Here is a 72,089-nt window from a genome sequence, read left to right as displayed (position 1 = left end):
AGCTGGGGAAAGCTGACAGGTGGTAAAGAGATTAGGAGGGAAATTGGTAAAGCACAGGTAGGAGCTACTGAAGAACAGTCAAACCTAAAAGAGTCCCATTTAAATATAACACACAAGTGCTTATATACAAGAGCTAGGAGTCTAAATACCAAGATGGGTGATCCAGGGTGCCTGGCACTAAATTAGCATATTGATATGTAACCCTTCTGCCAGGTACATTAAGCAATGACAAGGGCCAGGTTCAATATCTAGGGGTTCCTTTTCAACAATACAATACAGAACCGGCTTGAGCCTCCACCCAATAATCTGTGAAAATTACACATCACCCTCTGGGTGCTTCTGAGAGGCTTCTGAGTGTAGAAAAGAAACTTTTAATAAAAGGGGGAAAGTAACTTGGTATTAACTTGGGAAAATGCCACAACCAGGATTCATAAGCATAAAACCATGTGTAAAAACACCCACCCCAGAGTAAGATGGGCAGTGTCCATTGCCTCAGGTTCTTAAGTCCAATAATCAAGTGTTCCTTTAAGATGCCCCTCCCTTCTCCCTCCACCACACCCCACTTACAATCCTTGGTCAGTAAAGACCCAGAGTTCAGAGGTGCATTTCTGTGAGTTCACTTCCCATCCAGGGGGAGAAGGCAACTTGCTTACTACACTGACCGGCTCAGCCAGCTGCTCTGATCACTCCACCAGCTGTCCCGATGCTCACTCCACTGGCCACTCTACCAGCTGCCCCACTGCTCTCTCCGCCAGCTGCTCCTCTCATTCTGGGGGCTACTTAACCGGTCATTCGCTGTTCAGCCAGCTGCTTGCTGCTCTGGGATGTCTTGAGGTCCCACCACTTAGCACAGCTCTCAGTGATTTTAGCTCTCAGTGATTTCAACTGTTAGCAGGGAAGCCTCACTGCTAGTGCAGGCTGGGCAGTCTCTTTCACTATTGAGTGTTAATCAGCTGTGTCATTCCACAGTGAAGGGAGGAGAGTCAAATGATGTCTTGGAGGCAGAAACCACAACACCAGGTACAAACACCTGTCCACAATCTCTCTCAACTCTATTGGGCTTTGGCCCCCCTGGCCCCTGCCTAGCGAGTGCAGTTAAGTTGAGGGTGAGTCCCACAATCAGGGCTGCTACCACAATTCTGCTGCTCTTGATTCAGGGATCGGCAACCTTTGGCATGCGGCCGTCAGGGAAATCCGCTGGCGGGCCGGGACGGTTTATTTACCTGCAGCGTCTGCAGGTTCGGCCGATTGCAGCTCCCACTGGCCGTGGTTTGCCGTTCCAGGCCAATGGGGGCTGCGGGAAGCAGCGGTCAGCACATTCTTCAGCCCCTGCAGCCCCCATTGACCTGGAACGGTGAACTGCGGCCAGTGGGAGTGGCGATCGGCAGAACCTGTGGACGCTGCAGGTAAACAAATTGTCCTGGCCTGCCAACAGATTTCCCTGACGGGCTACGTGCCAAAAGTTGCCAATTCCTGTTCTAAAACATAGTAGATACTTTATATTTTATATAATGACATTGTGATATCCTGGTTTCTTTATTGGCTATGAGAATTTCATGTTTCAGACTAGCACATGGAAATGGCAGACCAACACATGAAAGTATCATATACAGGTGGGAATGGCCCTTCACCCTCACCCTGTCCTGACCAATTTTCAGATTCAATTGTGAATTTGTCATTCTCCCTCATAAGAGCCAAATTTTGCCATTGAGGTATTGGCTGGCCTTGGGGGCAGTACAGGGCTCTACTACCTCAGAAATGCCCTAGGAGTGATTCCTAGCCTACGTGGGGAACATGCATCCTGTATGGTAGGTACTGTGATGTTGCACTCCATATGTTTTATGAAAATATGCTAATAAGTGTGAATATAATGTAATTCGAATATACTTTATGCAAAAGATCTCTTGTAAGATATCATTACAAAGCTTATAATCTACTGAGTGTGTCCATCCTATTTGTATGAATGTATTATTCTTGTATATAAAACTAGAAATATAAAGTATTACTCTGAGGTCCTATTGTAATTATGCAAAGTGTGGGTCATTAATGGTGGCTTAGGATCTTGATGGCTCCCATTAAGTGGAACAATTGGTTGTAAAATGCTCTGTTTACTTTTAAGCCTTCCTGTGTTCCTGTGAGTCAAGCCAGGAAGAATGAATGCTTGGGGTCTCACAGGACATGTGACCATATCACCTGGTACTGAAATCCATCTTAAACCTGGTGCTTTTCCATTTAGGAGGAGGGGTGGGGACCCAGAGACAAAAAAGATTCTCACCTAGTGCCAAACCTATAAAAGGGGGTGGAACAGAACAAAAGGGGCTGCAGTCATGAAAAAAACCCAAGTTACCACCTGAGCTGGAACTAACAAGAACTGTACCAGGGGAAAGGATTGGGCTCAGACTAAGAAGGAGTGTAGTCTGTGAAAGAAGCTTACTAGAACACCTCTGAAGGTGAGATTTACCTGTATTCAGTTTCTTAAATGTATTAGGCTTAGACTTGCGTGTTTTGTTTTATTTTGCTTGGCAACTTACTTTGTTCTGTCTGTTATTACTTGAATTCTACTTTTTATATGTAATAAAATCACTTTTGTTTATTAGTAAACCCAGAGTAAGTGATTAATACCTGGGGGAGCACACAGCTGTGCATATCTCTCTATCAGTGTTATAGAGGGTGGACAATTTATAAGTTTACCCTGCAAACTTTATACAGAGTAAAACGGATTTATTTAGGGTTTGGATCCCATTGGGAGCTGGGTGTCTGGGTGCTGGGGATAGGTGACTTGCTGAGCAGTTTTTGGTTAAAATCTGCAGCTTTGGGGGCATGGACCAGACCTGGGACTATGTTGCAGCAGACTAGCGTGTCTGGCTCAACAAGGCAGGGTTCTGGAAGTCCCAAGCTGGCAGTGGAACATGGGCTCAGAGGTAATTCCAGCACATAGATGACAGTCCCAAGGGGGTCTCCATGACCGAACCCGTCATAAGTGGAGTAGAAGGGCCTGGCCCATCCTGGCTCCCTTTGGGTTGTGTGTGTCTCTCAGGGCCTCTCTATGCTCTCCCAACTACAGGGACTGCCATTGTGTCTGTTTCTTGGCAAGGTTTGCAGGGATAGGAGGAGAGGTTTCTTCCCCATCCTTCTCCCAATATAATTATGCCAGAACCATAAATAAGCTGGCCGTACATTTTATTTGAGAAAATCTCCCCGGAATAGATTTTACTGGACACTTTCGAGTGTACTGTTTATTACCTGCAAACACGACCATCTACCACACTGCTAATTTAAGGTAGAGTAGACTTCCCCTTTCCTAGAACAACTGGTTTCAGTTCAATCATCTTCTTTCCTAGATGTAAAGGTATTGCAAACGGCATGAACTGAGCATTTTTGGCAGGTGCCTTTCATCCTAATATTCACAGGTCAGACTGTTAAACATCAACATTGAGTAGGGGGTCAGCCAACTTCTTTTTATACAATAATAGCTATATGTATTTTACTTAATAAGGTTTTGAAAGATTTTGTTTTTCAGACACTTTATTGCTGTCTTCCCCCCGCAAGCAAGAATATGGCCCAAACAAAAATATAGTTCTACATAGCAAGGTAAACATAAAGGCTGATATTCAGAGAAGCTGAGCACTCAATACTCCAGTCAACTTAACATAAGCTGCAACTGGTCTGCACTTCTACAATGCAGATGTGAAACTGTAGCTCCATTGAAATCAATGGCAAAACTCTCATAGGCTTCAGTAAGGCCAGAATTTTACTCCAGGCTCTTAATTTTTAATTAGACGATTTTAGTCAGAAGTATAACACACATTTCATGATGTAGATTTTGCTAGCAAATCTGTATTCATGCAAATGATGGTTTGACCTTGATGGCCAAAGTCCTCCACTCAGTCACTCTTCCCTTTTTCCTCTGAAACACTGTGTAAGAAGGACCGAGCTGCAAACACACAGACACATCTAATGGAAACAATGGCAATAATGAAATACAAAATCTTAAGTGTTGGCATGCTTCAGGAAATGAGAACCCAAAAATTCAGAAGGAGGCCTACAAGCTTCATACCAGGACAAAATTCCTTATCATAGGTCCGAGTTTGTAGATAGGTTTAAAGAATCAAACCTGGTATGAAATTCTGGCTCATGAAGTTGACAGGAGAGCTGGTTGGGAAATGGGATTTCTGTCCTCCAGCAATTTAAGGGGTTTTGGGGGGAAAAATTGTCTGTCATGACAAGTAAAAACCTCAACATTTTTTCACAGGATAGAAATTCTGGAAAAAAAATGGAAGAACTGAAATGGAAATTTTAAGCTTGCCGTGCAGTCAGAAAGTGAACATGGTAAGAGCCTTCCAGGCAGGCTACCAGAGGTTGAGTGACCTGGAGAACCAGCCAGACTGTCCGGAGGAGAAGTGCTGAGATCCTCCACCTCCCTTCCCACCCTCACTGCCTTGCTGCAGGAGAGCCAGGGAAGCACTCGGCTCCCCCCCGGCCTGGATGCAGCTCCTCTAGGCAGACAGCTGAGAAGTTCTCATTTCAATTTTCCCAGTGGAAACTCTGAGCATTTTCAGGAAATTTCCTTGTGGAAAGTTTAAATTTTGCAAAAAAGGAATTTTCCATCTGAAAATCATATTGACAAAAATGTTCTCACCATCTCTGCTCAATAGGAACTTTGCTATTGACATAAATGGAGACAGGATTTCACATTCACAACTTGGTTTCTGATAGCTTTGAGGGATGAAACTTGTACCTTCAGAGTGCTTACAGACAAAGCCTGATCAAAACCTTCCAGCAGAAAATCAATGGTTTTACATGCAAGACAGACAGCTGGTACGATCCCCTGGTCTCGAAACCAAAGGAAACATTTCTACAAGCTTTAATAAGTAGTAAGTACCGGATATCCTGGAATTAAGGAAACAGCAATAAACTTTTCAAAATCCTTTTTCCCTCAGGGTCATTTTGACTTTTCACAGATTTCCATATAGTTAAAGCAAGAAGGGCTGTGTTCAAATAACTAGGGGTCCCTCTTACACCTAACATACACCACTGTCTCGAGCCCCCACTCAGAATTTCTGGGATCACTGAATACCTTCACAAGAACTAAGTCAATGTTTAAAACAGGGAGATTTTTATTAGGGGGAAAGGGAACACAGCATCAACTTGGGAAAATATAGCAACAATACATCTATATAAACGATAAGACACTTCTCCATTATAATTTTGGCAATAGTCCATTAACTTTGCTCCCCACACACTGGTATGAACATCCAGCAGGAAAATGTCTCTTTACCACATCACTTCCCCTTTCCCCATTCCTAACCCCACTTATGGTTTGATGTCAGAAAGGATTGTATTCCAAGAGCCCTGAAGTTCATTTTGGTAGGCCTTTCCCCAGTTCCTTGGGAAGTTCTGCTTCATCCTGTTGTGAGTCTCCACCACCTAACACAACCACAGAAATTTCAACTTTGTTTAGTGAGTGGGTAGCAGGGTCCTCATAAGAATTCACTCAGCTCTGCTGCTGTCCAATGCAGCTTAAGAAAAGAGTGATGCACTCCACCAGAAAACCACTTCTGTATCATCTCCCATAGCAAAGTCCTCAGTCTACGTTCTCTTTCTCTCTGCTAAATCCTCTACTCAGAATCTCCAGTGGAAGGCAACCATTAACATATACAAACTTTGAGTAGAGTCCTTGCCACAAAGCAGCAGCAGCAGCAGCAGTCAGCAGTCCGCAGTCCCCTTTCCCCTTCCCTCTTCCCCCCCAGCTCCTCTTTCAATTCAGTTCAAACTACCCAACCAGTTCTGAGTTTGTTTAGAGTTATGATGACTCTCAAAGTATCACTGAAAGAATTCCAGGTAGAAAGTTCATACAAATTAAGTTCTCTGCAGCTATCCTTCCCCCTGTTCACCAATAGGTGGGACAGAAAGTTCTTCCCCTATGGAGCTTCTGTCCATCTGGAGTTCTAGGTAAATAGCTCTTGCAGAAGGAACAGTTCTGTTGCCATTCTTCCCCGCTCTTCACCAACAGATGGCAGCAGAACTCCCTAGCCCTCTAGAGCTTTGGCCACAGTGCTTACACTGACAATACCTCTTTGACACATGCTGTTTTCTCTTTAACAGTGTATATAGGTCAGTGTAAAGACTATAGGTCAGTGTAAAGACTGTGACCTACGTTTTCAAAAGTGAACATTAAATCTGGGTGACTCAGTTTGAGACCTCTTAATGTTTTTCAGAAGTATCAAGTACCTGCCATTTTGGCATATCAAATTAAGCGTCTAAAAATTGACACACTCCGGCTCACTACTCACTTCTGAAAATTTAGACCCAACCTTCTTGTGTGATATATGTGCTGAAAGAGCTAGGCACAGTTGCATGAGGGAGTTGTTTGAGCACTCACTTTAACTTTGAATGTCCTGGCTTTCATTGGTTTGTGACATAGCCTTACAAATATTGTAACATTGGAGATAAAAGTAGCTATTTAATAGAGGACCAATCATTCTTCTTTAAATGAATGGAAAATTTCGCAGTCACTTAATTTGAAACTGTATCATAGATTCATAGCATCATAGTGTAGGGCTGGATGGGACCTCCTAAGGTCAAGTGTTCCATCCTACAGCACTAGGTAAACAAAACTTTATTTTGCTGAAACAAAATACAGGACAAGGCTATACCACAGAAGAATTTTAAAATATTCTCATTCTTTTAGCATCCTGTATCTGCAGGTCCTTCTGTATCAACTTTTTATTTAATCCCAAAATCTGCCATTAACGAGCTGGTTCCTCATTATGCTAAGCCATACTTATTATTTCTCAGGCTTCACTTAATTATATGGCCCAACACGTGTTACTTTTCACCATCATAATTGGTACCAACTTACTGCTAGGAATATTAAACAATGAAACACAACTCTTTTATTTGGTAATACAGCTTGCGTTGTGGCACTTGAGTCTCTTTTCACATGTCCCTTAAGATTCTAAATTATACCCTTTACAAATGTTTTAAAGAAGTGTGCTTGCCACTGTGGTGCTTGCTCTGGAATGGTAGGGTTGGCATGTAGCTTTTTTTTTTTTTTGGTTATTGTATTCACAGTATTTCCCTTCTAAAGTCATACTGAAATAGAAAGCTACAGAGTTACAGAAGTTTTATTTCAAGTAATCTTTTTCCTTACCCTGACAGAATCACAAGATAGTAATAAAGTAAAGTAAAGAGATATTGGGGAAACTTGAATATCCCTAACACCTGGATACCCTAGAGTGCAAAGATGCTCAAAGATCAGAAGGAACAGGAAGTGACTGAAACTTCTTACCCACCACAGATCCATTTCTACTCCAGCTGAAGTGGATAGGAGTTCTAGTGAGGCCTGGTACATATCACCCTTTTTCTCAGCATTCCCAAAAGGGCAAAACCTCTGAGTGTGATCCTGTGGTGTCAGAAGAGTTGCCTGATGAACGCGTGACCAGCTAATCCCCAAGTGCTACTTTTATATAGTCAGTATTTTTGAGAAAGTAGGAGCCTGATCCTGAGAGGTGCACTCACAATGCCCCATTGATTTAGACTGGACTTGTGTGTGCCCTCAGGTTGAACCGTAAAAAAGCTTGATCCACAACCCCCTGTAGTCCTTGGGGACCCTGCCATTGACATCAGTGAGCTTTGGATCAGTCCCAAAGTGAAGATATTTTAGCAGTACCTCATGACTATGAGCATTCCAGCATATGCTCATCTTTAGACCAATGAAAGTTCAGTTTCTATTTATTTTACTTCCTGTCTTGAATTGTATTGTACATTATATTCCTGAAGCAAAATATCTTCATAGAAAGAAAATGTCCAAAACTGAATCTTATTACTAAATCAGCCTGCAAAATAAAGCAACCTATCAATCATTTTCAATCAGTCAATCATAACATTTAATCATAAGCCTATTCACACTTCAGTGTGAATCTACTTCTGTCCTTAAGCTCCTAATTAATAATGTGTTGTCAAAATGCAGAGACATGAACAGTCCTTAAAGCTCATCCTGTATAGGAGATTATGAATTCTGGTACTTAACCATGAAATAGTTTATACACACATTGAAGAATATGTGCTTTTAAACTATGCTGAAATGTTCTGCGTTGCAGGCCTAATTCCATTTCAATTCTTCAATGTAATATTCATGGAAATTGAGTCTCCTGTTATATATTTTTTCAAAATATACGTTTTCCCTGTAGTATGCTGGGCTCCCACTCTTAATACTGCAGTCGTTATATAATATGATGTATTCATTATTGTGGTCATTCAGGGGCAGATTCTGTTATTGTTACTCACTATGAGTAGTCCCTTTGTAAGTAGACCCACTGAAGTCAATAGCCTTCAATGGGACTACTAGCAGAGTAAGGGTCTACTCGATACAAAGAAAAGATGGAAGAATCTAGCCACATGAGAATTATTTTAAATGGAGAAGGAAGATTTAGCAAAATGCAAAGACTGGAGATGGTCAAAAACATTCTTATGAAACCCTTTTTTGGGTCAGAATTTGCCAGTTTGTCAACATCAAAAATGTCTTGGGGGAACAGTTCAGTTTTGACAAAGTTCTGGTGAAAACGAGGCAGGGTTCTGATAGGACCTTATCTGCCAGGAAGGTTTCAAAACCTTTCTGCTGGACAGATTTACATTGGAAACCTGCCTGTTTTTCTAACAGCTTCCAGGCTACCAACTGCTCAGCAGCATGCCAGGAGGACTACCCAGGAATCAAGGACCCCTTGCCTGTGGGGCAGCACACCAGGCAAACTGCCTCAGGGTTAGGGATGTCAGAGCTTGAAATCAGGGACCTGAGAACTTCCAGGGTCTACTAGGGAAGCTTGCCATGTGGACTGCTCTTGAGCCACGGCCCCATTCCCTTTCATGGAGAATTTTGGGAGGATTGTTTTCAATCAGAACAAAAACAATTTTCAAGATATTGAAATTCTCTATGAAATTGGTTGATCTTCCTCCTCCCAGCTCTAAGAAAGGTGAAGGAATACGGGATCTCACTATATATTCATCTACATTTCATTCTTCAGAGCTTCTTTCATGCAGATTGACTCTTGAAACCAATACAGTATTTAAATTTACAAGACATTGCACAGCAAACTGTATGAATTCAGAAAACATTTCTATAAATATTTCGTATGGTGGAAGGAGTAAGGGTTTCATTAGACCAATATGCCTGCACAGAGTCATAAGAGGCAATAGCCCCCGCCCTTACATCCCAGTGCAGGCTATCCAGACCTCGGGTCTCGATCCTCTGTGGTAAGTAGCTGCTGTACACCTGCTACTTCCCAACCAAACAAGTGGGTGATGAGTGAGCAGGGAGGGACCTCGGTTCCTCCCATCCAGAGTATCGGCCAGTGAAACTCAGCTAGCACAGAGGGAGGGTTAGTAATTTGTTATTGGACGCACCAGAAGGAAATTTTCATCTTTTATAGCAACAGCCATACTTGGAAGAAATCCTGCCTCTCTGAGATACTGTTTCCTCCCTGAACTGCTCCTGGGGCAATGCAGCTATGCCCTTGTGGCAGATCCACAATCTAGTCCTAACACATTAGATCAGAACACCAATATCCAAAGGGAGACATCGAGACAAGGAGGAAAAGATATGCTTTAAGATGAGTATGAAAAGAGACAGAGAGTGAATGAGGTAAGAATAGACAGGGAAGCTACTCTGGACAACAGAACCTTCAAGAGAAATGTCTCCTTTAGTAAGACTCAGGATAAGACAAAGTGAAAGCAGGTGCTGTGTGGGTTTAGAGAGCTATAGGTTCAACAAGTTCTATGAAAGACAACGCAGAGACCAGGAAGAGCTTTTAAAGGGAAGCCAGGAGAGCAATTTTAAACAGGATGTTGAACTGAATGGCGAGCTAGTAGAGTTGTTTGAGGATGGAGTGTTCTAGTCATGTTGAAACATAAGGTATGTCTACACTGAAGATGGATGGATGATTTCAGCTCGGATAGGCATACCTGTGCTAACTTTAATCTATCTAGCATGGCTAAAATGAGCAGTGAAAATGTAGCAGCATGGAGTCCAGTGTGGGTTAGCAATGCAAGTATATCACCAGGGCTCCAGCAGGTTTGTACAGCCAACACTGAAGCCTGCGCCACCATGGCTTTATCACTACTTTTAGCCACGTTAGTTAGATTAAACCAGCCTGGGTTTGTCTATCCAGGCTGCACTCATTGCTCCGACTGCAGTGTACCCTTAGAGTTCAAAGCTATGGCCTCATAGACAGGCAAACAAGGTAAAATACTGCCCAAAGTCAGAGGCTGACAGTCTCTGGAAGTAATTTTTTCTGTCTTGAGGAAACAGTTTCTTCTATAAACTAAAAGTAGCATTTTAGTTATTTCATTAAACCCTATAAAAACTGTCACAAGAGAGATACATGTAGTTACAACTATGAAAGTTAAATTTATTTATAGAAAGAACAAACAATTTGGTATGTAAATAGCTTAACCTTTCCTGGTGTTTTTGCAAAATTCTTTCATGAAGCTGGAATTTGCTGAAAGTACATTATATTAGGCATGTTGTGTTCCCAATAACTTACCTCCAGGAAAATGGCACATTCATCATTGACATAAACACTCCACTCTGTTTTGAAGTCCCCAGATTTGCTCTCATCAATAGCTTAGTAAATGATTATAGTTTTAAGGATACAGTTAGTTTTAAATAGACCTATTTAATTTTTAGTGCTACGTATAGGATATTTTCTGGGGTTGTGGTTTTTATAAAACAGCATTAATGCATTTGGGGAATTGCTGAAAGGAATTGACATTGTACAGATGAGTAGCTCTGTGCGAGGCTCATGCTTTGCTGGATGGATACTCACAACTATTGTCTGTGACCACCCTGTCTTAGCTGATCACAGACAGATAAATTGGTAGGGTCCAATTGTATCCTTTACAATCTGGATCCTTTGGGAGCTGTGCAGACCTGTACTAGCACAAACCCTCCTTCAGCTTCTCAGCTGTATGAGGGTAGCCTGCAGATTGTACCAGCCCCACTCCTTACTCACCTCTCCCCTTGCTTCCCCTTGGAATTGTGCCTTGAAGGCCAGGCATGATATGGCCCTTAAAAAACAAATGAAGGTCTTGTCTACACACAGAATTGATACCTGTATAACTATTTTGGTCAGGGATGCAATTTTTGTTTGTTTATTGCTGAAATACAGTAACTCCTCATTTAACGTTGTAGTTATTTTCCTGAAAAATGTGACTTTAAGCAAAACGATGTTAAGCAAATCCAATTTCCCCATACGAATTAATGTAAATGGAGTGGGGAGTAGGTTCCAGGGATTTTTTTTTCACCAGACAAAATACCATATATAGTCTTTTAAATATATATACACACACAGTATAAGTTTTAAACAAACAATTTAATACTGTACACAGTAATGATGAGTGTGAAACTTGGTTGAGGTGGTGGAGTCAGAGGGTGGTAAAGGGTGGGATATTTCCCAGGAATGCCTTACTGCTAAAAAGAGGAACTAGTACTCTGCTGAACCCTCAAGGGTTAACACGTTGTTAATGTAGCCTCACACTCTACAAGGCAGAACAAATGGAGGGAGGGGAGACAGCATGGCAGACAGAAACAGAGACACACTCTGTGTGTGTGAGAGAGAGATGTGCATTACCCCTTTAAATACGCTGACCCCACTTTAAGTACATTGCCTTTTTAAGTAGATCAGCAAGTTGAGACAGCAGCTGATGCAAGCAAGCTACCCCTGTTCTGGGCCCTTTTGTGTCATCGTCTCCCCCCCCGCCCCCCGTCTATGGAGATGGGGTAAGCAGGGAGCAGGAGTAGGGGAGGGGGACACTCTGACATTAGACCCCCTCTTTCTCTCCCTCCCCCACACAGCAAGCAGGAGGCTCCTGGTAGCAGCTCCAAAGCAGAAGGCAGGAGCAGCACATGGCAGTGTGGGGAGGGACAGCTGAACTGCCGGCAATTGATAGCCTGCTGGGCGCCTGCGGCACAGGGAACTTAGGCGAGTGGGGAGCTGATGGGGGAGCTTATGGGGGGGCTGCCGGTCCACCCTGGTTTCAAGCCCCCACCAGCTAGCTCCTACGGGCTGCTCTTCCTGCAAGCAGTGGACAAAGCAGGCAGTTGTCAAACAAAGTTATAAGGGAGCACTGCACAACTTTAAACGAGCATGTTCTCTACTTCATCAGCAACGTAACAATGAAACAACTCTAACCGGGAAGACTTTAAGTGGGGAGTTACTGTAGGTATGCTGGTATTACCCCACATAAGCGCTGACTCAGTGGCTGCTCTGGGGCTGGAGCACCCATGGGAAAAATAGTGGGTGCTCAGAACCCACTGGCAGCCCTGCAGATCAGCTCCTAATCCCCCCCCGTACCTCCTGCTCCACCGATCAGCTCCTCCTACTTCCTCCCAGAAACTCCCACCTGCCGTTATCAGATGTTCAGCAGCATGCAGGAGGCAAGGGGGCGGGGGGAGCAGAGGCAGGAAGAGGCAGGGGAGGGGTGGAAAGAGACAGGGTGGGAGTGGGGGCTGGGGACAGAGAGGGGTACAGCACCCCTGGGGAAATCACAAAATCGGCACCTATGCTACCCCATATCTGGATGCATTTATACTGCTATAAAGGTGCCTTTTTCCAGTATAGCTTATTCCTCTTCCCATATGGCCAGCAATCCCACAGTGTAACACTATTCTAGATTGTAAGGATCTGTGAGAATCCAGTGAATTCTAGTTTACAATCGAACAGCCAGAGAGCTCCCATCATATGACAATACTGAAGAATCCCAGAAAGAATTGATTTCTTGAAATGCCAAATATGGAACTTCCTTAGAATAAGGAAAATGGTGTTTTTGCAAAAGCTACTTTGTATCTCTGCTTCGCTGTAAAGCTTCTGACTATAACCTTTGCTAGCCTCCCTCCTGCCTGGTTTGCTGCTGCTGTTCTAAAGAGTCAATACACATCTGGAAATGGAAAAATCACACTGGGGAGGTTGTGGGATGGTCGGCTCTCTAAGATTTCCTGTGTGGAGTTCTCCCCAGAACAGCCTGCTTAGGAGATGAATATAATATTTGTTCCGCAAAACCCACAGATCTCAGGGGATCAGCTGCAATCTGGGAGCATCTCTACAGAAACTTTAGCCGCTCTTCACTGCTCGTGGACAACATAGCTCCACTGTTGCCAAGCTCTCCTTTGTGTCTTGTCCCTGGAGTCCCCACCAAAAGCCAATTCCCTATATAGAACAGAACTCTCAGAAAAGCAAAATGGCAAAGCTCATTGACAAATGGGAAAACAACTGCACAAAAAAACCCCCAAAATGAGGAAATGTTAAAGTTGTTTGCATTTAGCAGGGTTTGAAATTGACTCATTTACTGTTAAAAAAAAATCCCACAATATTTCTCAACAGATTTTTTTTACTTAAATGCTTCATTTATTTAAAGGCTGCGTGTTGGATGGTAAATGTGGTTTTTGGTAAATTAAAATTTTCTAGAACAGATTTCAATGAAAATGTTGGCAAAAATATGCCTGAAATTTTTGTGGAAAATGTGGATAATGTCAGCACCTTTTCACTATGTTTCATTTTTAAAGAAATGCCATTTTTTTGATGGAGAAACCTTTACAGGTGACAAACTGTGACCTGTTTTACTAAATGGCCACAAAATGGATTCTCTTTTCCCATTGAAATCAACAGGAGTTTGTCACCTAACTGGCTTAGGTGCTTTTGAAAATCCCACTAGGCACCTATCTGCATCGTTAAAGGCTTAAATACCTTTGCAAAAATGCCCTTAAGTGACATAGGAGCCCTAATCTCATGTTCAAAAATTATTTAGGCCTGAAACATAAGCCTATAATAAGGGTCAAGATTCTGCCACTGAGAGTATCTACACAGCCCCTGGAAGAGAGCCTCTCAGTCCCGGCACTTTGAAGTTGTGGCTCAGGCTGGAGCTCAGGCTCTGAGGCTCACCCGCTGCATTAGGTGTAAGAGCCTGACCTCCAGCCCAAGTAGCAACATCTGCACAATTATTCTTAGCTCAGTAGCATTGACCCAGGCTGGCAGGCTTGCTTCTGCAGGCTGAATAGATGTGCAGTGATGTGTACAGGAAATGTAAACTGCTTCAGGTGTGAACGAAACAAAAGGTAATGCTCAGAACAAGAACAGCGTGTTTTCTGGAGGTGATTTTTATCATGTTTTATTTAAACCCAGAAGTAGATATTGTGCTTAAAACAGCACTTTGACATAATTTTCCTCTAACAATGACAAAGAGAGAAGGAGCATTTGGATTGGTGCCCAAAGTACCATTTTAACGCTTATTGGTTTTTGTTATGTTTTCCCTCCCATATAACACTAGCAACAAAAGGAGATAAGTTTGGATTGAGCCATAAAATATTCATGGGAAAAATCTTATTCATATCACACACAAAGCAACATTAAAAGAACAATATTAAGGTGGCAAAGTCAAGCACTCAAAAGTTGGCAAAGCCAGAATTAAGGTTGCAAAAGTAACCTTAATTTGGCCCCCTTGCTCTTATGCATTATGACACAGTCTTTAATTACATGATCACATACTATTTTTTTTCCACTGGACACTTGCTTCCTTTGGTGAGCAGGATTGACAGTGCTCAGTTATTGTGCAACTATTTAATCTCTTGTTTTATCATCATTGTTCAAAGTGTAGCTCTGTGCCTTATCTACTGCACACTATTCAAACCCTGCTCCATGACAGAATTATTAATGTCCTTGTGGGCTTTTCTATGCACTCATCACTGTAGTATCTGTGTGCTTCACGGATATTAATTTATCTTCATAACATCCCTGTGAGGTGAGGGAGTATTATTATTCCCATTTTACATATGGGTTATTGAGACAGAGGGTATATCTACACTGCAATTAAAAAAGCTGTGGCTGGCTCGTGCCTGCTGACTTGGGCTTTCAGGGCTCAGGCTGTTTCATTGCAGTGAAGACATTTGGGCTCAGGCTAGAGCCTGGTCTCTAGGCCCCTGAGAGGTGTGATGGTTGCAGATGTTGCCTACGCAACAATTAAACAGTCCCTTAGCTGAAGCCCTGTGAGCCCAAGTCTGCTGGCATGGGCCAGCCACAGCTTTGTAATTGCAGTGTAGACATACCCAGAGTGATTACAGTAAAAAATATCTACTAATTTTGGGTGCCCAATTTCACATGATTTTACAGAGCTCTTAGCCTTATATAGCACTTTATATATTCAAAGCATGGCGCCCAGTGATTTCAGTTGCAGCTGTGAGTGCTCAGCACTTCTGCAAATCAGACTCCAGGGTTGCACATTGTGCACCCAAAAAAATGAGGAATACACAATTGGTGACCACCTCTGAAAAGATTGGATTAAATGACTTGCCTGGCATCACATGGGAACTCTGTGGCAGAGTCAGGGATCGAATCCAATTATCCAAGTCAACATTCTCCTCCCTTAACCATGAGGCCCTCCTTTCTCTTCCTGTAGTCTCATCTCATTTATTACAGACCCTCCAACTTCTGCAATAAATGAGACAAGGGTGCTATAGACAACAGCCTCCTCTAATGCACAGCCCTGATCTATCCCCAGAGCAGGTCCATCCTGAACGTTAAATGAAGCTGAGGTCTTAGGGAAAATAGTATGTGATCATGTAATTAATTGTACGTGATCACGTAATTATAGATTATCATAATGTATATTCATTTCCTAACTTCTGAGTGATAGACTTTGCAATCTTCTTTTAATGCAGTTGTGACCAGGCTGCTGAGAGGTAGCAGATGAATCAGCACTGTGGTCACTATAAATTCAATTAGTTTCCCTGGAGAGGGCCTGATTAAGGGAAGGAATATGCCCTGTCACAGCAGTTTTATTTCTCTGTGTGTAATTTCCTAGGTTTTTATAAAACAAACTGAAAAGAACAGAAATTCCTTCCTGCAGGATCATACTGACACTTCCATGGTTTGTCACCAGGGATGGAATCTGTACGTTGAAGGCACAGACCTCTGCCATTTGAACTAACAGGGCAACTGATAATGATAACAGATTAGAAGGGGATGAGAAACACACTTTGTCAGTAGTTTTCATGGATACTTGCTGACAACTGAGGAATGGTGAGACTCAGGAACCTCTGTTCCTGGCTCTGGAAGGGAGTGGGCTCAGATTCTTCTGCCCACTTCTCACAAGTTCAACTCATTCTGTCCATCCCCTCCAACCTGTCCCAGTCCCATCTCTTTACCACTCCAGTCCCAGTCCCATTTTCCTTGTCTACCCAAACCCATACTCTACTCCACGGGTTCCTCATCCCAATCCCAGTCTCCTCACCTGGCCAGTTCTAGGGCTCCCCTCTGTATTCATTGCTTGCGTCCAGATCCCCACCCCCAACTCCCAATCTCTCCCGCTCCTCAAACACAATCTTGTCTTTAGCCAGTCCCACTTCCAAGCTCCTCATCCAATCTGTCTCTTCCCTGCTCCTACTAAGTGCCGGTCCCAGTCTCCCTCCCAAAACTCCTCATCCAATCTCAGAATCTCCCTCAAGTTTATCTTTTTGCCCAGGCAGTTCCACGTCTCCCCATAGCCCAGCTCCTTGTCAGATGTGTTTCTTCCCCTCCAACACCATTCTCCCCAAAGATTCCTAATCCCAGTCCAGCCTGTCCCAGTAGCTCCAGCTCCTCATCCAATACCAGTATTTCCCTGCCCCCACCAGCCAGTTGGCCCCCAGTCCCTACTTCCCATTTTCCTTACTGACTCCCAGTCTCAGTGTTCCCCACAGGGCTCCCAATCCCATCTCTTTGTACAACCAGTCTCAGCATGGCCTCCTTACTCCCAGTCTCCTTGCCCAGCGGTCCCAGTCTCCCCTTTTCAACTGTGAGGCTATGTCTACACTACAGCTGGGATCAATGCTCTGAGATCGATCCACCAGTGGTTGATTTAGCAGGTCTAATGATGACCCACCAAATCGACAGCTGATCGCTCTCCAGTCAACCATGGTACTCTACCCCTGACGAGAAGAGTAAGGTAAGTCGATGGGAGAGTTTCTCCCCACAGTATAGACCCTGTGGTAACTCAACCTAAGTTAAGTCAACTCCAGCTATATTATTCATGTAGCTGGAGTTGCATAGCATAGGTCAACTTACCGCGGTACTTTAGACATAGCCTCAGTCACAGTTTCTCTCCCCTGCACACTAAAGGCCCAGTAGAAACCAACCAAGTTTCTCAATCTACTTTCCCACTCCTTGGTTAGACTTTTTTCCCCTCTGCCCTCAAATCAGACAGCTTCCTCTTCCATGTTGCCTGGTGGCCAGCATGGGGGCAATTGAGAGCACAGGAGAAACACGCTTCCTGCTCTTAGTGCCAGTGACCTGCCTCCCCAGCTGCTGTGGGGCAGGGTATCAGCCATTACAGGAAAAGTCTAGCTTTGCCCCTGTAAATCTAGACAGGAGCACACTCAGGGTACGTCTACACTACGGGACTATTCCGAATTTGCATAAACCGGTTTTGTAAAACAGATTTTATAAAATCGAGTGTGCGCGGCCACACTAAACACATTAAATCGGTGGTGTGCGTCCATGGTCCGAGGCTAGCGTCGATTTCTGGAGCGTTGCACTGTGGGTAGCTATCCCGTAGCTATCCCATAGTTCCCGCAGCCTCCCCCGCCCCTTGGCATTTCCGGGTTGAGATCCCAGTGCCTGATGGGGCAAAAATCATTTTCGCGGGTGGTTCTGGGTACAGCCTCACCCCTCCCTCCCTCCCTGACAGCGGCAGACAACCGTTTCGCGCCTTTTTTGCTTGGTGAACCGTGCAGACGCCATAGCACAGCAAGCATGGACCCTGCTCAGCTCCATACCGCAATCGTGGATGTTTTAAACACCTCGCGCACTCTCGTGCAGTATATGCTGAACCAGGACCTTCGAACCGAGGCGAGTAAGAGGCGGATACGGCAGCGCGGCGATGACAGTGATGAGGACGTGGACACAGAATTATCTCAAACCGCGGGCTCCGGCGCTTTGGAGATCCTGATGGTAATAGGGCAGATTCTATCCATTGAACGCCGATTTTGGGCCCGGGAAACAAGCACTGACTGGTGGGACCGCATTGTGTTGCAGGTGTGGGACGATTCCCAGTGGCTGCGAAACTTTCGCATGCGTAAGGGCACTTTCATGGAACTTTGTGACTTGCTTGCCCCTGCCCTGAAACGCCATAATACCAAGATGAGAGCAGCCCTCACAGTAGAGAAGCGAGTGGCGATAGCCCTGTGGAAGCTTGCAACGCCAGACAGCTACCGGTCAGTCGGGAATCAATTTGGAGTTGGAAAATCTACTGTGGGGGCTGCTGTGATGCAAGTAGCCAAAGCAATCACTAAGCTGCTGCTACGAAAGGTTGTGACTCTGGGAAACGTGCAGGCCATAGTGGATGGCTTTGCTGCAATGGGATTCCCTAACTGTGGGGGGGCGATAGATGGAACCCATATCCCTATCTTGGCACCGCAGCACCAGGGCACCCAGTACGTAAACCGGAAGGGGTACTTTTCAATGGTGCTGCAAGCACTGGTGGATCACAAGGGACGTTTCACAAACATCCACGCGGGATGGCCAGGGAGGGTTCATGACGCTCGCGTATTCAGAAGCACTACTCTGTTTAAACGGCTGCAACAAGGGACTTACTTCCCAGACCAGAAAATAACAGTTGGGGATGTTGAAATGCCTGTCGTTATCCTGGGGGACCCAGCCTACCCCTTGATGCCATGGCTCATGAAGCCATACACAGGCAGCCTGGACAGTGGTCAGGATCTGTTCAATTACAGGCTGAGCAAGTGCAGAATGGTGGTGGAATGTGCATTTGGCCGTTTAAAGGCGCGCTGGCGCACATTACTGACTCGCTCAGACCTCAGCCAAACCAATGTCCCCTATGTTATTGCTGCTTGCTGTATTCTCCACAATCTCTGTGAGAGTAAGGGGGAGACCTTTATGGCGGGGTGGGAGGCTGAGGCAAATCACCTGGCCGCTGATTACGCGCAGCCAGACACCAGGGAGATTAGAAGAGCACACCAGGAAGCGGTGCGCATCAGAGAAGCTTTGAAAACGAGCTTCATCAATGGCCAGGGTACAGTGTGACTGCTGTGTTTGTTGATGAACACCCAACCCCCTTGATTGACTCAGTCCCTGTAAGCAACTCCCCCTCCCCCTTCGAGTACAGCTTACTTATGCAAATAAAGTCACTCATTTAAAAAGCATGAATTCTTTATTGATTCATTATAAAAAGAGGGAGAGAAGTAAGGGTGTGCTTTGGGAGGAGGAAAGGAGGGATGGAGAAGGCCATTAAAAAAATAAAATTCAGAGTAACGACATCCTTCTGGTTGGGCTGTCCACGGGGGTGGAGTGGGCGGGTGCACGGAGCCTCCCCCCACGCGTTCTTACACGTCTGGGTGAGGAGGCTAAGGAACATGGTGAGGGGGGAGGGTGGTTATACAGGGGCTGCAGCGGCACTCTGTGATCCTGCTGCCGTTCCTGAAGCTCCACAAGACGCCGGAGCATGTCAGTTTGATCACGCAGCAGCCCCAGAGTTGCATCCCGCCACCGCTGATCTTCCTGCCGCCACCGCTGATTTTCCTGCCGGTCTTCCTGCCGCCACCTCTCATCTCGGTTGTCCCTCCTGTCCTCACGTTCATCCCTCCTGTCCTCACGTTCACTGGCCTCTTTCCTGTAATTTGAAACCACGTCCTTCCACTCATTCAGATGAGCTCTTTCATTGCGTGTAACTTCCATAATATCCGAGAACATCTCATCTCGCGTCTTCTTTTTCCTCCGCCTTATCTGTGCTAGCCTTTGGGATGGAGGAGGGACGCTTGAAATATTTGCAGCTGCATGAGGGAGATAAATATTTAGAAAGATACATTTTACAGAACAATGGTTATACTCTTTCACAGTGAAAAGCACTATTCACCTTACATAGCACATGTGATTTCCCTACAAGGTCGCATTTTTCATCTTAATAGTGCCTGCTTGCAACTCTTGGGTTACAGATCTCAGACACAGGTCCAGGCATCAGGATTCAGCTTGCATGCGGCCATGGTAAGCCACTGTCTCAGTGATTTACCCCTCCCCCCCCAACGCATGGCTAATACCACGCTAGCTCCCTGCTAATCAACAACCTTCCCCCTCCCCCCCACCCACTGCTTGTCCGGTAGCTTGGGGAAGATCGCCTCGCCGGTGACCAAACAGAAAAGATCATCGGCATTTCACTCCTCCCCTCCCCCCGCTTCGCTACGTGCAGGAAAGTGTTTTTTTTAAGCTGCTGCATTCCACGAACCCAGTAGAAAAATGGCCACCCCCCCTTACTTAAATTCCTGATTTCTAACCAGGTTATCCTGAACGATATCACTTTGCTGAGGATAACAGAACAAGATAAAGAGCGCATGCTTCTTGAATGCCAGCAGTCACCGGGACCATACGCCGCTATGCTTTGCCACGCAATGATACCTGATTACTTGCTACATGCATGGCATGGTAAAGTGTCCTACCATGGTGGGCGGAACAAGGATGCTTTGCCCAGAAACCTTCTGCAAAGGCTTCTGGAGTACCTACAGGAGCGCTTCATCGAGATGTCCCTGGAGGATTTCCTCTCAATCCCCGGACATGTTAACAAACTTTTCTAAGTAACTATACTGTCTGCGAATGCGTCCCAAGTCCTCAGGGCAAATCAATCATTAAAAAAGGCTTGCTTAAAAAACACTGTTTGCTATTTGCAAAGGTACACTCACCAGAGCTCCCTTCCATGGCGTCATTCTCTGGAATAGTTGCTTGTGAGGGCTGGGAGCAGGGTAATTCCGTCAGGGTGATAAAAAGCTCCTGGCTGCTGGGGGTCACGGAGTGCTGTGTGCTCTCTGCGAGGTCTTCCTCCTCTTCTTCATCTTCATCTTCCCCGTCTGACATGGCAGAGATTACAACCCCCACCTCGGAATCCACGGTCAGGGGTGGGGTACTTGTGGCGCAGCCCCCTAAAATTGCATGCAGCTCAGCATAGAAGCGGCATGTTTTTCGACCTGCCCCGGACCTTCCGTTTGCTTCTTTGGTTTTCTGGTAGGCTTGTCTGAGCTCCTTAACTTTCACTCTGCACTGCACGGAGTCCCTGCTGTGGCCTTTATCCGTCATAGACTTAGAAATTCTTTCAAATACTTTTTCATTTCGTCTTTTGGAACGCAGTTCTGTTAGCACTGAATCCTCTCCCCATATAGCGATCAGATCCATTACCTCCCGAGCGGTCCATGCTGGGGCTCTTTTTCGATTCTCAGGAGACTGCATTGTTAACTGTGCTGATGAGCTGTGCGTGGTCACCTGTGATGATGAGCTCTCCACGCTGGGGAAGCAGGAAATGAATTTCAAAAGTTCGCGGGGCTTTTCCTGTCTACCTGGCCAGTGCATCCGAGTTGAGAATGCTGTCCAGAGCGGTCAGTGGTGCACTGTGGGATAGCTCCCGGAGGCCAATACCGTCGATTGCGGCCACACTAACCCTATTCCGATATGTTAATACCGATATTAGCGCTACTCCTCTCGTCGGGCAGGAGTACAGAAACCGATTTAAAGAGCCATTAAAATCGATATAAGGTGCCTCCTAGTGTGGACGGTTGTGGCGTTAAATCGGTTTTAGGCTCCTAAAACCGATTTAAACGCCTAGTGTAGACCAGGCCTCAGTAACTGTAAGGATGATGGTATGCGCAGTCTTGTCAGCACTAGGAGCAGTGAGAGGCTCAAGCATGCTCAGTGAGGATGGACTCTGGAGATTTTAGCTGTTAAAAGCAATGAAGTCTCCACTGAGCATGTGAAAAATGTGATTTTACAGACATAACTTGGTCAGTTTTAAGTGGCTATTCATGGGACATGGCAAAAGACATGAATGCCAACTCCCTGCCAAATTTCCATTCCCTGCTCCAAAGCATAGGGATGCTAGAGTATTTCAAAGAAAAGGCCTCAATATATTATTATTTTTGAACATGGGAATACAGCATATTGTTTCCTAACCTTGTTCTTGGAAACAGTTAAACCATTCTGGCTGAAGATTTCTAAAAAAGTTCAGTCTAAGGCAGATACCTGGCACAGTAATTTTCATCTCAAGAGTTATACACAACTGAAAACATAATGTTATAATGGAAAGTGTTGGGTTACCTTAAAAATAGTCAGCTCTACAAGTCCCACCTATAATATTCAAAGGAAAGGTTAATATTAAAAATGTATTCTGATTTTTGTAAGCTCCCCTATATATCTCTTAGAAGCCTCAAAAGTTTTTTTTTCTCTGCTGATGCTAATTATTGAATATTTGCATTGATGTAGCATCTGGCAGCCTCAGTCAGGGATTGGCACCCCATCGTGCAAGACAATGCCCACGCATATAAAGAAAGGACAGTTCCTGGCCCAAAGAATTTACAGTCCCAAGCCCTGATCATTGAAGGTTTATGCATGTGCTTAATTTTGAGTGTGTGAGTAATCCTATCAAACCCATTGAGATTGGTGCCTAAGTAATTAGTGCTTAGTTAGGTTGGCAGTAGCTTTGATAAACTTACAGCCGAGGAAACCTGAATAACATTTATTTTCTTTAAAAATCAAGTGTAATTATCAGACTTGAATTATTTTTAAATTAAATGTTACCAAGATATTTAAAGCAGTGATATGCTGGTATGGACTTGCATGAGCCCCTTGTTAGCAGAACCAGAAGGGACCCATGAGGAAACCCAACTTCTTCTTTTTTTAAAGTTTATAGCTCAATTTTTTCTTGCAAAGATAGCTTTGAAATGGTAAGTTGATCTCTAGGATTGAAAAGAACAACCAACTGGGCTCCACTTTTGCAGCATGAGCATGAGGCTAAAGATACCTATGCACTGACTGACACACATACACATTCTTTTATACTTACATTTGTATAAAATGAGTCCAAAATTTGGGATGTATTCAAAAGCATCACCTGATAACATTACCAGAAATGCTTAGGCTGGCTTGATGCACAGTAATGTGATAATGGTGTCTGGAAATAATTGATGATTGGGTCCCCAAATTGTTGGTTTTTTTTTTTTCGGGCCATCCCAAAACACTAACACCAATTCTTATTCAGTCCTTTCTGATGCTGGGATCAAACTAACTGCTGTTCACCCTCGTAGTTGCTGCTTTGTGAGGACATCTGCCATGATGATGGTCATGGTGGCTGCTGCAAGATTAACTCCCCCACTTTTGTTACCTACTAAGCACTAGGAATGTCCTCTACCCCTACCAGCAGCACTTAAGGACAAGAGGCTAAAAATGTAAATGACTTCTCATATTGTGCATAAAGTTGTAATACATCATTATTGTTCAAATTCAGGGAGAGGTTAACCTAAAAACAAACAACCTTCTCTAGCCCATGTAACACATGTTACAGGATCAAAGGTATAACAATTTGTATTTCACTGGGGCAAGGATCACAATCCAATGGCCAGATGCTGAAGCTAGACAAATTCAGACTGAAAATAAGGCATACATTTTTAACAGTGAGAATAATTAATTATTGGAATAATTTATCAAGGATCGTGGTGGATGCTCCATCACTAACAATTTTAAAATCAAGACTGGCTGTTTTTCTCAAAGATATGACTGGCCCTGTGTTATACAGGAAATCAGCTAGATGATCATAATAGTTGCTTCTGGCCTCAGAATCTATGAACAGGGGGCAGATGATTGGACAGAGAATGTATTACACATTCTTCAATCACACTGAACTCTAATTAGTCTTAGACATTTCACAGAACAGGATAAACAAATGGTTCCTGAGAAAGCTCTTTTTGTGCTGCTGAGGAAGCCTACATAACAGTGTGATCAGCAAAACCCTACGGGCCTATTCTGCCTTCAGATGCCCTTTAGTAAGCCCTAATCACTTAAATAATTTAAAATATGAATTGTACAAATGTATCCCAGGAGAGGATTCATCCCCAACAGGCTGCCTATCAGCATCTACCATAACAAGCACTTCATGCAGCTATGACTGTATATGTACGTATACCGACCATGTGGCTATCAGTAATGTATTATGTGTGTAGCTATCTGCATGGTTCGGCATGGTACATAAATTGAAAACATTGCAAAAGTACACGTAGCTATTTTTTTACTTGTATTTTATTCCTAGAAGAAAGGAATCATTTGCTTTATACGGAAAAAATATAAAGGCAAGATTAATGGTGGCAAGGCTCACATCTATGGGAAAGGTTGCACCCTTCTTGCCAAGTGCATATGAAAAAGCACATTTGCCCACTGCTACTAACTGGACACACTCAAGCAGCCAAAGATCCACATATCCTTTCTAGATTGAGTCTCAGACAGCTAAATCTCATCTACATATCAACCAGATGCTGGATGTATTGTTCAAATGAACCATCCAGTCCAAAGAACTAGATACGTGGAGTTAGATGTCATCTACTTACAGAAGGCAACGTGGCCAAAATAATTTCATTAAGGCTCATGGTGACCTCACATAAATATTGAAGGGAAGGGGAAATATACTAGAATCTTGACAAATCTCTGATGAGAGATACCTGAGGACAGATGATCAATTGTCCAATACCACTTTCTGGGATCATTCAAAAGAAAGAAATTGAGCCATTCAAGAGCAACTTTGTCAACTTTGCTAGGATCAGCAGACATGCCAACAATACCTCATGGTTAGGAGTAAAAAAGATCATCTGATAGACTTAAAACGTGAATGAGTGGTGTCATTCTGTCTGGAGTGGCTCATGAGTGAGAATAACAACCTCAAGACAGACTATTAAGAAACAGTGCACAAACCCCAAACTGGTTGTGAGTTCTTTACTTAGATTTCCCCAACCAAATAACAAATTTAAACTCCTCAGGCACTATACAGCTTTAACAGAGTCACAGCAGTCTACTTCAGCATTCCGATCTATCTTGCCACCAGGCAAGCTTGACTCTGTGACAGATGGTCACTTTACTTCACAAAATATTCATATTACTCCCAGTCCCAAAGGGCCAGTCACTTACCCCAGGTCAATTTGCACCTTAGATCTCACACCAAAGGCAAATCTTGCAGCCAATCCTATAGTAAACTAACTATGGATATTTTAACTAGGAAAAAGAAATGAGAGTTATTTACAAGGTTAAAGCAGGTAAGCCTACACACACAAATGAGTTACACTCAGGTTTCAAAAGGTAATCACAACTTCTATAGTAAGCAGATTTTGAATATTCTTTAGGGCTAACCCAGGCAAAACAAGTGGGTATTCCTCGCCCCTCAGAAGTCAAGCAGCAAAGAAATACTAAGTTCTTCTTAACAGGCATTTTTATTCCCTTCCCCCAGTGTTCAAGTTGTGGTGGGACAAAGGCTTGGGCATATATTGTCTTCAGTGTTCTGGGTGAAGCAATCACCAAAGTCTTTGTTTCACAATGGCTCATTTGGATGCAATAGCCCTTCCTGATGGGCATGAGATAATACCTCTTATGGAACATTTCACACTGGGTAATGCCTACAGTCTCAGGGCTTGTCTACACTATTAGGTTAGATCGAATTTAGCTGCGTTAGGTTGATTTTATAGCAATGTGGCTACACAACCAACCCCGTTCCATCGACCTAAAGGGCTCTTAAAATTGACTGCTGTACTCCTCCCCGATGAGGGGAGTAGCACTAAAATCAACCTTCTTGGGTCAAATTTGGGGTAGTGCAGACGCAGCGTTGTGCTATTTGACTGTATTGGCCTCTGAGAGCTATCCCAGAGTGCTCCAATGTGACTGCTCTGGACAACACTTTAAACTCCGATGCACTAGCCAGGTACACAGGAAAAGCCCCAGGAAATTTTGAATTTCATTTCCTGTTTGGTCAGCGTAGCGAGCTCAGCGGCACAGGTGACCATGCAGTCACAGAATCGCAAACGAGCTTTAGCATGGAGCGAATGGGAGACACTGAATCTGATTGCTGTATGGGGAGAAGAATCTGTGCAGGCAGAACTCCCATCCAGCAGAAGAAATGCTAATATATATGCCAAAATTGCACAGGGCATGGTGAAGAGAGGCTACACCAGGAATGCAAAGCAGTGCCGCATTAAAATTAAGGAGCTCAGGCAAGCCTACTACAAGACAAAGGAGGCAAATGGTCGCTCCGAGTCAGAGCATCATACATGCCGCTTCTATGACTAGCTGCATGCCTTTCTAGAGGGGGACCCTACCAGTACCCCACCACTGTCTGTGGACACCTGCAAGGGGAGAGTCTCAGGCAACACAGAGGAAGATTTTGTGGATGAGGAAGAGGAGGAGGAGAATGCACAACAGGCAAGTGGAGAATCTGTTTCCCCTGGTAGCCAGGACCTTTTCATCACCTTGGAGCCAAAACACTCTCAAGGTGGGTTCCCAGACCCTGAAGGTGGAGACGGCACCTCTGGAGACTGCACATTTGTAACTACACTACAGGGGTTAAAAGCAATTGTGTTTAATGTTTGATTTGCCCTGAAGAATCTGTTAACATCTCTGGGGATGGAGCAGAAATCCTCCAGGGACATCTCCATGAAGCTCTCCTGGAGGTAGTCTGAAAGCCTTTGCAGAAGGTTTCTGGGGAGGGCTGCCTTATTTGTCGGCCTCAAGAGAGTGATATCATTCATGGTCACCTGGTTGAAATAAGAGAATTTTTGTAAGGGAACAGTAAAAGGACCCCGTTCATGCTGGGCTGTTTGCGCTTGGCTAAAAGGGATCATCCCAGAGAATAGCCACATGGGGGAGGAGGGAAAAGGTGGGGTGTGCTGCACAGCCACCCCAAATTGCAGCCCCTCCTTTTAAATGGCAAACCCAACCAGCATTGCTTTCTATGGGAAAGGAGGGTGCTACAGTTTGAAACCATTCCCACATTTTATGAAGGCAGAAGAAGACAACCCCATATACCCTTTGGCTTACCATGCAGGGGCGGCTCCAGGCCCCAGCACGCCAAGCGCATGCTTGGGGAGGCATGCCGCCGGGGGGGGGGGCTCTGCTGGTCGTCGGGAGGTCCACCTGGCGCCCGCAGCTCCGGTGGACCTCCCACAGGCGTGCCGCCCTGCAGAGCGCCCCCCGTGGCATGCCGCCCTGCTTGGGGTGGTGAAATGTCTAGAGCCGCCCCTGTTACCATGGCTGCCTAGAAACCAAATTCTGTTGCCCAGCCACGTGTGATGTGTCACCATACCGGCAGGTGCTCAATATAAAAGGCAAAATGTGACCTTGTACCTAAAGTGCATGTGCTGTCTGCTGTGAATTGCTTGATTCACTGTGAAAGAGTCTCCCTTTTGTTCTCAAAAATGTATCTTCTTAAATGTACTCTCCCTTTTTATCCTCCCTGCAGGTGCAAATGTTTCTATGCTCCCTATCATCTCTGTCCCAGAGGTTATTGCAGATTAGAAGACTAGATTGTTTTCCGAGCTCATGCAGTCCTCCCGTACTGATAGGGCACGGCTGAATGCATGGAGGCATTCAGTGGCAGAGGCCAGGAAAGCATACAGTGAGCATGATCAGAGCATGCAGGAGGAGATGCTGAGGCTAATGGAGGAGCAAACGGACATGATCAGGCATCTGGTGAAGCTGTAGGAAAGGCAACTAGAGCATAGACCCCCACCCTGCATCCATTGTATAACTGCCTGCCCTTCTCACCAAGTTCCATATCCTCTTCACCCAGACACCCAAGAATGCGTGGAGAGGCTCCAGGAACCCTGCCACTCAACTCCAGAGGATGGCACAAGCAACAGAAGGCTGTCATTCAAACAGCTTTGATTTGTGGTGTGGCTATAGTAAGCAATGTGGCCTTGTCCTTCTCTTGTCCCTCTCCCAACCCAGGCTACCTTGTCAGTGATCTCATTTTTTTAATAATTAAAGAATGAATGGATTCAAAACAATAGGGACTTTATTTCCTTTGCCAGCTGTGGTTGAAGCGGGGTGGCTGGCGGGGTGGCTGGCTTACAGGGAAGTACATTCAACAAAAGGGGTGGTTTTGCATCAAGGAGAAACACACACAACTGTAACACCATAGCCTGGCCAGTCATGAAACTGTTTTTCAAAGCCTCTCTGATGTGCAGTGTGCCTAGCTGTGCTCTTCTAATCGCCCTGGTGTCTGGCTGTTCAAAATTGGCCGCCAGGTGATTTGCCTCAACCTCCCACCGTGCCATAAATCTCTCCCCTTTACTTTCACAGATATTAAGGAGCACACAGCAAGAAGCAATAACAATGGGAATGTTAGTTGCACTGGGGTCTAACCTACTCAGCAAACAGCGCCAGTGGACTTTTAAACATCCAAAGGCACATTCTACCACCATTCTGCACTTGCTCAGCCTATAGATGAACTGCTCCTTACTGCTGTCCAGGCTGCCTATGTACAGCTTCATGAGCCATGGAAGCAAAGGGTAGGCTGGGTCTCCAAGAATAACTATTGGCATTTCAACATCCCTGATGGTAATTTTCTGGTCTGGGAGGAAAGTCCCTTCTCGTAGCTTTTCAAACAGCCCAGAGTTCCTAAAGATGCGAGTGTCATGCACCTTTCCCGACCATCCCACGTTGATGTCGGTGAAACGTCCCTTGTAATCCACCAGTGCTTGCAGCACCATTGAGAAGTACCCCTTGCAGTTTATATACTGGTGGTTAGCAAGGTGGTCTGATGCCAAGATAGGGATATGCGTTCCATCTATCGCCCTTCCACAGTTAGGGAATCCCATTGCAGCAAAGCTTATGACCTGCGCATTTCCCAGAGTCACTACCTTTGTTAGCAGAAGGTGACTGATTGCCTTTTCTACTTGGATCACAGCAGCCCCCACGGTAGATTTGTCCACTCCAAATTGATTCCCGACTGACTGGTAGCAGTCAGGCATTGCAAGCTTCCACAGGGCTTTCGCCACTTGCTTCTCAAGTGTCAGGGCAGGTCCCATCTTGGTATTCCTGTGCTTCAGGGCAGGGAAAAGCAACTCACAAAGTTCCACGAAAGTGGCCTTATGCATGCGAAAGTTTCGCAGCCACTGGGAATCATCCCATACCTGCAACACTATGCGGTCCCACCAGTCTGTGCTTGTTTGTCGGGCCCAGAATCGGTGTTCCACTGTATCAATCTGTCCCCTACCGCCATGATGTCCCAATTGCCACATCCCGTGCTTTCAAGAACGTCTGTGTCCATGTCCTCCCCACAATTGTCCTCATGCTGGTGGATCCTAGCCAGGCTCTGCACGTAGTGCAGTATAATGCAGAAGGTGTTTACAATGCTTGCAACAGCAATGCTGAGCTTAGCAGGCTCCATGCTTGCCATGCTGTGGCATCTGCATGGATAACCCAGGAAAAAAGGCGTGAAACGATTGTTTGCCGTTGCTTTCAAGGAGGGAGCGAGAAAGGGAGGGGAGACTGATGACATACCCAAAACCACCCACGAGAATGTTTTTGCCCCATCAGGCATTGGGAGCTTAACCCAGAATTCCATTGGGCAGCGGGGACTGTGGGATAGCTACCCACAGTACACCATTCCGTGAGTCGATGCTAGCCACGGTATTGAGGACGCACTCTGCCGACCTACTGCGCTTAGTGGGGACATACACATTGTCGGTATAAAATCGCTTTCTAAAGATTGACTTCTATAAAATCTACCTAATTTCATAGTGTAGACATACCCTTAGGCTTGGTCTACATTACAAACTTATGTCGGTATAACTATGTCAATCAGGGATGTGGGAGATCCACACCTCTGGGCAATGTAGATATACTGACCTAACCCCCCGTGTAGACAGTGGTATGTCTATGGGATGGCTTCTCCCGGTGTTATAGCTACCATCTCTGGTACCTATGCCAGGTACTCTGGTGGAGTACCTATGCCAATAGAAGAAGCACTCCCAAGGGCATAGGTAGCATCTTCACTGAGCACTACTACTGGTGCACCTGCTTTACTGCAGTGCTGTAAGTGTAGACAAGCCCGTAGCAATTTTTTTTATAATAACAGAGCAAACATATAAATATCAACTTATAGTATGGGATATGGACATTAGGGTGAGCCAGATTGGTTTCCAGCTATGCATTTGTCAGTATTCAGTAAGGCCTGGGGTCTTGGCATGAGCTGGCACCTGGTCTTCCAGTGTCACAGCTGGGATCAAAGAAAACTAGGTGTTTTTAAAGTTGGCATTCCTACAATTTTCTTGATAACCTTCCTCAGAAATGAGAAATCTGAGACAAATCAATAAGTAAGATTTTCCACATCAAGAAATGGTTTCTTGAGAAGGAACCTAATGACGGTTTCTTTAACAGATGCTGGCACCCTTCCCTTCCTAAGGAGCTGACAAATTTTCTCCGACAATAGAGCTAGATAAAGACATACTGTGAATGAGATCAATAATTCACCTAGAAAATTCATAATCAATATGAACCTTGAAGTCACTCAGACCAATCAGTAGAGGTATACATTTCTTGAACTTGTAAGCTGCTTGGGTTAGAGAACCCATCTTCCTATGTGTTTGAACAATATACAAGGACACACTGATCCTGAATGGGTGTTACAGTGATATACATATTAAACAATAATTATAATGAATCACCATTAGAAATAGGCTGAAGCTGCAATATTCAGATCCAGATCAATGAAATTTCTGCTACTAAATCCTTCAGCACTTTTGAAATTCTCTCTTATTGTGTGCAGTTGCTCCAGACTATGCATTGAGTGTCCACAGCCCCTCCTTGCCACTTATGCATGTCTAGAGCCACTCTAGTGGCAAAACATCAATTTAATAACTCCTCCCATGAGCCACTATCAGTAACCTTCACACCATATTATAGGAATCAGCATAAAAACCCTTTCTGCAGCACAAGAGGAATGTAGAGTTTCCCAGCATATCTGGTCCAAGTGCTTCCCTATATCCCCAATGTGGGACACATGATGCAGTTGACTCTGGGCAAGGTCTCTGCATCAGGGTGCATTTTACTCAGACAGGCAGAAGAGGAATTTGTTTTCCTCTGTGAAACTGCTTAAAGCTAATCATTTGTACTAGCAACATTTGATAACATTATATAACACTATTTCATTATGTGAATAAAGCAATATACTGACCATAGTCCAAGTTTTAGGATTCTTTTCACTATTTCAACTTTCTAATAAGTGTACTCTCTCTATATATATATATATATAAAATTAACAAGGATAGACATTATTTTGTATATTCAGTAAAGAGTCTCCTTGCTATCATGGTAGCACAAGTTTTATTTACTTCAGCTGATTATAAGACCTTTCTGAGAAATCTATTTGCTTTCACCTGGAATTGCAAATTGCAAAAATTAAATTTTGTCTGGATTGGAAAAAGATTGCTCTATTTATGCTTCCCTCTTTCCCTGCAAACCAGGTGATGCTGCATAAAATCTTCTTTTCAATCTAGTTTGCATTCAGTTTGACTGCTGATAATGTATGTGTAATTTACATTGATTACTGATGACACATATGTAGGTAAATTGAAGCATATAATCAGTCGGCCTATATTTTCAAAGGTGACTAGGGATTTTGGCTGCTCAGCTTGAGACACCTGAAAGGTGCCTGGCTTTTCAGAAAATGCTGAGATCCCACCATTGAAAAATCAGGTGTTTCATGTTGGGTACTGTAGAGGAGCGGACTCACCCCTGCGGCGCCTCCTGCTGGTGACTTCTGGAAATTAGCTCAATTCAGCTCGGAGCACCTTCTGCAGGCTGGTGATCCACCTGTCCTCTGGCCCCTGTGTCCCTCCCTGGACCCGGTGCCCTTTTACATGGGGTGCTGCCCCTGGCAGTAACCCCTTTCTCTCTGGGTCTCCCCTCTTCAGGGAACCCCCACCCTCTATCCCACCTCACATCAGTGTATGGCCACTGCCAGTCATTGTCTAGCCCCACGTCCTGGGGCAGACTGCAGTATCAGCCACTCATCACTGGCAAGGAGAGTTTGGACTTGCTGCCTTGGCCTACCCCTGGGCTGCCCCCTGCAACCCCCAGGACCTATTAGCCTTATGCTAGGCTGCAGCCTGGGGCTTTCCAGGTTGGAGCTCACCAGCTTCTCAGCCTGTCCCCAGCCCTGCTTCACTCAGGTACCTTGTGTCTAGCTCCCGGCAGCCAGGCCCTTCTCCCTCTACAGGCAGAGAGAGACTGCTTGGGCTTCTGCCTCCCAGCCTCTTATAGGGGCCAGCTGGGCCTGATTGGAGCATGGCCACAGCTGAGCCTGCTATCCCCCAATCAGCCCAGGCCTCTTGCCCCAGCCACAGCCCTCTCCTGGGCTGTTTTACCCCTTTAGGGCAGGAGCCGGTGACCACCCAGCTACAGGTACCTAATAACTGAGATGCTCAAAATCACTAGTTCCTTTTGAAAATTCAGTATCATCATGTTTAAGGACTTGTTTTTCTCTTCCTTCTTTTTGTAGACTTTTCTCTGGTTTTCGATACATTTATCATGACCTCCATAAGAACAATTAAACCTCTATAGCAAAATAAACCCTTCCAAATTAAGTACTTTTGCTGTATCTGCAGTCATTTTTTGAGTATTTATACTGTACTCTTTTTTTTTTATTAAAAACCATTGCTATACTTAAAAGGTGACATCAGTGGAACAGACCATTATCATGGGGAAATATCTCCTTCTGCTATATAAATATCGAGGGAAAGTCTGACATTTGTAAAATAAACATTGAGGTGAAATAAAATGATCACTTTTAAAACTGGAGACACTTTAATCCCATGGTCAGGTTCTAAACAGTTATTTTTCTTATGTCAAATGTCTGATGTAGATATAATCACTTTATCTGAGAGAGATTGGTGCAGTGAGTAAAGCAAAAGTTGCTCCTTAACCATTGTGGAACTGCTGCATTTCCATTGTTTTAAATGACAGACCTGCCCAACATTTTACTCAATGGGAAAACAGTTTGTCCATATGGATATAATGCAATTTTATGGCTACATTTCTTTCCTAAATGGCTCTAAATGTTTATTTTTTTAGCTTATATCTATGAATGATATAAACGATCTGACAGTCTGACTACTTGTCATATACCCACTTCGTGTCCTGATTTTTTCATAGTCTTTGATATCCATGCAAAGGTATTTATTGTTTCCTTAGTGCCAGGGATACTTTCTGGATGGCCCTTTCCTATAGGCAGCGAGATATTTTGGACAGAGGGGTCTTTTTAAGACTCTTTGAACACCTATTATAGTCAAGGGTTGCCTTTTGACTGCAATATGGTATCATAGTCTTATGAATCCCAGTCGATACAAGGAATGTGCAATGAATAGAGTCTGGAAGGAAAAAAATCTTTATGTAGTTAAAAATCTCTCTATACTATCTATATATAAATTTTATTGTGGCACATCAATAGAATATCAAAGCGTCAAAGACTTTTTTTTCTGGGCAAATCACACATACATATGTATAACTGAGTATAGGTATTTCCCCATATATATCCTAATATCATATATAAATACATGTATCCTATAAGCAACTGATTATTTTTAAATCCTGTTAATCTATTTTGGAAAAAAAAAAGCTGATCAACAACATTTTGAATGAAAAAGATTAGGTGATCATCGTTATTTGGGACAGTGAACAAGAAGTTCAATAGCATACTCATAATATTAACTAATATTAAACTGTTTTCCCCTAAGCTACATTAGAGAGAGAGAGAGAGAGAGAGAGAGACCCACCAGAAACAAACCACTGCATTGCCCTCTTAGTCTCTGACCGATGTGAGATGCCAGACTGGAGATTGTATCAGTACAATAAAGGCTCCTAGGTTCCACAGTCATACGCAAAAGTCGGCTTTCCTCCAGCATGTTACCCAGCCCAAGTAACAGCAGGTGGAGAGGTATAGAGAACTCAGAAGGCGTGAAGGGTTAAAGGCATCATCGCAGCCATTAGAGGGAAAAGTTGAAGCAATGCAAGCACAGTAGACTCCTCTCCCTTCCTCCCCTCCCCTTTCCCCAACTCCCCACTTCCTAAGCCGGATCAGCGTTTAGGGAGGGCAGTCATCATCACGCAATCCTGAGCAGCTGGAGCTGACGTTGGACTGAGCTGCCAGGTAGCTGAAAAAAGGCAGAGAAGGCAGCTGATACCCACTTTTCAACGTTTCTTTCTTTTTTTTTTTAAGTCTGGATCTGGACTTCAAGCATCACAGCGCCCGAGCCAGCTCATCTGAACCCTCAGTGTATTGCAATACCCTCTCTTCCCAAAGAAAAGATTCCACTGAGTAGCAGAATGCTCGCAGTGTCGCAGCCAGGGCTACAGCGCAGAGCCTTTCTGTAAATTTGTGTGTGTGCGTGTGTGTGTGTGATTCCTTTCTTTGAGGGCACCTTTGGTTTTTGTTACCCTGATGTGACTTTTGCTTCGCTTTGGAATGATGGGGATCTTTCTGGCTTATGTTGGATGCATTTTCTTTTCCGTGTTGTATATTCAACAAGGACTTTCTACCCAAGGTAAGATCGCTCTTTGTCAAATGTGTGTGCGTGTGTGTACTCCCTAAAATCCGAAGCAGGGCTTCCAAAAAGATGCATAGGAGAATATAGATGTCAAGCCTAGGAAATTACAAACAGCAAAAGAGGGGAGAAGTTTACCCCAGTGAGAATTAAACCGACTGCTTATACTAGATTGCAAGGAGGAAAAATGAGAAATACCCTGGACTGACGAAAATGCTGTGTGTATATTTGTAATGAATGCATACATACGCGTGTTTGGGTTGTGTATATATGTATGTTTACAGCAAATACCCACCTATGCATACATAATTATTGCATGCACACATAATATAAGATGGCTAAATCGTGTGTCTTCATTAAATATTGCAACCTATATAGGATCTGGCTCCTTTTCCACTTTTTTTCCGTGATCCTCAGTCTCAGACCTTTGTTTTCCTTTAGTGACTATGCATAGATCTCAAAAAAAGATCGACTTCTTTGAAGACCCCACTAAAAAGGGCGTCTTGCATTCCAAGCAGCCCCAGCTCTGCAGAATCCAGTTGCTTGGGACTTTGAGGGCTGCAGTGATCATTTCAGCACCATGAACAGAGCGTCTCAGGCTGCCCGCTGAACGCTGCATCATTTCTGCAAACACAACTCCTGTCTTGATATTTTTTTTTAACACTGACCGGGGGGGAAACTTCTTTCAATCCGTGAGCATGCAGAATGAAAAGTCACTTTGCCCGTTAACTAGCTGAATAGCTAGTGTTGACTAAAAATAATGTCGCGGGTTGTGTGTGTGGGGAGAGGGAGGAGGCACTGTAAAATAAAAGAAATAGCAGCTTTTTTATGCCTGTCTCATAGTACAAGTGTTTAGAAAGCAAAAGGGGTTCGGTATATTCCCAAATCACCCCACAAATAAACTTCAAGTAACGATCTTGGACGCATTAGGGAGAAATGGGAACACTGCAAACATTCCCTCCTAAGCTTTGTCAGGCTATAACAACACACAGATGGGAATGGATAACTGGCTGTTGAATTCTTTGAGCAAAGGGTCTGTTCCTGTCCAGTGTTTCTTAGATTTGACCCAGAAGGTTTATTTTTTTTTCTTTCACTGGCCAGGATGGGGTCTACAAGATTTATCATCAAGTTTGCTCGATTTTTAAATGAGCTACACATGAGCCTAAGGAAAATATAGGGAGGCTCGATGGTGACTTTTAAGAAACATTGGTGTATTGCACTCGTGTGCATTTGTAGGAATTTTGCTCAACCGTAGAATGGTGTGGTAAGATGGGAGTAGTCATATTTAAAGAGTAGGGATGTTTGTTCGTTTTGGAAAGTGAGTCTGCTAGGATGAAGAATGATAAGAAACACTGTTTATTCGTTTCACTGTGAGAGCATAAATTATCATAAAAGAAATACGTGACTCAGTTAATGTGTTTGAAACGTGCATTTTGATGCGTGATCATAACGCACCTCTTAGCACATTACACATTCTAAATATCTATTTCAGTTAACCATGTCGAGTTTAATCATTCACAGGGTATGCACTCACCTAGGAAATGCAATACATGAGCGGTGCTGATTTTCCAAATTGCCTTTCACTGAAACCCCTCAATGTGTTTGGTGAAATACTGCATTCCACCGAAGGATATTTGGATCCAATTATATGTAACTTTCTTAACCCAGGGGAGCGATCAGAGGGGGTACTTAGCTTTCCCATTAGCGGGACTTGAGTACAAGAGCGGGAGTTGTGCGGATTGGCGAAAATATATAAATGTGTGAGACAAAGCGGGGGGGGGGGCAAGAGAAGGAGAAGAGAGATTGGGAAAGGGAGTGAGAAAAGATGAGGAACAGAGAAATGACAGCGATATACAGAAGGAGAACAAGAACAAAAACAGATGAAAATGGGGGGGGGGGAGTGGGAAGGAGAGAGAAGAAGGAGCGGGAGATCCCAATAAGCTGTTTGCGTTTGTTTTGCAGCAAAATTCACCGAGTTCCCCCGAAATGTCACAGCCACTGAAGGGCAGAACGTGGAGATGTCGTGCGCTTTCCAGAGCGGCTCCGCCTCGGTGTACCTCGAGATCCAGTGGTGGTTTCTGCGAGCAGCCGAGGAGCAGGAGGCTGGAGGCGAGGTGACGGGCACTCAGGTACCGATGGGCTCAGACTCCACTGGGCTACTCCCCCCCGCTCCCTCCAAGCGGCCAATCCACCTAGGCACGCCAAAAAGGGGGGTGGGGAGGGGTAGTGGATTTCGCCGAAGGCTTAATGCTACCCATGAACTATAGCACAGCAGGCTGCAGGGAGAAATGCTCACCCCAGAGGATGGGATCTTCGGTGCCTGCCACTCCCCTAGCTCTGCTTCACATCTTAGGAAAGCGACATGGATTTCTCACGTCTGATTCTCTCTTCAAACAAATCCTATGTTAATAGAGTTGCTGCTTGCAGGAGTGTATTTCCCAAGTGTCAAGATACTACAACAATTCCTTATTGGCCATGGGGGCACTGGAATCTGTAAATCTAATTCGGGAGGCATAGTGGGGAGCTGTTATTGGGGATGCACACCTTCCAAACAAAAATACACCCTTGTAGCCTTCAAAGTCTAGTGTCGAGGACTCTTTTCTGTACAGAACCTCGGTTTTCCCCCCTTGCATTGTTTCTGAAAGATAGTTACACTGAAAAGATTAAATAACCTTCTAATAGGAATCAGTTTAGGATTTCAGGACAACCACACAAGCATCCACTGGGCTCAGTCCTTACTTATGTAAAGAAAGGGGAGAGGGAACTCTCCCTTTGCCTTGAACATTTTCCCTGAGATAGGATTGGGGGGAAAAAATCATTTTCTCCAACATTTTAATCCTCCTATGCCGTCCACACGACTTTTATACTGAGGATTCGTCCTGAAGCCTGATCGTAATAGAATGGAGAGTGATAGTTTAGTCTTACAAGAAGACACTAGGCATCTGTTCTCGTTTTCAATACAGTGTTTTCAGTGTGCCACAATCCTATAATGCTGGCTGCCGCAATAGCACTTGGATAGAACTGAAGCTAAATTCAGTCTGTTCAACTCTCCCAATGAGGTTCTGCCTATAGGTGGCACACTTAGCATGCAAGTGGTCTCGGGGAAAGGCTGGCTGATATAATCTGCTGCGCTTTAATGATTATTTTGCACAAGGGCCAGTAGCCCAGCACTGCACGGCAACAGCTCCTCACAAATGTTATCCTTTCCCAATAGGTGGAGCTCTTACCAGAGAGAGACTTGGATAATGACGGAACAAAGATAAGCGTAAGTATAAAAAAAAATAGAGAGCATTCCTACATAGTTAATTACATTACGTTTGTCATTAATTTAACATGCACCCAAAAGCCTGTGGGCAACCAACTAATCACAGTCATGGAGCTTACTTTAGTTTCTCTGTTCCTCCCACCCCCTCTGAGGCTGGTTACAGGATGAGAGACAGACTCAGAAAGAGATGCTTTCCTAGCACTGTACACATTATCACAGAAACAATATAGCCCCAATGGGTTCATTAAACTGCATTGGAACAGATTTCCTCAACAAAAGCAAAATCAAGTGCCAGGGCACGCTTGACCCAAATACTCCTCATCCTGCAAGGAAAGGTGGATCAGTTTCCTCCTGAGCACTGCTCCCCTTTTCACCTCACCCCAGACCTACTTCCCAAGACCCTGCAGAAGGCTCTCCATGGGGCTGAGATCTGCCAGGGGGGAAGGAGGTGGGGAACTGAGCATGCCGAAGGTGGGCAATGGTTTGGGCACAGTTTGGCTAGTGGTGAAGGCTGGAGGTCCCTGTACCAGTACCATGCAAATCGCCCCCCTCCTCCCAGAATTCCCTTCCTGGGACTGTACTAGCTCTGTTTTGGAGTCTCCTCTTGGTGGCAAGATCCCTCTCCCTCTCCTCCTTTTATGATGGTGCTGGGGAAGCCCTGTTACCACAGTTCCATTGGAGCCATGGTGACAGGACAAGATGGAGGGGATGCAGGGCTGACAGAAGTACATGGATTTCCTTTGGCTGGCCCTGGCCATCTGGTGATCCATTTAATTGATGGGTGCACCCTCTGGCTTATTCAACAGGAGAAAAGCCCACTATGTCCTCTTCCACTCTGAAAATGAGGCAACTCCTCAAGGTTATTCTCACCTGGCACAGAGTCCCACCCCCAAATAGCCCCCCTGAGGGGTTGACCCCTGGAGAGGTTGATCCAGTCCCAGAATTCTAAATGAGGAATAAATGCTGAAAGTTTGCCCTGAAATGGCATTTCCCTTCAGCTGAATATGTAGCTATTTAAATGGGTGATTTCAGAAATTAGTTAAAGCTGGCAGAGAACAGACATTGATGCTGCTGAGAGGGTATCTGACCTGATAAGAGCCAGGATGCAGTTCTTCCTATGGCAATACCTCTATTGATTTTATTGGGTATGCTCTCTGTGTCAGGCCTTCAGGATTAGACTCTACAGTACTGAAATTAACTATCTTCGTGAGCTGTAGCTCACGAAAGCTCATGCTAAAATAAATTTGTTAGTCTTTAAGGTGCCACAAGTACTCCTGTTCTTTTTGCGGATACAGACTAACACGGCTGCTACTCTGAAACCTATCTTCCATTTGGAGATTAAAGTTTTCACACAATTATGGGTCAGACAGTGCTGGACCTGGCAGCAGGGCACAGGACCTCCCTTCCAGTGCCCCAAAGATTTAAGGAGATGGGACCATTGTTCAATCTTAACAAATACTGCAGTGTACACATCACACATGATCTCCAGAGGGATTTTGTCTCTCAGACAGAATCCATCTTGAACTCTCACTGGGGCAGTGCAGCCTGACACAGGCACAGTCTGGCCCTAAATCAGCAACAACCACATTAATCAGCAATATATGACAATCATGTATGCTAAAGCCTTCACTCCCTTCTTCTTTGGTGCATGCAAGTAATTAGCCAACTAATTAATATTAGGTTGAAAGGCAGTTGGCCATAGTTGAAGTGACATTTTAATGTATATACATCATATTAAACACTGTACACATTTTGACCACAGCCTTCTCACTCATATTTCCTATGTTGCTTGTTACTTTACCCTGTAAACCCTTCATGGAATGGACCGCATGTTCTGATGAGGATTGATGGACCCCTGATTCAGGCATTTGTGCACTATTGCAATAGAAATACAACCATTACCAATAAACTCACTCATTACTCAGAACATACTCATTCAAAACTCCCACCAAAGTCCATAGGAATGTTGACTGAATACAAACTACAGGATTTGGCTCATCTTTGTTACAGTTCAGGCCTTTCACATTAGAAGTGTATCTTATTATGTGTGTCAATATTTAAAGCCAGGCCATTCTATTATACAGCCCAATATTTTTATAGGCTTGTGTAATAGATATTTTATATTTGTAATAAAAAATGTTATCTACATTACAGTGGCACTCTAAATATACTTGCTGTAAAAGGAGCCTTTCTTGGATGCATGAATAGAATTCCTATTAGCATTAATGGAATGTATCCATACCAAATGGAGAATAAACCATTAACTGTGTTTGGTAAATCTTTATCAAGAGATGGTAACATGTAGGGGTTGGGTTTTTAACAATGCTGAAACTCACCATTTCCGGTGATCAATGTCCTAACAGATAAAGCACAATATGGGACATGAGCAGGTGTCTGCTACAGACTACTAATTCACACTAGGTAACAGGATGACCATCTCCTTATGCACCTAGTAATGCGTAGGGAGAAAAAAATGATCATGGGGGACTTAAATTTGAGTGACATGATACTGGCAGCATGAGAAATCCAGCATAAGGCATCATTGGAATTTTTAAACATTATAGATGACAATGTCCTAACTCAGCCAATATGGGGACATTATATATTAGACCTTTACCTAAAAGATAAGGAAGAATTGATCGTAGAACTAAAAGTTAATGATAACTTAAGTACAAGTGATCATGACTTGATGACATTTAAAAAGTACAAGAAGAATTAAGTTCAGACCAGCAAAATATATATATTGCTTTAATTGAGCCAGTTTCACAAAACTGAAAAACATTCATGAACCAAATCAGCTGGGAGAAAGAATTTAATCAGAAAAATGTGATAATTGGGACTCATTTAAGAACACCTAACTAGATGCCTCAGAAGTCACAATCCCACAACTGAAGAAGAATGCACTGGTTAAAAAAAAAAAAAAAAAAAAAAACCACCTACCTGGTTTAATGGGAAATGAAGACAACTATAAAAATAAAACAAACAAAATATAACAAATGGAAGAAAGGGGAAGTTGACAGTTAAGAATATAAATCAGAAGTTAAGAATTGAAGAAAATTGGTAAGGTGTAAGCCAAGGGACATGAAATGAAATCTATGGCCAGCAGAGTTAAAAACAATAAGAATTTTTTCAATGTATTAGGAATAAAAAGAATCCTGACAATGGTACTGTTCCATTACTGGATGGAAATGCTAGAATTATTAATAATGATACAATTGTTCAATAAATAATTCTTCTGTATTTGGGGTAAAAACAGATGATTCAGTCTCATCATATGGTGATAACACTTTTTCCATGCCACTAGTATCTCTGGAGGATATTTAACAGAAGCTACTAAGTTAGACATTTTAAAATCAGCAGATCCAGATAACTTGCATCCAAGAATTTTAAAAGAGCTGACTGAGGAGCTCACTGGTCTGCTAATGCTGATTTTCAATAAGTCTTGTAGCAACAAGAAAGTTCCAGAAGACTAGAAGAAAGCTGATGATGAGCCAATTTTTAGAAAGGGTAAACAGGATGTCCTGGGTAATTATAGGCCTGTCATCCTGACATCGATCACTGGAAAGCTAATGGAGTGGCTGTTAAGGGTTTTGATTAATGAAGAACTAAAGGGGGTGAAGTAATTAATACAAATTGACATGAATGTATGGAAAATAGATCCTGTCTAACTGGATATCTTTTTTTGGGGGCGGGGGGGTGAGATTACAAGTTTGGTTGACAAAGATAATAGTGCTGATATAAAATACATAAAGGTATGGTAAGGTATTTGACTTGGTACCACAACACATTTGATAAAAAACCCTAGAATATAAAATTAACATGGCACACATTAAATGTATTAAAAACTAGCTAACTGATAGTTTTCAAAAGGAACTGTAATGATATAACATCGTTATCAATGACCTAGAAGAAAACAACTTCATCACTGATAAAGTTTGCAGATGACAAAAACTGGGGGAATTATAAATAATGAAGAGAACAAGTCTCTTTCAGAATGATCTAGATCATGTTTTAAACTGGGCACAAGCAAACAGTATGCATTGTAATATGGCTAAATGTAAACATATGCAACTGGGAACACAGAATGTAGGCCATATACAAGGATGGGGAACTCTATCCTGGGAAGCAGTGACTTTGAAAAAGACGTGGTGGTTGTGGTGGATATTTAGTTGAGCATGAGCTGCCAGTGTGACACAGTGACCAAAAGAGCTAATGTGATCCTGGGATGCATACACAGGGGAATCTTGAGTAGGAATTGAGAGGTTATTTTCTCTCTGTATTTGGCACTGCTGCAACTGATGCTGGAATATTTTGTCCAGTTCTGGTGCCCATAATTAAAAAAGGATGTTGATAAATTGGAGAGGGTTAAGAGAAAACTAGTGAGAATGATTAAGGCATTAGAAAACATGCCGTATAGTGATTGAGTTCGAATCTGTTTAGTTTAACAAAGAGAGGGTTAAAGGGTGACTTGATTACAGTCTATACAGGGGTGCTGGAACAATTTTTATAGTGGAGGTACTGAGAACCATTGAACCAAACTGTAAACTCTGTATGTAATGGAAACCACTTCAAGCCAGGCGGTGCTGCAGCACCCCCAGCATCCCTAGTTCCAGCACCTATGAGTCTATAAGTACGTGTATGGGAAACATATTTAATAATGGGCTCTGCAATCTAGCAGTGAAAGCCAGAAGTTGAAGATAAAACACATTCAAACTGGAATAAGGTGTAAATATTCAATGGTGAGAGTAATTAACCATTAGAACATATTACCATGGGTCATGGTGGATTCTCCATGGCAATTTTAATATCAAGATTGGGCGTTTTTTCTAAAAGATATGCTATAGGAATTATTTTGGAGACGTTCTATTGCTTGTGTTATATATGAGGTCAGACTGGATGATCACAGTGGTCCCTTCTGGGCTTAGATTCCATGAATATGTCATTTGGAAGAGGAACACTGTATAATGAAGCATGTGCTTTTTGCATTTTAAAATTTAGAAATGGCTAAAGAGAAAACAATTTCTGCACTCAGTTACTTCTCTGCAACACCATTGATTTTGTTGATGTTGCATGGGGATTCATGACAGCAGAATCTGGCCCACAGAGACAATTTACATCCTGACTGCCCGTTCAATTTCTTTTTTATTGTTTTTGATCACATAATATCTATACTGATCCAGTTATTATTGATTATGGTTAACTATCCAGCACTTTCTGTGGATTTAATGTTGCTTACATTATGCTTGAAACATTTAATCTATACCATGAGTACAGTTTGCCATATAAAATAATTCATATGCGGAACTGGGAACAATAACATTGTATGCTTAAAAGTCTATCACATTTCTTGCTGCAGTCATGTATCCACAACTATTGCCCTACAAATAACACAACAGGCAGGATAAGGGCTTTGCCAAAATGGTGACTATGATATGCCAAGTTGTCAGGAACATTATGTTGAATAATCATAAATAACATATACCTGGTTGCAACGTAATGCTTTTCCTTTTCTAAGATCCGTCACATCTTTATTATCCAAATGTTTCTCTTCTGCATACTGCCTTCCATCTTCTGTATTTACATGAAATGAAGCTATATTTGCATCTGCATTTATATAACGGATACAGGCAGCAGAATTAAGGGCACTCCCTAAAACTCATAGCTTTCAACAGCGATGAACCCTCAAACTGGCTTGCCGTTAGGGTAATCTGGTATCACAGATATAAAGTAATATACAATTACATATAAATGACTATAAGGAAAAGTGTACAGAAAAAAAAATCTGCTACTTTTGCTAGTGTTTCTTAGTACCTTTCTTTCACTTATGAGTAAATTGCAATGTCTTGTTACGTCTAGAAAAATAAATAATTTGTGCTTTTAAATTAATTATACAAGGCGAAAAATGTGTTAGGCTGCTTTAGGATTAGGATACATTGCATGTCTTGGTATTAGCTGATGCCTCCCAACATAGCATAGCGTATGAGCTATTTTCTATTGTCAAATCACAGAGATGTCACAATATTTTAATAAGCACATGCTTCTATAAATAAGAGGGGAAAAAAAACTGGCTACATGTCACCAGCTGCCTCATCATTACTGTTAGCAAATGCCTCGCACAAGCCTGAAGGAGACAAATTTAATGTCAAGTGATAATTTTTAAAACAATGAAGACTACAAGATAATCTAATAAAGTGTTAAAGAAATTTAAACATTGGCAAACATCTTCAATAAGGCTGTTAAGGCAGTGGTTCGAAATCTGAATGATTCAATAAAGTCATCTAATTGGAAAGGTTTAACCAAAGAAATGCACTGACATCAGCTTCATGCAAGGAAGCTCATTAAGAATGCTCATGATCTGAAAGAATTAATTAAAGAGCATGGGAGACTGGGTTGTTTGTCTGAGGCCAATTAACATTTCAGAGCAAACCATCTAAGTAGATTTGGAATTAAGTCACCAGTTGTCCCTCCTATGCCTACAGAAAGCAAAATTCACCTTTGGTGTAACTTCACTGAAATAAGCAAAATTACACCACATTGGTTTGGCCCATGGTCTTTTAGGGTATGTTATAGGGCAGTTAGACACTTGCAGCTGGCCTTTGGCAGTTGATTTGGGGTCACAGGGCATGGATTTTGGTGCTGATTAATTGAAGTGTAGACTTCCAAGCTCAGGCTGCAACCTGAGTTCTAGGACCCTCCCACCTTGCAGATCCTAGAGCCTGGGCTCCAGCCCGAGCGCAGAAGTCTGCACTGCAATTAAACAGGCCTGCAGCCTGAGCCCTGTAAGCCCAAATCAGCTGGCACAGACCAGTCCCTGGTGTCTAACTGCAGCATAGACATACCCTTAGGATAGCTGCATTCTGTATGTCAGTATATTCTTCATAGAGAAAGAATGTCAGAATGGTAATGTCTGATATTTTTTGTTCCTGGAAAACTTGCAGACAGTGAAAGTACAAGGGAATGACATCTCCCACAAGCTGCAGATTTCAAAAGTGAGGAAAAAGGATGAAGGCTTGTATGAGTGCAGGGTGACAGATGCCAACTATGGAGACCTTCAGGAATACAAGGCCCAGGCATTTCTCAAAGTCAATGCTAACAGCCACTCTCGGCGAATGCAGGCCTTTGAAGCATCCCCAATGTGGTTGCAAGATATGAAACCTCGCAAGAACATCTCAGCAGCTGCTCCCAGTAGCGTCCATAACTCTTCCAATCAGCGAATGCGCTCCACCGCCAGCCCTGAAGCAGCAGCTAAAATCCCAAAACAGAGTCCACAATCAGGTATGATAAGCATTTTGAGCATTTCAATGTCTTGCTAACCAGTGTGCAACATGAGATTAACTCAAACTGGATCACTGTGATAGGGAAAGGTTGGTGCCCAATATATACATATATATGCTAAGCATAATCATTGAAACTAAATATGATGGGAAACATTTTCAAAAATGTGTAAGAGGCTTAGGAGTCTATATCTCATTGCAAGTCAATGGGACTTAGGCTTCTAAACCCAGATCCTCAAAGATATTTAACACCCAATTTCCGTTGAAATCAGTGGGAGTTAGGTGCCTACAGACATTTGAGGATTTGGGCCCTAGTGTCTATCTCATTTCTGAAAATGGGACTTAGACGCCTAAGTCACATAAATGCTGTTGAAAATGTTGCACTGTGTATGCTTGAGGAATGGTTGCACAGAGAATATGCATTTGCCATTAGCCAGTCATCAGATTGAAGACACTAACATGGCAATGCCTCATTTTCTGTCACACAGAAATTAACCTCTGTTTTATTTGGAAGCTATGAATAACCTACACTGAAATGAGTGTTTGCCAACTAATATACTATGGTGAATGCTACAATTATACATAGAGTGTGACCCTCCACTGTTACATGATAGTGACGGTGAGAGTGAGGGAATGAAGAAACAGAACACACAAATGATCGAAACAAACTCTTTGAAAATGCAAAATGACCAAAAAAATAAAATAAAAATGAAGTCAGCTGTGCAAGTTAAAGCTTCTGATACTATCTCGCATGATCTTCTCTTAAACCAACTAGGGAAATATAGCCTAGACAAACCTACTATACATGGGTGTACTACTGGTTGGAAAAAACATACGTAGAGAGTAGTTATCAGTGGTTCACAGTCAAGCTGAAAGGACATATTGAGTGGAGTCCTGCAGGGATCTGTTCTGGGTCTGGTTCTATTCAATATCCTCATAAATGATTTTGATAATGGCATAGAAAGTAAAGTTTGCAAATAATGCCAAGACTGGAGGGGTTGCAAGTGCTTTGGATGACAGAACTAGAATTCAAAATGACCTTGACAAACTAGAGAAATTGTCTGAAATTAATAGGATGAAATTCAATAAGGACAAATGCAATGTATGACACTTAGGAAGGAATAATTAATTGCACAAACACAAAAGGGAAAATGACTGCCTAGGAAGGAGTACTGCAGAAAAGGATCTGGGGGTTATAGTAGATCACAAACTAAATTTGAGTCAACAATGTAATTCCAAAAAAAGAAAAGTGATCATAATTCTGGGATATATCAGTGGGAGTGTTGTAAGCAAGACATCAGAAGTAATTCTCCATCTATATTTAGCACGGATAAAGCCTGAGATGGAGTACTGTGTCCAGTTCTGGGCACCACACTTTGGGATAGATGTGGAAAATTTGGAGAAAGTCCAGGGAAGGGTAAGAAAAGTGATTAAAAGTCTAGAAAACATGACTCATGAAGAAAGATGAAAAATAGGGTTTCTTTAGTCTGGAAAAGAGAACACTGAGGGGACATAACAGTTTTTAAGTATGTAAAAGATTGTTATAAATAGGAGGGTGATAAATTGTTCTTTTTTAACCACTGAGGACAGAACAAGAAGTAATGGGCTTAAATTGCAGCAAAGGGGATTTAGAATAGACATTAGGAAAAATTTCCTAGCTGTAGGAGTAGTTAACATTGGAACAAATTACCTAGGGAGTTTGTGGAATCTCCATCACTGGAGGTTTTTAAGAACAAATTAGACAAACACCTGGTAGGGATGGTTCTTAGTAATATTTACTCCTGCCTCTTTGCAAGGTACTGGACTAGATGAACTATGAGGTCCCTTCCAGTCCTACAGTCCTGTGATTATCTGGGTTACTTCTAATTTACTGAAAAAGAATGAAGTTGAGCAAGGTTCTTAAGCATGTGCCTAACTTTAAGCATGTAAATAGAGCTGCTCAAAATTTTTCCAATTGAATGTTTTGCCATCAGAAAATATCATTTAATTGAAACTGAAACTTCCTACGGAAATGTGTTGATTTCCAAAGAAATTCCCTTTTGGGAAATAAATTGGGAAAAATAAGTATTTTGATAAGTCAATACATTCCACTGTGACATTTTTGGAATGGAATGTTTTGATTTTTCATGTCAAAATAAACTTTTGTTTAGAAATTTACTTTATTTTATATATATATAAATGTAAACATTGAAATGCAATGTTTCAATTTTATTGACACAAAGTGTTTTGATTGACATGACATTTTTCCTGTAAATTTCATGTCACAGGAATTTTAGATATCCTTTGTTTTCATTCAAATTCAGAACAAAACTAATTTCAAGATCACAGAATTTCCTGTAAATCAGAACCTGAAATCCTCAAACAGCTCTATCTGTGAGTAATTCCACTTAAGTCAATGGGACTAGTTAGAAGCTTAAAGGTAGACACATATTTAAGCACCCTGGCCAGAATGTGGATGCATCAGGTAATCCATTAAACTATTCTAGTAGCATTACAGGTATAAAAGATTCACTAATTCAATAATTTATCTAACATTTTGCCCTGTAAGGGCTGTGTCATGCCAGTGATCTGGATGCAAACCTCTCATTGATTGTTACGGGCATTCCAAAATCAAAATAACATTCAATCAAGCTCTGAGAGGGCAAGAAGTATGCTTATCTTCATGCTTCGAGATTTTTCTCAAAATGATATTTATTGTAGACCAAGTACAGACAGTCCTAATAATAAAGTATTAGTAATTTAATCTCTTATATTCATGTGTGGTTTCTGATGGAGCAAAGCTTCATGATCCATTCACAAAGCCAAATTCACCTACTGAGGAAAATTGACTTTCACCAGTACTGATTTTGACTCTACTACATATTTTATGTTAATTTCTCCTAATCAACAGTCAAGTGTCATACTGTAACTGACAGTGGAATCTGCAGCAAAAGTTTATCTTTTGAGGCTCAAGATCGATTTTCCTCATATTGAGAAGACTGGGGCCTTAATTTTTACTTTCAGTCTGATTTGGTGATATTTTAGACCCATTTTGAATTCACCTTACAGAGGTGTAAATGCCTACACCAGGTACCAGGCAGTGGAGTATTTGGCCCTACATGTCTAGTGATTCCAACTGAGGAAGAGGAGGCATCCAATTCTGGGACATCAGAATGACAGAACAGAGATAATAGTCATAGGCAGGCACATTGTGGGTGATCTTTCTTTCTAATGTAATTAATCAACATATGTCTGCCCTCATTTTCTTATGCGGTTCAAAAGAAAATCAATCTCTTTTCCCATATTGCTATGTAGTGCTCAAATACAGAAACTGGCAAGAGACAGACATTTTCGTGTTTCATTCAATTTTATGCAGTGAAGGAACCTATCCTAGAGAATGGAAACACTGTTAAAAATTCAAATAAAACTGCATAATTCAAATATTTGTGATTATATTTCATACAATGGGGTAGCCTTGGATACCTTTACCTTTGTTGAGTAGTATCTTGACATCAATGGGACTGCTTGCAGAATAAGGTTTCACTCAGGGCTAGTCTACACTTACCGTCCGGGTCGACGCGGTGAGTTCGACTTCTCGGAGTTCGAACTATCGCGTCTGATCTAGACGCGATAGTTCGAACTCCAGAAGCGCCGCGGTCGACTCCGGTACTCCACCACTGCAAACGGCGGTGGTGGAGTCGACGGGGGAGCTGCGGAGTTCGACCCCGCCGCATCTGGACGGGTGAGTAGTTCGAATTAGGGTACTTCGAATTCAGCTACGCTATTCACGTAGCTGAATTTGCGTACCCTAATTCGAACCCCCTTTTTAGTATAGACCAGGCCTCGGTGTGGGTAACGGTGTCAGAGTTTAGTCCAATAATAGAGTAGGGGGTTGTATTACCTTATGACCAACAGTTAATTTTCTCATTGCATTGATAAGCACATTGCAAAGAAATCTGGGTCTGTTGAACCTTTTCACTGCTCATGTTCATCCAACATTCTTTTGCCAGTTTTCAGTTGGCAATAGAGATCTAAAAAGTAGCACTAGAGAATAATTTCTCAACCCAATGGCAGTTGTTACCATAAAAAAAGCATTTGCCAGCTATTACCATTTTAAAGTACCCGAGGTTACCATATTTTCCCCCTATACTCAGGAGAAAGAATATTCGTGGTAACTGAGTGAACTATATAGCAATGGTTGGTAAATGGCTTATTCTGTATGTATGGTTTATGGGCTTTTATATATCTCTGTGGCTCTTGTATATCTGTTATTTATCTCACAGGATGTTGTGAATATTAATTAAAGTCCACACAGCACTGTGAAATGTTTCAATAAAAATGCTATATATGCTTACAAAATATTATAGTTATAGAAACAGATACAGAATAGACAGAGAGAGTGTGCACCAGAAAGAACAAAAACATGCATTCAAAAAGAAAAATACACTGAAGTAGTATTAAGGTCTATTTTAAAATAAAATAAACAACAGGGAAGCAAAAGTCAGAGCTGTCATAGCTTGACCCTTTGATTTCATATGCCTGGGCTGCTGCAAATGAAGTCTGCCATCACGGCATAAGAGCAATCTGACTAATATGACAGCCTAATATGCATATAATCAGAAAAATGTCTTATGTAGGTGGAGTGATAGACATTTTTCTGCATAATTCATAAGAGTGTATCATATTCCAAAGGTAAAATTACACATTTCATATATCACAAGGTCTTGTAACTATAGGTAATGGTGTAATTTGTTAGGGGCAAACTGTGAAATGAATTTGGTTCTATACAAAAGGGAGCCAAATGAACTAGAGGGACTGGGCCAAATTTGTCTTTTCATTGCTGTAAATCCAGAACAACACCACAGACATCAGTAGAGTCAGTTTAGATTTACACCAGTATAGCTGTCCCACTGAAAATGTGCACATCCCAGATATTACTCCCATTCCAAAAATCTGGGACAACATTCAAAACCATCACCTGCAGCTCTGTTTCTTCTCATTGAGTCTGGGCTGACAGATCACAGAGAGGCCATAGCTACAGATAAATAAATCATTTCAGGCCCAAATTTTGACTGCTTAAATTCAGACTTCTCAGATTCCTAGGAAACCTGTGTGCTTCTCAGGATTCACTAACTCAAACACAGAACTGGCTACATTTTAGTAACCTCCCCCTCATTTTAGAAAGGAGATATTTGAAGAGCAACTCCTTTGATGGCTGGGGGTTCAGTATGTAACCTGGAAAGGAGCAAGCAGGGTCTTTGCATCTTGTAGCACAAACTGAATTCATTGAATCAGGAAGACCCACAGCAAACTTCAGTACCAGGTAGGAGGACAAAGGGAGGAAATAACATTCTTGGAATCTGCTGATTCTGGTAAATGGATGTGCCCCTTCTCCCTTCCCTCCCCCGCTCCTGCCATTTGGGTCTGTGGAGTCTGTAGTTCTGAATCTACCAGCTTCATATGCAAGACACACTTTTATGCCCAAACTGTAGTGTTATAGAATATTCACCAACTTTTTTCTTTCTGTCTATATATGAAATCTCCATATATAGCCAGCCTACAAAAAGCCAGCAGCCTTCACTGAGGTCACTGGCAAAATTCCCATGGATGTCACTGGGAACAAGATCAGACCCTTTGGGGCTGATTTTTGGAAGTGTTGAGCATCCACAATGCCAGCTGAAGTCAGCGTAGCTGTGGTTGCTCAGCACTGCAGAAAATCAGGATCATACATATTTGGGGTTTAAAATAAATTGATTTTGTTTTCTTAAACCTTTTCTATATCTATTTAATAATTCCATCAATAAGATAATGTGTAGGTAATAGGCTATATACTATCCATTACAATTAGATATTTTTACATAGTATAATCTTTATTTATTTTTACTTAAAAGGACTTGCATATTCACCTTTTCTGGAAAAAAACAATTATTTTTAGTTAATCTCAAATAACAGAATAAACTATGAAATTATTAGTTGCTACTCAGTAAATGTGGACCTCAGTCTGCAAAGTGCTAAATGCCTTCAGCTCCCATTGTTCTCACTTGTGACGCAAGGAGAAATAATGATATGAGAAAACAAGAATGAGCAACAAAGGAGAACAAACACCTCTCTCGATTAAGGAGTGACATAACAGACTCCAAACACTTCTACACGCTCTTTTCTGTGAAATAAAGTATGGTCCAGGGAATGATATTTTCCTACTTGAATGGTATACCTTGATCACCTTCAGTGCTCATATAGATTGTGATGATCACAACACATCTTCCATTCTTCTCTTATCCTGGCCTTCCTTCCCCATGTGCAGCCATGCCTTTTCATAATAAAATCTTCCCATCTCTTTGGAGGTTGGCTGAGTGGTTGTTTCAGTTCCTGTGGGTATCACTCAGCGACAGCTGCAGTCCATTGATTGTCAGCGAGCCTAGCTATATGCCTGGCCCATTGAATTTTACTATACCTGCTTTAATTACTGTATACCATTCATTCTGATTAAAGCAAAGCAGACTGGTATACAGTAATTAAACAATTGATAGAAGTGTCTATAAATTGTATTATAAAGCTATGTCTGGGGTGAGACTATTTTTGTTCCAAATTCTACCTTAAAGTAAATTTTTATGATGAGATTTTTGTTAGGCTGGGATTTTCAAAGGAGAGGAAAGGAGTTAAGTTGTTAACATTCTTAGGGTTCTTTGAAAAACCAGTTTCATTTATTTTGTATATATGCTTATTCCAGTCTTTGGGCACCCTGGAGGCAATCCTAGTCCCACTGAGGTCAATGACAAAACTCCCATTAACTTCAGTGGGTCCAGGAATTCATCTCCTGATGCTTATTAAAATACATAAATATATTAAAACAGTAGCAACTGCCCCCAGCCTTCCATACAACCACCAGTCTGTAAGAAAATATTATAAAACAAAAATCTCACCACCTCTCACATTCCAAATAGAGATAACTGGTTTGAGACCTGAGAAGAATGTACACAACAACAACTGCATTTCTATGTATTTGATGATTTTCTAAATGTTCTAGTAATTACAGGGCTCAGTCCTGACAGGTGGTGAGCTCTGTGACCTGATCCCATTAAGCACATAAGCACACGTTTAACTTTAAGCACCTGTGTATTCCCACTGTAGTCAATGAGAGTATTCACATGCTTTAAAATTGAGCACATGCTTAAATATGTTGCTGGATGTGGGCCACCTTACTGAGTTGAGCCCTATAAGAGGATTACTTTTCTGAGGCAAGCGTGGAAAGTAATATCAGCTGTGTTGTTCTGGGTAGTTGCCTTCCCTAAACCCAGTTCAGTATGTTGGAGCCATAGTAGATCTGAAAATGGAAATGTTCATTTTGAAATATCTTTCCATGCTCAGAAATTAATCACACCTATATTCAGATCTATCCTATATATGTACATACCACATTTAGTGATCCATCTACCTAACTAGCTATAGATATTGTCATGTACGTTCTTAAGTGTATCACTTATTTTTTAATCATTTAAAAATTGCTTTAACCTCTATGGCTTACCTCACCTCCAGAGCCAAAAATGATACATTTCATGGGGGAGCCTCTGAGGAATCTCTTTAGTAGAGGGAGCATAGAGCAAATAATTCAGTTCCACATGTCTGGTACAACTGCCAATTAACCACTGGGAAGAATACACATAGCCATGCAGTTTTTGTTTGTCTGTTCATCCAAATTACTTCTCATTGCTGCTCAATCTTGTACCAGGACATTGGAAATTGCAGTGCATGTGATAGGACACCCTTAGAATAACGGATGGGGTTTCCTTGCTTCAGAAACCATTACCTGACAAATACACAGCAATATGGAAGGCATTTTTGCCTGGTTTTGGATATGAAACAGGAAACTTCCTTTCTTTGATGGAAGACCCCACTCCTTTCACAAAGGTTACAATGTAAGAAAAATGGGCCAAATTCTCTGCTGGCTTAAATGGATAAAACACTACTGAATCCAACAGAGCTGCATCTGCTTATAGAACAGAGAAGTAATCCCTGTAAATGTATTTTAATGTTACACAGGAGCATGGGGTGAGAGTGGAGAGTCCTGGCTTTTACCAGTTCATATTAGGTGGGGAGGCATAACAAGCTGGCTGGGAACTGAAAGACGAGAAAGAAAGAAAAAAAGAACATAGCTATTTGGAATTATTTTGGAGTTTATTTTTTTCCCCTGGATGGAATCTTTCCTAGGCAATTCACTCTGAAAGCTTAGCCCTGGTCTGCTCTAAAACACTGCACTCTTAGTAATTAGTCAGTCGCTGAGAATTTTCACTGGACTAAATCATTCATAAGGCACAGCAATGCTAACATGAGATACCCTTCTCTGGGTGTGAGCAGTAGCTATAATAAAAATAATGAATCCTGGTTGGTTGTGTAGAAAGTTGGATGTCATTTGAAGAACATACGATGATCTCTCGCCGCACCATGCACAGGGTGTTGGGTTTTTTCCCCTTTTCATTTTAACATTTCATTCACAAAGTGCCTCTGACACACTTTGTTATTGCAATTCCCCCCCCTCTCCCCCTCCCCACGCACACCTCATTGAAGTTTGACCCCCACCTACTGGCAAATGCTATTTGTCTGGAACAAAGCTTTCTAACATAATGAAAAGAGTTAAAACATAAAATTGAAAGATAATAGCCACAGCCTGTATTGTAGATACTACTCATACAGACTCGACATGCTCTGCAACAGTGACTAAAACACAGTTAGAAAACCATTTTGTTACTGCTGTTTCTTCTGCTGCTACTGTTGCTATTACCTCGGCTGCTATTGTTGCTTCCACGCACAGTGTCCCTGGAGAAACTGTCCAGCAAACTAATGCCTGCAGAAGAGCAGTGCCCATTGACACAATTAAAAACAAAATACACTGCAGAACACCACAATAGATCTACTGTATTCCCCCTCCTCCAATTCCTCCTGTGCCACTGAACAAAATGTTAAAATAAGATTTGTTGGAGCGGGTGAAAAAAAATTAAGAACTGAGGAAAAAGCAGTAGATTGTCACTAAATCATTAATGGTCTGATTCTCGGTTGATGTAGGCCTATTGGCTTCAATGGAGCAATTTTGATTTATACCAGGCCTTTAATATTATAGTACTGTACCTGCCTGAATTTTCATCTGCTGAAACAACTCACACATTTATTTATTTCTTGAAACATACAAAAATATCTGTGAGTGACCATGCTATGCACTAGGTGCCTACAACATAGAATATGGGCAAAGGACTGTCCACGGTTCTAACCACCCCAACTTCCATCACCCTGGGGGAAAAAGTAAAAATTAGATTTAAAGGGAATGGTAGAGAAGCTCAGTGATTTAGAATTCATGGGAGGATGGAATTAAAACATTGAGAGAAACCCTCTAGGCCGGATTCTCCCATCACTCCATTTTGACACCAATATGACCTAATGGATTTTCATGGTGTTACTTAAAATTTACACCAGTGCAAATGAGGGGACAATCAGGCCAACCACATCTAAAAGATAAGGCTGAACATTGCCAGCTGGGGGCAAAAGGTGATATGTGGCTTGTATACCTAGCACAGAGCTATTTCTCTATAATAAGCAATAATTCTTCAGTGTCTGTGATGAATATAAGCTTATATTTGCAGATGTTCTTTTTATGGAATTGCTTCTGAACGCTTGATAGGTAGTATTAGGGCCAATCCTAGTTAGGGTTTGGGTTTTTTTGGATTTTTTTTTTGAGGAATGGATGAGTGGTATGTAGGAGGAGGAGACTGGTGCAATTAAGTTTTGAAATGTGACTCACATTTTTGTGGATAATTTGAAGGTCTGTTAACCAGCCAGAAGTTGTATTGTTATTTTGGGTTTGGGCTTAAGGTATAAAAAGGTGTGACAGCCATGCTTAGTTAAGATCAAGTTTGAGAAGCTGATCAGCCATATAGCTCTCAACAATTAAAAACGTCAGTTCAAACAAATTCTAGGTCATTGGTGAGCAAGCAACATTAAAGCACTGGTTTATTCCTTTGTCTATCATGCATTTTTTTAAAAAATGTCTACAATATTTTAAGACCACTGTTTCCAGTGTGGAAGCAAAGAACACCACTGTTCAGCGCTCAAGGAATCAAATAAGAATATTCACAGAACATGCTACCAATGTTTCCCAAATATTAGGAGTAACTACCAATTCACTGTTAGGATTTTAGCTGGACTATCAGAGCCTGCAACCTGCCTTGCCTATTCTTACCAAAACTGGATCTTGGGCTGTTCCTGAATCCAGTTTGAGTAACCAGAAGCGACATTTCAGAGGCCACTATACAAAGGCCCCTTATATCTCAACCCTTTCCCTGAGAAGTAATTACTCATGCGAGTAGGCTGTTGAAGTCAATGAGAATAGACATATGAGTAAAGGATATTCAGAGTGAGGAAAACATTACACAATCAGGCCGTAAATTAGGGAAGGGAAGTCAGATATGGGTAAACAGTATTTTTGGGCTCAAAACTGAATGGATACAGTGAATTATAAAATAATATATGTTAGACATGGAACAGCCAATTAGATTGTCCAGCCCATCTTCCTGCAAATACCTGATTGGACCCAGCATAAAAAGCTGAAGTACAAGCATGTCTACTCATGACTGAGAACTACTGATATACACAACCTCATACTCTGAAGGGTTAGTCTGAAGTGGGTCAAGAAAGCTGTAAGATCCAGACAAGAATAGAAGGATACAATAAAGAGTGACAACAAACTAAATATATAGCTTGGATCATCCATGTCAAAGTACAGTGGTGACTAGTAGATTATACAAGAATTGAATAGATCCTTTCCTCAAAACTTGGAATGAACTCAACCCAGTACCTTTTCTGAGCTCTGAAAACTTCAGGTTTCTCTCTCTCTTTTTTTTTAATGCATCAACACTTAGGTCTTGTCTACACAAACATTTAGTTTATGGCAAGCTGGGGTGTGAGTCTATCCCGTACTAGCCTGCTGCACACTTATGGTCTGTCTGGAGCTTGCTGCCGCACACTAACAGTTCCTTAGTGCACTTTTATCTATTCCCATTTCAAAGTAGGGCAGATCAGACCATACTAAGGAACTGTTAGTACATGGCAGCAGGGTCCACACAGATAATTAGCGTGCAGCAGGCTTGTAAGGGGTAGATTCACACCCCAGCTTGCAGCAAACTAAATGTTCACGTAGACAAGCTCTTAGCCTCACAATAGTTCCCAAGACAGTTAACGTCTATAAGTATCTGGGAGAGAAACATATTCTTGTGGTTAGAGTACAGGGCTTGAGAACAGGACACTTTGTCTCTAATACTGACTTGACCGTTAATCCTTGCTCTTCCACAAACTCAGGCAAATCACCAGTAATCTCTCTGTGTCTCATTGTACCAATTTGTACAGTGGAGACACTACTACTTACCTTTCTCACAGGATTGCTAGGGGTCTTTGATGTTTTTATATTTGCTTTGAGATTCTCAAATGGAAGTCACTATAGAAATGCAAAGTAGTAATATTCTCATGGGAAAAAAAATCTGTCCTTGCAAGATTTCTGGCCTCATTTCCAGACCCAAAAAAGCTTAGATAAGCTTCTCATAAGTATCTGAACAGAGTGCTGAACCTAGTGAGTTCACATCATTAGCAGCAACACACATGAATGCCACATATCATGGGGTAAATATACTTTCATTAAATTGTTTCATGTCAAGATCTCCTGGTCATGCTAATGGCAAAAACCTTGCCTAGTCATATATAGTTTAGTAATATAGTGTAAAACAATATATACTTTAAAATGAAACAGGGCAAGCAGTGATTTTTGGGCTCAACACTGAATGGATACAGTGAATTATAAAATAATATGTTAGACATGGAACAGCCAATTAGATTGTCCAGCCCATCTTCCTGCAAATACCTGATTGCACCCAGCATATTTTCTGGGGTTTTGTCCAGTCTAGTCTGACAAGTCCCAAGTGATGAAGCTTCTACCACTTACAAGATTATTCCACAGCCATAGCCTGTGGGATGACACAGTCAAACTGATCTGCAAGAAAGATTGTTTGAACAGCAATATTTTGTATGGACTGGAAGCAGGGACTGGAAGCGGGCAGGGAGAAGTGTGTGACTGGAAGCCCAGTTAGGAGGATACTTCAATACACAAGAAAGGAAATAATGAATGATGAACAAGAGCTTTGCTTGAAGAGGTAGAAAGAAAAGGATGCATCTTTAGGATGTTGTGGAGGAGGAAGCAGCATGATTGGATGTGGCCCGCATGCATGGGCTAAGGGCAAGGGAGAACCCCAAAATAATGCCAAGGCTGCAATCCTTCCAAGCCTTTGGTCAATTTTGTTGGTCTTCTCTGATTTCCTTTTAATGTTCACAGAACTGAAAGTAATATTCCAGACATGGCAGCGCCACACTGAGGTTGACTAACTTTATGTCTTGTATATATAACTCAACATTGCACTAGTCTTATTTGCAACCAGAGCAGATTATCCATGGATGCCTTATTTTCTAGCCACAATCAGTCCTAGCTCCCTTTCATCATTACCCCTTACCTAAGTTTCTCATTGCCAGTTTTGGACCATTCTGCTCCTGCTTGCATTTCAGCAAGTTAATCTCATTTTGTTATTTTCTGTGTATGTTTGTATTCTCTCTCTCTGTCTTTGTCCTTACAAGTCTTTTCAAATCCTCTAAATTTTGGCCTAGATTGTAATCCTAGGCACAGCTCTGAGCAAGATGTGGCACCAACCCAGGAAGGCATCATGACTCAGAAACATAGTGCAGACACAGTTCCCTCCTCTGCTTTCCCCTTTGCTTTGAAGGTTGGAGTATAGTCATTTGTTATTGTCCTCTACCAGCAGCAAACAACAACACCAGCTTTTACTGTTTTGCTGTGCCAGCCAGCAAGTTGTGAAGACAGAGCCAGAGATCTACCTGTTCACCTGCCCCACTATTTGGAAGAAGGAAAGATAAAGTGATCACATAACACCTGATTACACCTATATACCTGGACCCAGTCTAGGTAGCTTGCACAGAGGTTTAAGGGGAGTTCTTATGGACTAGTCCCTGTCAGACCCTTAATGTCTTCTGATAATTTAACTAATGCTCCGGTTATTCCTTCTTCCAAAACACTAAAGGTCAGAAAGTAACAGACCCTTACATAGGTGTGCAGGGGAGAGGCACACTTAAGGATCCCCCTTCATTCCATGGCTCGCTTTGTGCAATGGCCTGTCACAGTTCCAGTCCCACAGTTCAGGAACTGATGATGCAATCTGTGTAACTCCCCTAGTCATTGAGGTAGCCTTGCACCACCACCAGCTCAGATCAGAATGTCCCAGTCTGGTTGCAAGGATCTGGACTCTATAACTCCTCACATACATACATCAATAATGGGCACTGAAGGCTAAGGGTAGAAAGAATTCCTTCCCCAAAATAAAATTTATTCTCAGATTAGTTTAAGGCAAATTTCTTCAAAGTAGAGTATGTGTGCACATTTTAGTTGCATAAGAGCTAGGGAATAGAACAAGTCAGGATTTTTTTCTTTTTTGGTAAAGAATGCTTTTTTTTTAAATTGGAAAATACCTTGTTGTTGAAACCAAAACTGTTTACAAACCAGGGTCAGTTTTGATGAGTTCTCCTTACTCATAAAAACTATTGAAAGAAAATTTTGAAGTTGTCACAATATCAAAATATTTCATTGTAAAAAATATAGAAACACATTTTTTCGAGTCCAAGTGACATTTTGGATTGAAATTTCAGTACAGTTAGATTTAAAAAAAATTAAAAATGAACAAAGGTTGAAATAAAAATGAAAGACACTGAAATTTTCAAAATAAAATGATTGTTTGACCTGAACCAATTTTTTCCCCAGATTTTGGTTCATTAAAATTTTTGGGATTTTCCACTTTTTGACCTGATTCAGGATGGGATTTTTCTTTTATATCTCAAAAAATTTTACTGGACAAAAAAAAACTTAGGGAGGGTTGAGATTTCCACAGTTGAACAAAGATAATGATGGATAGAATGAAGACAGAGAGGAATTTATTCATTTCAGGAATATGTGAAATAATACACAATCAAAGCTGAAATTAAATGAACCTTCCTGGTTTGAACAAACACAAAACTCATACAACCTTTCAATACACCTGGTTTAAGATTCATAAATAGTTTGAATGAATGTAGGGCAAATATTAAATTATTCTGGATTGATTTTACATGGAAATCATGCAGAATTTTGACTGGATTTGGCTTTTAGACTTAGGTTATATGAAACTCAAATCTCAAAGAAAAACATGAAGGAGAATCCAAGTCTGAAAACTGTGAACTGAAGAAAATGCCAGAACAAATTTTTGCAATGAAAAACAGCCAATTTTTCACAGTTCTATTTATGATTTAGAAGATCAGAGGAATACAAGACATTCAGTGTAGTTAAAAAATGTATATACACATGTGGTGTTGAAAGCCTCGTGATCTGTATTGAGACCACATGACGAACTGAAAGGTTTGTGCTTAACTGTACTAGTCCTGGTCTCTGAACACCAAACCTTCACTTTGCTCATTAATCTGAGAGTTAGTCTGATATTCCAAATCCTGAAGGCCACATTCTTAACCAGCCTGCATTCAGTGGGACTGCTGTGGAGTAGGATGCTAGTCACTGTGAGTAAAGTACTAAGAGGATCTGGCCATTAGAATTGAGTATATCTGCAAGGTAGTAAGAGCTGGGCAGATGAAAGACACTCAGATACCCAAACATTCTGCAGAGGCTAGCTGTTCCTAAGGGTGTGCCTAACTAAATTTGTTGAAGTTCCATGCTCCTAGAAGCAGATTGCCTTACACCTCAGCTAGGTAAGCACTTTCGGGACTTTGAGCAAATATATCTGCAACTAGGAGAAGCTAAAACGGTTGCAAATTTTACATAACTGGTATTTTCAACCTAAAGGGAAAACAAAAACAGATTTTTAAAAAATGTGATTTTGTCTGTAAAATTTTATCTGATCAATAACCAAATGGAAGCTGGAGACTCTACTCATTATCAGGACTGTGAGCCTTGCATGAGTCACATGACCAATTGACCTTTTTGACCAATTGTATTCTGCAGTTATACTTTTGAAATCATCCCTTTTGCTGAAAAGTAACATTTGAAATGTTAACAGTCTAACAATAATGGTAATTACAGAATAAAGTTAACATTCACTAGTATATATGTACACATTTAGGTTTTATCTGTCCATGTTAGCTTTAAAGATGGGTTTACTATTTTCAACACTAAGGCCAAAATTTGTTAATTTTTATTTTTCATAAGTGTGTGGAACACTGTTCAACACCCTGCCACCATACCGACATTTAAATAAAACCACATATTTGTATCAAAGGGATTCTCAAAGATTTTCATAGTATGCGCCACATTTAAGAGCTTTCCATGGAACCCTCTCCTCCCATTCACACTCATATCTGTGTCAAATAGAGTATTTGGATACATGGAAAAGTAATGTTAGGAAAATATTTAATGTATGTTTCACTTCTTTCAATGCACTTTAGCAGCTGGAACAAAAAGAAGACCCAGCACCATGTGACCAGCCAGCTCTCTTCTCACTACCAGCAAGTGCTCTGCACCAGTGGTTCAAGGACCACAGTTTGAGAATCTCTGGTATAAATATTAAGTAGCATTTATTTAGTAATATAGCAATAGTGCACACACATGCCCTTTCTTCAGACCACTATCCTGAATCCTGACAATCATACTCAAGCTTTGCACAGCACTTGTGTTGTGCAATAAAATCTCTTTTAGCTGTTAATTGTTAATTATAGAAAAAAAAACTTTTAGAAATGGCAGGCATATGAGTGATAAACTTTGGAAATCCACAGCCAGATAAACAGTTTGTAACTAGTATTGCTGTGCTCACATTTCCAGTGGTGCTCCTCATTCTCTGGCCAGACATGTACACTAGAAGTCCATCTGAACCAAAGCCCTGGATCTGAACATCCTGAACTTTGGGAACATTTGGATCTGGATCCAGATATGAAGTTTACATCTGGCTTTAGTCTATATGAAGTGTTGAACCAAAAGGCCAGATTTAACCCCCTCTGACCTTTTGGGAAATCGAGATCTGGATTTGAAATTTGCACCACAGTCTATTTCTGTTACTTAGTGCTTTATCATATCATAAAAGAAGAAACTAAGAGGAATAAAAAATAGCTTCCATCAGTGACTTCAAAAGAAACAGGATGGAAACTTAAACAGTTGCTCTTTGTTTTATTGCTTTGATGTGTTCTGTGCTTTGTATATGCTTCCCACTACTCTCAAATAGGGAAGGGAGCTGTTTTAGCCTATATGAGAATGAAGAAACTTATTCAGTGCTTCACTGACAAATCTGAATACGTTTAGACTCCTACTGTATTTCAAAGGGATCTTTGAAAAGATAAAAGTGCATTTAATCTTCACCACTATTCATACTCATTCATTGTAGCTTAGAAATCAATTTTATTTGATAGGAGATATTACTAGAAATGTGGCTGTCAAGATTGGGTGAGCATTTTGAAAAGAAATAAAACTACTTAGAACAAGTAAGACGCAAATATTGCATTGGGATGCTATAGGGTCAAACCCTGAGATGGCTTAAGGATTCTGATGCAGGCCTATGATGACCATGTTACATAACTAAAGTAACCTCAGATATTCCTAACAGCCTCTTTTTATTAAGAAATATGAAATATTTTAATGTCAGGCTTGTTCCCAAGAAGCTCACTTAAGCTTTAACGTGCACATGCTGTATAAAATATGATCTAAAAATCTTTGAAAAAAACCAAACAAACAAAACCACCCCATCACAGACAGAAGAACCTGCAATTTGTGTGCTGGAAATGATATAATCTGGAGGATACATTTATGCAATGGTTGAGAGAAAAGGATGCCATCTTGATTATGCAGCACATCATCAGTTCTGGGTTCTACAAAAATGGTGGCTGAAAAGAAAAGATTGGTCGCAAATATTGCAGTTTTGCCTTTTCAAAAACTGAAACAAACACTTAGGTCAGTTTCATTTTGTACAGTAGTAGTTTCCTTCAACATCATGTTATGGTTTTCAAACTGTCAAGTTATGTCATCATTAAATAATTGTTCAAAATAGGCCCTTTTAAAAAAATATCCACATGGGATTTGTGAACATTTGTCCTTAAACTGTGTTGCAGATTTCATGCAGAGAAGGTGTGATTCTATGACTTCAAAGAATTTTATTGACCAATTCAAATAGGATTCTATGGATAAGACAAAGATCACAAAATGATAGTAAAAATGCTTGCAAATATAAAAATAACATGAGGTAGTCTGACTGTAGAAAAAAGTCCTCCTTTAACTAAGGAAAAGAGGAAAATCTCATGAAAATATGATGAACCATAAGCTTGATTTAAAAAAATGTAAAGTATATAAAGAAAGGCTACATTCCATGATAAAAAGAAATGATGTACACAAGACACTACAAGCAACAAATAAAACTGAGTTGCAGTGGCCTTTGGGTCCAATTTGTAAACAGTTGTGGATTTGAGCAATTATCCATAGCGAGTAGATCCACTGCAGTCCCGTGAGCAAATTTACTCATGTGCAGAATCAGGTCCTTAATATCATATAATACCTTATTCTACTGTACATGAGGCAGTCAAATAGCAAATTAGCCTAAGAAATTAGGCTACCATCTCTTAAGCAAAGTGAGCAGTCATGGGATAAGAGGGAAGGTTCTCTCATGGATTAGTAACTGGTTAAAAGACAGGAAACAAATAAGTGGGAATAAATGGTCAGTTTTCAGAATGGAGAGAGAAATAGTGGTGTCCCTCAGGGATCTGTACTGGGTCCAGTCCTATTCAACATATTCATAAATGATCTGGAAAAAGGGGTAAACAGTGAGGTGGCAAAATTTGCAGATGATACGAAACCACTCAAGATAGTTAAGTCCCAGGCAGACTGCAAAGAGCTACAAAAGGATCTCTCAGAATGGAGTGACTGGGCAATAAAATGACCGATGAAATTCAATGTTGATAAATGCAAAGTAATGCACATTGAAAAGCATAATCCCCACTATACATTTAAAATGATGGGGTTTAAATTAGCTGCAGGTGTGGTCGCCCCATCTCAAAAAAAGATATATTGGACATGGAAAAGATTCAGAAAAGGGCAACAAAAATTATTACAGGTATGAAACGGCTGCTGTATGAGGAGATATTAATAAAACTGGGACTTTTCAGCTTGGAATAGAGACAACTAAGGGGGGGTGATATGGTAGAGATCTATAAAATCATGACTGGTGTGGAGAAAGTAAATAGGAAGTGTTATTTACTCATTCTCATAACACAAGAACATGGGGCCACCATATGAAATTAATAGGCAGCAGGTTTACTACAAACAAAAAGTAGTATTATTTCACATAACACACAGTCAACCTGTGGAACTCCTTTCCAGAGGATGTTGTGAAGGCTAAAACTATAACAAGGTTCAAAAAAGAACTAGATAAATTCATAGAGGATAGGCTCATCAATGGCTATTAGCCAGGATGGGCAGGGATGGTGTCCCTAGCCTCTATTTGCCAGAAGCTGGGAATGGGCGACAGAATGGATCACTTGATGATTACCTGTTCTGTTCATTCCCTCTGGGGCACCTGGCATTGGCCACTGTCGGTAAACAGGATACTGGGCTAGATGGACCTTTGGTCTGATGCAGTATGGCCGTTCTTATGTTCCCAACTCCCTTTGACTTTCAATGGGAGTTGGGCACACAGCTTCCTTAGCCCTCCTTGGAAATCCCATGTATAAATTGCAGTGGGTATCATTACAAAGTCCTCATTTGTTCTACGCCTACAAGGGGTATTTGCAATACCTCAGTTAGTTCAGATAGTCTTGTGCATTTACAGTGGATAAAAATCCTTGTAATGGCAACTTCTGTATATGAAAGTTACAGTTAGGCCAGTTACTCATATTAATTCCACGTACTACGAGCCACCCTTTTATTTGCAAAAGGAAGCAGTATATTGGGACCTGGAATTTAATTTGATCTCCATTCTAACAGGGAAAGGAAAGAAAATATTTTTGGCTTTACCTAAAACTATATTCTCTAGGCAAAAGAGGACAGCTATTTAACTGGACAGACATCTGTAAACTGAAGGGGCAAAAAACCCACTTGTTCTAGCATCTTTGTTATCATTCACTTCCTTTGTCTTTTAATTATACATATTATAGCTCTATGAAGTCACATGTGCACTTTTGTTGTTGTAAGGAAATTCAGGGTCACACTTGATATTGAAGTTCTACATGTAAATAGGTTATAAAGGATTAATAGATGTTTTCCTCCATGTTAAATCAGTGATTGGGGTTCCAAACCTCAACATGTTGCTTATAAGCATTGACAGCGCTATCTACAGATGACCTGACCGCCATCTATAAACACATGCTGATTGTATTTGTAACATCTAATCAATCATTTAATAACCCTTTATAAACAGAACTTTAAAGAAGAGTATGGTCACATTCAGTTTACAACTTTCCCCTAAAGTAATGTAAGTCCTTTTGCACTTGCTGAAAACACTTATTTATGATGTACAGCAGTGGTCTCACACTTTAAGACCTAGCATTTCACACATCAAGAACTCAAAAATACTTGCCATGCCACCTTTTCAATTTTAATTAGCATAGTTCTGAGGGATCTTACATTAAATCTAATGTCACAGTGTAAACATCATTCTCTTAGGTTTCTGAAGAGAAAAAAATTGGAAGATCTGATTACTCAAAAATAAATATATTTCAAACAGTTTAGCATACATTTCTTCCCTTACACTGCACTGCCATTCTCCAAGGTTCCTTAGCATTGCTTTTATTTTGCAAGCAAATATTTTGCAGCCAACAATAGACTGTTTTGTTAGTAAGCAAATACTATCATTACTGAGCAACTTTAGAAATTATTTTGTAAGGAATGCTTTGAGGTGGAAGGTGTTTAGATTTGTTTTTCTCTGTATATCGTAATTGGATTACATTGTTTAAAAAGACATACAAAAAAAAAAACCTCCCTGGGACTGAAATACTTTGTATGTGTTGTTATTTGCAGTGCATGCCAAGACATTCATGGGCACCAGAGCCAAGCTGGCGAGCTAATTAAATATATAAAATGTATGTGTTTAAAACAGCCTTATAAGGAGCATTGGAAATCTGCAAGATGAGCGAATATCTTATAACTTCTTCCGCAGGTGCGAGGATAGCTACAAGCCATGGACTTTCTGTCCTGCTTCTTGTTTGTGGCTTTGTGAAGGGTGCTTTGCTTTAATCTAAAAGTGCTGACTTTTTCCAATATCACTTTCTCTTCTTAAAGCAAAGAGCAAATCGCCTGTAAAATCCACGGAGCGGACAGCAAAGTTGACCCTAACCTCCAACCACCACTCTGCACCCAATGTACTCTAATTCTCTACACATGGAGCACCTTCAGGAAGTACAAAAAACAAATATATATATTGTTTAAACATATAAATATATATATGAAGAGGATACCACATTTTCTTGATCTATATTATTTTCTTTGCTGTATCACCGATCATTTATTTGAAGAGAACTGGTGTGATGTAACAGGACATTTTGTAACAGCAAGACCTAGTTTCCTTTTCTTTCAGCAAGTAGAAGCATCATATCCTTGACTGCTCAGGGGTTGGCTTGCAAGTCATCGGTATTATACAAATTCACTATGGATGATATTTGGTTTCCTTCTTTGAAAGAACTGTGGCAGCCATGAGGCAAACAGTGGCCAAAATAAATAAATAAAAAATTAACCAACAAAAAATCCCAAGAGAACAAAATGACTCAGCATCACCTCTGACCAAAAAAAACCCCTCAGAAACTTTGATTAAAAGCCAATTTTTTTTGTGAGGGTCAGGAGTGCAAAACAAAAATACCAACATTGCAAAGCAACTAACAGGACTAAAGGACGTTATTTCTGAAGACAAGCAAGAAGCACTATTGAGGGTTTTTTTTTAATTTTACTTTTTTGAATTTTTTCCTCTTTTTCCCCACCTCCTCCCTTTTCCTCTCTTTTCTCTTGGTTTGTTTTTTGTTCAATGGTGGCAGTTGATGACGTAGGCCAACCCCTATTGACTGTGTGGTGGTAATATAAATACATTTTTTTGTGTGTGTGTTCTATATTTCGATGTGTTTTCTCTGATTTTGCAACTCCTGTATATGCAAAACTAACTTCAATTCTGTAAATTGCTTACAGTATGTGTGATATAACTTCACAGTAGACATACCATGGTCCTCATGCAAGCCAGTTTTTAATATTATCTATATGTCGTGCCACCAACAGACATTTTTGTTTCCTTTTTTGATGAAGCATTATTTTTTAATTTGTAATTCAGTACTGTGTGGATTTTGTAATACATGCATTCACTTCCACTGGTTTGACCCCTTGCAGATGGCAATGCAGCCCTCTGTTTACTCTGTAAAATGCACATTAAAATTTGTTATGGTCTCTGAACAATGAATTATTTTACTTGTGTGTATACTATGTTGTAGTCTGGTGGCTCAAACCCCTTTTAAATTTTATGTTTACTGAGGATTAAATTATTTTATCATCAGAGAATGTAAACTGTAAGTCTGCAGGCAAATATTGCATGCAAGCAAGGTCAAGAGAAAAAAAAATCAGAATGTACTCCTGGAAGATTTTCTTGTAATGATGAGTTTTAGTCAAGTGAAATTTTTACAGTGATTCACTCAATTCACTTAAGAACTCTTCTTGCTATGGCTAGCCATTGTTCTTTCATACTCTTCATTATATTTCTTTATGCCTATGACGTGAAAATGAAAATGTTGCTTTGGCTAGAAGTAATATACATAACATGAATTACATTAATTAATGAAGGAAGGGAAAACTACAAATATTTGTTGATTAAATCAGCTAGGTAGCTTTTAATATCCTTCCCTCTTTTCACCCCAACTGAATAATCCAAATCCTTCCTGCTGTTTCATATACTAACTCAGACAAAAATGTTACAATACTTTACATGGTTCAGTGTATTATTTATTAGAGGACTCTGTAACTATGTCTGGTCAGCTATAAAAGACTGACCCCCTCAACATATTTTTTCCCTTATAGACAAGAAAAATTAGCTTAGCTACATTTAACATCCTACAAGTATAAGGCCTATATATTAAATTTTAAAAGATCCACAAAGACCCTATCCTTTCACCCTAATGCCAGTAGCAAAATTCTCATTAATTTCAATGGGAGTAAGATCAGACCATATATCTCCAGGATAAAAACTATGCACTAATGCTTTGTGTCTTAACATATTCATAAATGATCTGGAAAATGGGGTAAACAGTGAGGTGGCAAAATTTGCAGATGATACAGAACTACTCAAGATAGTAAATCCCAGGCAGATTGTGATGAGTTACAAAGGGATCTCTCAAAACTGGGTGACTGGGCAACAAAATGGCAGATTAAATTCAATGTTGATAAATGCAAAGCAATGCACGTTGGAAAGCATAATCCTAACTATACATATAAAATGATGGAGTCTAAATTAGCTGTTACCATTCAAGAAAGAGATCTTGTAGTCATTGTGGATAGCTCTCTGTAAACACCCACTCAATGTGCAGCAGCAGTCAAAAAAGCAAACAGAATGTTGGGAATCATTAAGAAAGGGATAGATAATAAGACAGAAAATATATTGCCTCTATATAAATCCATGGTATGCCCAAATTTTTAATACTGCGTGCAGATGTGGTCACCCCATATCAAAAAAGATATATTGGACTCAGAAAAGATACATAAAAGGGCAACACAAATTATTAGGGATATGTAACGTGTGCTGTGTGAGGAAAGATTAATAAGACTGGGACTTTTCAGCTTTGAAAAGAGACGACTAAGTGGGGATATGATGGAGATCTATAAAATCATGATTGGTGTGGAGAAAGTAAATAAGGAAGTGTTATTTACTTTTTCTCATAACACAAGAACTAGGGGCCACCAAATGAAATTAATAGGGAGAAGGTTTAAAACAAACAAAAGGAAGTATTTTTTCACACAATGCACAGTCAACCTGTGGAACTGCTTGCCAGAGGATATTGTAAAGGCCAAGACTATAACAAGGTTCGAAAAAGAACTAGATAAATTCATGGAGGATAAGTCCATCAATGGCTATTAGCCAGGATGGGGAGGAATGGTGTTCCTAGCCTTTCCAGAAGCTAGGAATGGGTGACCGGGGATGGATCACTGTTCTGTTCATTCCCGCTGGGGCACCTGGCATTGGCCACCATCGGAAGATAGGATACTGGGCTAGATGGACCTTTGGTCTGATCCAATTTGGCCGGTCTTATGTTCTTATGTCTGGATAATATAAAGGTGCAATCTTCTTTGGGCTGTTCACAGAGGCATTTCTAGTGACTTAATTAGGAAGATTCACAAGAGTAAATCAAGCACAATTTGGAGCATAATTTATGCTTGAAAAAATATTCAGTGCATTCCTTATATATCCTAACATTAGGCTCTTTGCTAGCAATTGAGCTAGCAACATGCTAGTGCAGTCTTTTTTCAGAGCAGCTGCAGTTAATTTAGAACCTAAAATATACAGTTAGTAGTTCAATTCATTCCTTCTAACACACATTACTTTTCCTTTTTCAACAGTGAATTTCACCTGTTACTGTACTAGCTAGCTGTATTAGGCCCTTCTGAACTTCCTTCCAGTCTTCTGTAGTATTAACTAGTGCTGGCTAGAGAACAAGAACTAAGGGGTTTTGGTTTGGTTTGGTTTGTTTTAAAAGAGGTTTAGAAATTTGTTTTTTGTTCTGCATTGGAATGACACTGAAGATCGAGTGAGAGGGAGAGCCAAGTGGCATGGGCACTAATCTAGGCTGTGACAGACTTCAGTTTAAGTTCTCACTTTGCCTGATTCGCTGGGCTATTGGTTCCTCTGGGGTCAGTTGTTCTTTGCTTTTCATCAGAAATTCCGTCTGGAACCTAAAAAATGTCACCAAACCAATGCACTTCCACAAAGTTTCAGTTTTGACCAATCAACATTTTCCAACAATAACAACAACAACAAAATCACACACACACACACAAAAATCCTGACCAGCTTGAGCCTTGACGAACCTAAATAACTTTGTGTCATCTGCACATTTTGCTTCCTCACAGTTTATTTCCTTTTTGCTTTCCCTGATAAATATATTTAACACCACAGACCTTAACAAAAGTTAAAGCCACTCAAAAAACTTCAAAACCCAGGTATTTAAATGCTTGATTGGAAGGTTTATAATATTCATTTGAATATGTAGTACTGCTTCCAGAGTATATTATAAAAGAAAAACATTAGAAGATATTTTAATTATCCTTACTTGGTAATCATAGAGTCAAATCTCTCATTTCAGTCTATTAGCATCTCAGCAACCAGAAGTCCCATTGATTACAACAGGAGTTTTTTTGGTGTTCAAGTTGACTCAGGATCAGGCACTGTGAATATCATGAAGGAGGCATACGTCATAATATGCAGCTTGCTTTGCCCTAACTCTTGTTTTTCTTGTAATGTATCCATCCGATGAAATACTTGCTATAACTGATTAGTTGGTGTTGGTCCTGCTTTGAGCAGGGGACTGGACCAGATGACCTCCTGAGGTCTCTTCCACCCCTAATCTTCTATGATGTGTTATGGAGATTAATTTGCTAATGCTATTTTTGTACCATTGTGCAACGTAATAATACCTCTACCCTCCAATTTTCCACTTCATCAGCAATTAAATATACCAAAACAGTATCTTCCAAACCCAGAAACACATAGCAAACTGTGTGCAAACAAAGACAAACTGCCTGAAAAATAGAAAGAGCTTGATGTATAACCACATGGAATTAAAGAAAAGAAGAGAAGGAGAGAAGGGCAAGAGGCACAGCTACAGAATAAAAAGTGGGAGGTAGAACTGAAATTAAAAGCGGGAGGGGAAATCTCCAGATATATGGTATTCCAGGAAGTGTGTCCATTTGTGGCATATGCTGTGGTAACCATTATCCAATTCAAGTTCATATAAGACTGCTAGGTACTGAGCACTTCCTGCAAGGTACTCTTTTTCAGTGCTCTCAAATCCTATTGGCTGCATTAGTAGCTGAGACCGCTCCACAGCCCATAAAAAGCTCTGCATTTTACAAGATGAGGCCCATAAAATTTGCACTACCTTGTAAGGTGCACATGTTAAAAAAATATTTTTCTGAGGGATTAAAATCCCAGTCCTCTGGAGAGGAGAAATGGTTAATACAAGGAACCAAATCACTGGAGCATATATGATTCAGGGGAGGAAACAGTGGTATTACTTTTATATAACACCATTTCATCACTGTTCAGTAGTTGCCATTTGGCTCATTTCTTGACCAATAAGAAGACTTGATCATGTAAAGAAAACATGTTATCCTTCTGCAAAGGAAAAGGAATGCCTTACCTCGTGCAGATCCATCTAATGTACAATTCTTTGTGTCTTGTGTTTAAACTCAAGCTGTAGGTCTAGACATTTTTCTACATAGTAAATAATGTAAACTAAAATATCATATACTAAATGATTAGGTTTCTTATTTTATCCAAATTTCAATGAAAGAATAGACATTCCAAACCTTTCTTAGAAGAGTATTATGGCAATGCAGTAATTTCCTTTCCTGTATAAAATATTAGGATTTTGTACCTTTCAAATTAGTTACCCATATAAAAGCTGGTGATGTTTCTTTCAAGTAATTTTAAATACATTTCAATATACATTTGATGTTTCTTTCAAGTAATTTTAAATACATTTCAATATACATTTCACTTCATTCATCAGATATTTGTTCTGTTCAAATGTTGACATGTACTTCATGTATTAACATAACACAAATGACAGAATGAAACCACTGGAGATCTTCTGAATCATTCAGAAGAAAGGCTACTCTTCTATGTCCACCTATGGAGGTGCTCTAGGCAATATTGTTGTTACCCACTGTCATAAAGTTCCTCCTTTATCTTGCTGGGTCCTGCGCTTAATCACAGATTTGCTCACCTCAGAGATTCACCATGTGGGTCAGGGAACAGCCCAGAGACCTTCCCTTCTGGTAGAACCCACAATCTAGGTCAATTCCTCCTGTGTCTAATCAGGAGTTGGGAGGTTTAGGGGGAACCCGGGCCCGCCCTCTACTCCGGGTTCCAGCCCAGGGCCCTGTGGACTGCAGCTGTCTAGGGTACCTCCTGGAACAGCTGCATGACAGCTACAACTCCCTGGGCTACTTCCCCATGGCCTCCTCCCAACACCTTCTTTATCCTCACCACAGGACCTTTCTCCTGGTGTCTGATAATGCTTGTACTCTTCAATCCCTCAGCAATGTGTCTTCTCATTTCAGCTCCTAGTGCCTTTTGCTCCCAGCTCCTCACATGCACGCAACAAACTGAAGTGAGGTCCTTTTTAAACTCAGGTGCCCTGATTAGCCAGCCTGTCCTAATTGACTCTAGCAGTTTCTTCTTAATTGGCTCCAGGTGTCCTAATTAGCCTGCCTGCCTTAATTGGTTCCAGCATGTTCCTGCTTATTCTGGAACAGTCCCTGTCCCCTTACCCAGGGAAAAGGGATCTCCTTCATCTGGGACTAATAGATCTCTCCCTTTGAACACTCTCCTGCTGCTCTCTGGCCTGGAGGGTGGTGGAAGGAGGGAGAGGGCTGCTGCTCCTGCTGGTGTTGCTGCTGCTGGGCTCTTGCTGCTACTGCTGCTGCTCCAGCTGCTCCCCTGACTGGACCAGACACCCTCCCCCCTTCTCTGCTGCCCGAATGCTGGCTGGCTGCTGAACTCCTCCCTATCCTCCAGTTGCTGCTGCTCCTCCAACTACAGCCCCTTGGGTGGGGGGGGGGGGGGGAAAGGAGGCCTGCTGGCCTGCTCCCCAGAGGAGGGGAGTGAGGGACCCTAGCTCCAGCTGTTGCTGCTGCTGAGGACACCACCATTACCATCACCTGAGAGGGTCCTTTGTGCTGGCCACCAGACTGCCGCCTGGAGCTGCTGCTTTGTTTGCTGCCTGGAAGCTGTTGGAGCCCCGAGAAGGAGAAGAAGAAGACCATCTACCAGTGGGGGAGTGCATAGAACCTCTACAGACCACCGTGGAGGGGGCCCCGAAGGACTGAGTAACTTTCAAGATGTTCTCTTGTGTTGGGGGTGTAGACTGTGTTTGTGGGAACAGAGGGGGTGTGGTGTAG

At 41.6% G+C, this 72,089-nt stretch overlaps 1 protein-coding gene across 4 annotated transcripts; it reads left to right on the top strand.

Moving 5' to 3' along the window:
- Positions 1-33,933: 33,933 nt before the first annotated feature.
- On the top strand, positions 33,934-69,368 carry VSTM2A (V-set and transmembrane domain containing 2A). Of its 4 annotated transcripts, none has more exons than XM_045006672.1 (5): positions 33,934-34,372; positions 36,335-36,501; positions 37,587-37,637; positions 44,576-44,912; positions 69,269-69,368. In XM_045006672.1, exons 1-5 carry the CDS (start codon positions 34,294-34,296, stop codon positions 69,274-69,276), a joined length of 642 nt encoding a protein of 213 aa, XP_044862607.1. In that variant the 5' UTR covers positions 33,934-34,293; the 3' UTR covers positions 69,277-69,368. The 4 variants fall into 4 exon arrangements, with proteins under 4 accessions (XP_044862607.1, XP_044862603.1, XP_044862604.1 ...); XM_045006668.1 differs by lacking the exon at positions 69,269-69,368 and adding an exon at positions 65,223-66,343; XM_045006669.1 differs by lacking the exon at positions 69,269-69,368 and adding an exon at positions 65,101-66,343.
- Positions 69,369-72,089: the final 2,721 nt, after the last annotated feature.

This window comes from Mauremys mutica, chromosome 2 (assembly GCF_020497125.1).
Source record: "Mauremys mutica isolate MM-2020 ecotype Southern chromosome 2, ASM2049712v1, whole genome shotgun sequence".
Lineage (NCBI taxonomy): Eukaryota > Metazoa > Chordata > Testudines > Geoemydidae > Mauremys > Mauremys mutica.
The sequence above is the reverse complement of the archived record's forward strand: the minus strand, read 5'-3'. Positions and strand labels throughout refer to the sequence as shown.

Excerpts from the sequence above, each read along its gene's own strand:
- VSTM2A (XM_045006668.1), top strand. The coding sequence starts at position 34,294 with ATGATGGGGATCTTTCTGGCTTATGTTGGATGCATTTTCTTTTCCGTG. Across the intron at positions 34,373-36,334 it reads ACAAGGACTTTCTACCCAAG|CAAAATTCACCGAGTTCCCC; the intron begins GTAAGATCGCTC and ends TTTGTTTTGCAG. Across the intron at positions 44,913-65,222 it reads AAAACAGAGTCCACAATCAG|CAAAGAGCAAATCGCCTGTA; the intron begins GTATGATAAGCA and ends CTCTTCTTAAAG.